A 72,089-nucleotide genomic window follows, 5' to 3' on the forward strand; every position below is an offset into this window, starting at 1 on the left:
CAAATTTAATTCTTCGCTTACAAGAACTGGGAGTGATCACCCATGATGGCCATAACATGTCCTAAGCACAACTGCCAACTCATCCATCCCTTTAGCCTTCCCTGTATTACGCTATTAGAGCCTGATATGCCCAGTAGTCTTGCCATAGTGCAATATCGGAGAAGTCCTATATTGAAAACTTCACAGTGTTGCAAAATCCAAATCCGTCCATTGCCGATAACTCTCTGTGCTTTGCCTCAGCCCCGCGTCCTTGGTTCTTTGAGTTCCCATTGACTGTGGGCCAGTCCTTTTATCGGAGCTCCCTTATCGGCGATTTTCAATCAAGGATTTTATCTTGGAGTTGCAACATTTAAATTTCTCCGATCACTGATTAACCCTCTGTGTTCAGCCTTAGCCCTTGGATCTTTAACTCTTTATGTGACCGCGGGCCAGCCCCTGTATCGGAGCTCCCTTATCAGGGATTTTCAATCAAGGATTTTATCTTGGAGTTGTGACATTTCAATTTCGCCGACCGCCGATTAGTCCTCTGTGTTCAGCCTTATCCCTTGGATCTTCATCTCTTTATGTGACCGCGGGCCAGCCTGCTTATTGGAGCCCCTTTATCGACGGTTCGCATTGGAGTTGTGACATTTCAATTTTTTCGATTGCCGATATGCTATGTTGCTGGAACCCCCAATATCCGATATACTATGCGCCATGGACCTCCGATCGCTGATATTGGTGATCAGTGATCACAAGTTTTCTATGACCTCTCTTGCTTCTACTTTGGAAAACTCTGATTGCGATTTGTGATGTGCTCCCAGACCTCTAATATGCTCTTCTCCTTGATTTCAAAGGCAACAAAACCCTTGAACTTGAACATGCCATATCTTCTTATCCAGAAGTCCATTTTCAGGCTTCCATATACTGTTGGAAAGCCCATTCTGAGCACTTTGCAATGGAAAGGGTATGATTTAGCTTTAAGAGCTTCTATGGATTGGAATATGGCTTAAAACTTCACTTCTACTTGGCACTTTGGACAACTGAAAACTCATAACACAGTGAGCGAAAAATTTGGTTCCCACTAGGGATAATTCCTTCCTGGAAAGGTGCTGAGAACATGCAAACTAGTAGCTTTCACCATTGGGCATGGAGTTAAAAATATAATGAAATTATATAACCATAAAATCTCCATGGGAATTTATTTGCTGGGAGTCATTTCCTCATCAAACTAAAATGTAGAAATAAAAATTCTAATTGGAAACTAAATGCTCAGCTAGTGAGTTTATTTATATACAACTCCTACTTACGTATAAGGCATAAATTCACCCAACTGAAAACTCATAACACAGTGAGCGAAAAATTTGGTTCCCACTAGGGATAATTCCTTCCTGGAAAGGTGCTGAGAACATGCAAACTAGTAGCTTTCACCATTGGGCATGGAGTTAAAAATATAATGAACTTATATAACCATAAAATCTCCATGGGAATTTATTTGCTGGGAGTCATTTCCTCATCAAACTAAAATGTAGAAATAAAAATTCTAATTGGAAACTAAATGCTCAGCTAGTGAGTTTATTTATATACAACTTCTACTTACGTATAGGGCATAAATTCACCTAAGTGATTTCAAACATCCAATGGAGCCAAACCAACATTTGGGTGCTGGACCTAACGCCTCCATGCTACTGAAATTTAAAAATTATAACTAACATGCACCATGAAAAATCTTTGGACTAAAATTTTGATATGTGCCCCCAACTTGGTAGTTGATGTTCAACTCTTTCGATCTCCTTCATGAACATTCTAATGGGGTCATGTTATAGTGTCTAACATGTGTATGCACCCCATAAGATCTTCAGACCAAAGGTTTGACACATACCTTGGAATATATGTATACTGTTGCAGGCCAAATAAATATACCATGTAGTCAGCTACTGGATCATGGAACTGATGAGGAAAATTAGTAGCTATCTCCCTTTCTTGAAAATTTTTTAGGGAGGAATCTTTCTGCAATAGGTAGCCACAAAAATTTCTTGGATTTTCAAATTTGGGCTCTTCTTGAAAAAATTGTCGCTAGAAGACCTCTCTCCACTTGTTTGTAAGTAGATCCCTTTGATAACCCGTGACCATCTCATCCACGAGAGAATCATATGAATCATAAATTAGAGGAGGTTCTTAAACTTGTTCTCCAAGTGAAGGATGTGAATCATAAATTGGAGCCTCTTCTTTCTGTGCATCTTCCCATGACTAGGACTATTGTAGTTCTGCATCGCTTGACTTCCCATCGGAGTCATACTCATCATAAGAAGGAGAATCATCAAATTCAGCTGAATAAGATCTCTGAGGGTTTGTTTGCAGCTCGATGATGTTTCCTTCTTTTCTTTCTTGATCACTGGGCAATTCTTCTTGATGCGAGTAGATATCTTCTTGGAATGGAGTCTCACAAACATCTCCAGCGGGATCATTTACCTCAGGAATATTTTCAACATTAAAATGTGCACAACAATCTTCAAACATAGCATTCGATGGATATAATCTTTTGCAATAATGATTGAATGCTATATGAATCTTTTTAGGGAAGATATGCTTCCACGAGGTATTGTTTTGTACCAAACTCTAGCATCCTCATATAAAGAATACATGAACAATTTCATTTGTACATATTCAAGAAAAATACCCCGTTGTTCCATGCATTCGTGAAAATATTTGAGGTGCTGGTCAAGCTTTCTATTTGTGTTTCCAATGAATCTAGGCAAATAGGCATTCCATTCATAAAAATAAGGAACATGTTTGCGATAATCAATAATAAAAGAAAAATCCAGTGGGGCAAATTGGTTGGCGAGGAATGGCCATTTTGAAAACCCCCTAAGTGAGTGATTTCAAGTTCAAAGGTGGGGAAAGTTTTCAACTGCTTTAGTATCAGAGCGAGTATGAGGCTGCTTCAAAGCAAGGATGATCAAATAAAGATATAGACAGTGGGGTCACCAGGGTGTTTACCATAAAATTTAAACAACGGAATTGCCAAGGTGGGAGATCTTCAACCCACACTTCCCTTACTCACCTAACAGAGGGAATGTGAAACTTTGTCGTACCGGGGGAAAAATATTCTAATTCGTTCCTCGGCAACGGCGCCAGAAAGATGTCCTAGGCAATTGTCTACAATCAACCCAGAGGCTGTCTGTAGGAATCTTTCTATATCTCCTGAAGCACTTGTGCTGCATGTATTATAAAAAACGACAACATAGTTCATAGATATCGAAATCGCATTGGGTTTCTGAGATTTTATACTGTGTATCTACCAGGGGAAGCTCATCTAGGTTAACTACAGAAGGTAATGTAGGGATCTTTACCACTAATTTTGATTTACCTTTTGACGAAGGCATTGTAAAATAGGAAATTGTAGACTAAGGATGCTAAATTACCAAAGAATTACCGATTAGTAGTGTATGAAAAGTAGTAGCTGCGCGATTGGTGGAATTGGAGTCACACTGATAATTCTGGAGCTGGAATAGCAAAATGGAATTAGCACAGGGATGTGCATCTTTTTAAAAGAAATAATTCACGCGGTTGTAGAAGTTATAACCTTTTTAGGCATGTCCAATTAAAAAATTGAACATTGGCACGAAAATTTAATGGCTAAACAAGTATATGAATGTTTGGTGGGAGCAATTAAATCTTTAATGGTTAACTTGTGAGGGCGAATAGGAAGAGGACATGTGGTGAAGTGTGTGACTAGGTGCGAGAGCGGAGTGGGAATGAAAATCAAATTTTTTTTTTTGGGGGGGGGGAGGTGGGCAGTTAGTAGTTTTGGAGAGGGGGGCCCTAAACTCGCTAAGAATGCGCCATGTATCTTCTAGTGATAATATCAAATACAACTTTTCGGACACCCATCCCTCCCCCTCAGTAAACTCTGATGATGCGGAGGGGGGGGGTCCTGAACTCATCCCCCACCGTTGATGTGGGCGGGGAAGATCTATTCCATAGATTTCCAATCGATCTTTATTACTAGATGAAAAAACGTCAGATTAGTTTTTATTTGAAAATTAAACTCTAAGGATTCTTATTTAATTAATTTTTTACATAGATTTTTTTTTCTTATCCACTTATTCTTTTATTTTGATATTTTTTCTTCTTTTCTTTTTGTCCTTTTATTTTCTTTATATTTTATTTTATTTTATTTTTTCATTTTTCTTATTTTTCGAAAAAAATAAAAAAAACCACTATGGTAAAAATAAGTTACAACATTGGCTCCATATGGGGACTGATTCCCCCTGCAGGATGCAGAGAACATGCAGATCCATGTGCTTTCTCCTTAGGCTATGGAGTCTTTGCTGATAAAATCACACTTTGATAGTGAAATTTAAAGAAAACTGGAAATTTACAATGAAAATGGCTGTAAGCATCTAATACTGAATGTAGTGTTTGAGGTATTGTCCATTGAATAGCAATGAAGAATATCGTCCTTCTAGATTACGTAGAATGAAAGTGTTGTTACCCTTTACTTCTACAATTCTAAGTGGTCCTAACCACAAATTATCAAACTTTCCATGCTTACCTCTTTCTTCTCTTTTGGCATCCCATATTAAGACTAGATCACCTTGTCTAAAATCTCTTTCTCTAGCCTTCCTATCAAATAAGATTTTCATTTTGTTTTGATATTGATGAATTTTGTGCTAAACTTCATCTCTGTCTTGGTTTAGCTCAATGATCTGATTGATTCTCCTTAAAAAATCATCAACTTCCGCATATGATTCCTATAAAAATTTGGCTATTGGAAATGCTAGTTGTGTAGGAAAAATTGCTTCAATTCCATATACAAGTTGGAAAGGGGACTTTCCAGTAGATATTTTGGGTGATACTATATTTTCACAAATTTCATATTTTAGATGACTATCCCAACTTCTTTTGTGATTTGCCAATACTTTCTTGATTACCTTGACTAGACCCTTATTTGATGATTCTGCTAATACATTACCTTGCGGGTAATATGGTGTAGAATGATGCAATGAAATTTGATATTTCTAACAAAACTCTATCATTTTGATGTTGTTGAAAGCCTACACATTGTCTTTAACTCTTTGTTGTGGCCAGCCAAACCTATATAGTATATTTTCTTCAATGAATTTGGTGACCATTGTGTCTGTTGCATTTTTAACTGGGATTGCTTCTACCCACTTGGTGAAGTAATCAATGGAAATTAATATCCATCAAAGTTGGTTGCTGGAAGATGGAACTATTTCGCCTATAAAATCTAATTCCCATTGTAAAAATGGAGCTTCGATTAAAACTATCACAAGGGAAAGTGCTGCTTGATCCAGGATTTTTTTTGCTATGGATGCATTATTAAATTACATATAACAAAGCACTTAAAAGCCATGGAACATAAACATATAAAACGAAGATAAAAGAGACATAATCACGTATGAGATCAAGAAACAAAGAATTGATTACGAAGTTAATCCAATTTGGACTACATCTTAGGGCCTTGCTCAATAGTGGGGAGGACTTCATTCATTAAATGGCATGAAAAGAGAAGAAGTACAAGAAGATTTTACATAAACACCCTTATATCTCCAATCTAGAATAAATATGAAAAATGGAAAGCCCAGATCAAGAAACAGACAACACCACTGACTTCCTGGTGAAAAATCGTGCAAAATCACCTATCCAAATGTCCAATTCTGATAAACGGGCTTTCTACACCTTCTTGGAACCTTCTAATTTCTAAGGTAAGGTTCTGCCCACCTGCCAGGAGCAGGTGCCGCTGCTCTGCTATGTAAATCTATACTTCTCTCTACTGATCTTCCCCTCTCGCTGTGTGGATAACCCAGTTTATATTATGGTGGGCAGGATCCTTAACAATCCGTGAAGTTTTAACAAAATGAAAAGTTTAGCAGGTGGGTTGTTTCAAACAAAAATTCTTGGACCCTGAATAGTACGCAAGAAAAAACCTATTAAACATAGAGGAACCTCTCTTGAAAACCATTCACACAGACCATTTCGCATTTAAACCTCAAACCGACAGATGAATCGACGTATTACTCCTGAACCCAGATGGATATACCTCGTGCCTTTACAATAAGCGATGAACGATCTGCGATAAAAAGAGGACCCAACGAAAATATAAACTGAGATCCATAATTCATCAGATCTGTTGAATAAATCACAAATCATAATCGGACGAAGCCTGGGGTGATTCTCTATAGCGGGCCTTTGCGTTGTCTGATATGTGATGTATGAACCGGCAGACTCAATGGGTTTTAAAAACCACATGCTATATTGTATCGTATCCGGAAAATCGACGTTGTGATAATCGACAGACATACTTGAATCCTTGGTGATAAGTGATCTACGATAAAGGCGGACCCAATGGGCTATTAAACTATAGTATATAACCGTGTCGCATCCGTAGGCCTTTCGATGTATCACAGTCATGGGGGTCGAGGGTGTTACTGTTCACGGGGCGCTGCACTGTGCGATATGCGATGCGATATCACAATCGTAACCCTGACTCTGTCAGGGGCCGATTCTTTAAACCCTGTCCCTTTGCGATGTGCGATATGTGATCATCACATTGCAAACTTTCCTGCTCGGGGCCTTTTTGTAACCATCAACTTGCCTCCAATATGTGATTGCGATATCGCAATCGCAACTCGGTATGCTGGGGTCCGATTCTTTAACTGCAAACTTCTAACTTCTATGATCAACGAATTGCGGGGCCAATGGCAGCTTGCCACTTGATGCTTCCCCATTCATTGAAGACTCCGCCATGTCATTTTCTCCTGCCACCTATGCAAGCCAAACTTGTCCTTTGAATTTCTCTAACTTCTTCATATGAGCTCAGATTCGAGTGCCATTCACACCATTTGAATCAGGATCACAGACACTTTGATTTGAAGCTAAGTTTATTGATATTATGCCACCTTGAGTTTTGAGCCTTTTTACCATGCCACAGGTACTTTTTAGAGATCCACCTGGATCAATCCTCCTAGATCCTCTTGGATCAATCCTCCTGGATCATCCTAGATCAATCCTCTTAGATCCTCCTAGATCAATCCTCTCCACTAAGAGAAGCTTTTGGTCCTCCAAAAGCATTAAATAATTTGCAACTTCTATGTACATTGTTTGCAACACAGGTGTCCTAATAGGTTATCCTTCCTTCTCCTTCACCTTTGTCCTTCGGAGCCATAAGCAATGAGTCGAAACCTACATCCCCTACAAACCTATAGTACAATATCGTGAAAATTACATGTTTCGCTATATGACCAAAAATGAGCCAAGAATCCCATACTTGCCACGAGTTTATAACACATACTCTGTGGTCAAGTTTAAATAAAAATGGAAATGATACCCCAACTATCAATACAAGGCCAAACATCATTGTTGCTTCAACAAGTGATGGAAAACACATCATCACTGCAACACATGATTTACAAAAATAAAGCCAAACACTATTGTTGCTTCAACAAGTGATGGAAACACATCATCACTTTCAAAGTTTAATATGAAACAAAAATAAGGCCTAACATCACTATTACTGCAACAAGTGATGGAAAACACATCATCAATTTTACAGTTTAAAATGCAACACATGATTTGCAAAAATAAGGCCATGACATTCTACCACACCTAGAAGAACCATTTCTCACTGATCGAAGTGACTGGGTTGTCTCCTTGTGGCACATTCACTGGTCGAACAACTGTTTCACCTGGTTCATGGACGGATGCTTTGTCCTTGTGATGCTGCTCTGGATGGAGCCTCCAACATGTGGCCCTTTGATGACCACCTTTGTTGCAATGACTACAATAAGCCTTCTTCCTCTAGATCTGCTTTACCTTCTTCCTTGCCTGCTGTTGAGAGGGTCTTTCATGCCTCATCCCTTTTCGTGCTACTACTCTTCTCCAAGACTCAACAAGGACATGGTTATGCAATCCACAAAAACTACAAGTTTTTATATGCCATGATTTTCGTTCATTATTAGCAATACGATTGTAATCAAAATGAACATTAGAATATTGAGACTTGTTATACCTTCCCCGTTAGTCTCTGGTATGGTCATGGAAATGAGAGCTTGCCTCAACTCTTTCTCTACAATGCATACTTCCATAGGTTGATGGCGATGTGTTCCCATCATCCTCTTTCCTCCATTGTTTCAACAATGTCGTGGAAGCTTCTGACATCTTTGAGAATTGTCCTTCAGTACACCCCAACCTTGTGAATCAAAGTCTTTTCTCAACCTCCAATGGCTGAGTTATGCCTTGGCCATTAACACCAAGTCCTTCTTCTTCCTTGTACCTCATCTTGGTAAGGAGTCTCATGTTTGTCCCTATAATGGGTATCTCCACATTTCCAATATAAATTATACTATGTGGAGATGAAACTGAAGAGAAATCAACATATTTTACCTCCACTGTTGATTTGGAAAGAACTAATGAGGGCTTCTCATCATATGTCATGGTTTGTTGGATGTTTTGGCACATTCCCCAACCTCCTTCCTGACATATCCAAGTCCTGTATGTCAGGGTAATTCCTCTACTTTGATCGGGTTTATGATGCCCTCGCCATTAATTCCAAGGCCCTTCCCCTTATACCCCATTCTCTAACACTTTGGACTCGATTCCTGTAGTATGATTTTAAAAAACGATGAAATCATCATCAGGAACAATTCACAGAGTCGAGGAATTTATTTTTACCTCACAAGGGTCACACTGCAGATTTTCCAAGGCCTCGTCCTTAGCTTGCAGCTGGCATAGAAACCTCTATTTCTCCTCTTTCTCTTCCTGTAGAAGCCTCCTTAATTTAGCAAGCTCTGCTTGAAGACTTTGGTCGTTGCGCTTCAATTATTCCAGGGCCTCATCTGTGGCTCGCAATTGAAGCTACAATCGTTGCTTCTCCTATTTCTCTTCTTGTAGTAGCCTTCTTAATTCAACGTTCTCTTCTTGAAGTCTCTGGTTAATCTCCTCATTCGAGGAAGGTGATGAATAATATGCATAAGCACCGGAAGATGTGGATGACACATCGCTCTCCGATCTCTTTGTCTCCTCCTCTCTTCTCTTCTCATACGCGCCATACATGATGTCCACCATTTTGGACATTCGTAGGAAGGTCTCGTGCATTTCTTTATCATTCTCCATGGTTGCACACTCGACCATTCATGCTCGGAATTCTTAACAGAAAGAAGACTGCTTCTCTTCCCAACGAGCTTAACCATCCGCCATGTCTCCTCTTCGTGATGCACTTCCTTTGAGGCTTATTTCTGGTTAGCGTATTCATGCAATTCGCATCAACTAAGTCCTGCCCTAATACCACTTGATGTAGGATTTTTTTTTCTTCTATGAATGTGTTATAAAGTTACATATAACATGGCACTTAAAAACCATGGAACATAAGCATATAAAACGAATATAAAAGATATATAATCACGCATGAGATCAAGACACAGAGAATTGATTATGGATTTCATCCAATTTGGACTACATCTCTGGGCCCTGCTCAATAGTGGGGAGGCCTTCATTCATTAAATGGCACGAAAAGAGAAGAAGTACAAGAATATTTTACATAAACACCCTTATACCTCCAATATGGAATATATATGACAAACATAGAGCCCAACTCTAGAAACAGACAATACCACTAACTTCCTAGCGAAAAATCATGCAGAATCGCATATCCAAATGCCCAATTATGATAAAATGGCTTTATGAACCTTCTCGGAACCTTATGATTTCTAAGGTATGGTTCTGACCACTTGCGAGGAGCAAGTGCCGCTGCTCTTCTTTGTAAATACACACTTCTCTATGCTTTTCTCCCCCTCCCGCTCTGCGGATAACCCACTTTATATTATGGTGGGCAGGATCCTTAACAATTCGAGCACTTTTAACAAAATGTAAAGTTTAGCAGGTAGGTTGTTTCAAACATAAATTCTTGGACCCTGAATAGTATGCATCTAAAAACTTGTTAAACATAGAGGAATCTCACTTGACAATAGTTCACACAGACCATTTTGCATTTAAACCTCAAACCAACAGATGAATTAATGTATTACTCCTGAAACCAACAGACATACCTTGTGCCTTTACCATAAGTGATGAGCGATCTGCGATAAAATCAAGCCCAACGACAATATCAAATGAGATGCATAATTCATTGGATCCAATGAAGAAATTGAAAATCTCAATCGGTTGGAGCCAGGGGTGATTCTCCATAGCGGGCCACTGCACTGTGCGAACTGACAGACCCGACGGGATTTAAAAACCACACCCTATACTGTATCGCAATTGGGAAATAAACATTATTGGAATCGACAGACATACCTGAATCCTTAGTGATAAGTGATCTACGATAAAGGCAGACGTGACTAGCTATTAAACTGTAGTATATAACCATGTCACTTCCGTAGGCCTTTCAGTGTATCGCAATTGGTGGGGCCAAGGATGTTTCTGTTCACGGGGCACTGCACTATGTAATATGCGATGCGATATCACAATCGTAACACTGACTCTGTTGGGGGCCGATTCTTTAAACATTGTCCCTTTGCGATTTGCAATATGCAATCATTGCATTGCACACTTTCCTGCTCAGGGCCGATTTGTAACCATCAATGTGCCTCCAATAAACGATTGTGCTATCGCAATCGCAACCCGGTACACTGGGGTCTATTTCTTTAACCACGAACTTCTGACTTTTGCAATCAACGAACTACAGGGCCATTGGCAGCCTGCCACTTGGTGCTTTCCCATTCGTTGAAGACTCTGCCATGTCATTTTCTCTTGCCACCTATCCAAGTCAAACATTTCCTTTGACTTGCTCTAACTTCTTCATATGAGCTCGTATTCGAGTTCCATTTGCACCGCTGGAATCAGGATGACGAGCAGTTTGATCGGAATCTAAGTTTATCGAGATTCTTCCACCTTGGGTTTTGAGCCTTTTTACCTTGCCACTGGTACTTTTTAGATATCCAACTAGACCGTCCTCAATCCTCCTGGATCAATCCTCTTGGATCCTCCTAGATCAATCCTCCTAGATCCTCCTGGATCAATCCCTGTGGATCCTCCTCGATCACTGCTAGCCTCTGTTTTCCATAAAATATCTGACATGGGATATAAATTATTACCTTTGCTCCAACTTGTGCAAATAATTTGGGCCAATAGAAACCTACTCTCAGAATTTTATATGCAGTTTCCTTCCAAGCATAATGTCCTCCATAAATGCCTTCATGGAACTGTTCAATGAATCCTTCATTTTCACTTTCAGTTAGGCATAATAAAAGGATATTCAAAGGATCCTTCCAATACAATTTCACATTCATGATACAATATTTCATAGCCTTGAGTCTAAGAGATTTAGATTGATTCATGGTGAATTCTAGTGGGTACTTCAAATCTCGAAGAAAATTCACTATGTCACCATACCAATCGGAAAGTAAAAATTTGTCATCAGTATGTAGAGGCAGAGGAATAGGATCTGATTTGGAAGAAGTTTCTTGTTGATTCTTCTCTGCTCACATTTGAGAAGGTTCTTGTGGATTCTCCTCATTTGAGATATGAGAAGGTTCTTGTGGATTCTTCTCATTTGAGATCTACAAAATGGTGTTGATATCAAGTATCTTACAATTTGATTAAGCCAAAAGTTTGGCTAAACCCTGTCCTTTTACCAATTTGGTAGGTCTGATATCTAGATCAAATTCAAGTATCTTGGCTATCCATCTTCCCCTCTTTCCATCTGTATCAGGTTGTGTTAAAACTATTTTGACTGCATTGTTGGGGACATAAGCAATAACAAGAGAATGAAATACATAGGTTTTGAATACCTTTAGGGCTTGGAAAAGTGCGTAGGTTTGCTTCTCTATAATTTCATATCTCAACTCAACATATCTCATTACTTTACTGAAAAAGGAAATGGGCTTCTCATATCCATCATCATTTTTTTGTAGTAAAAGACCGACTAAGGTAGTGTTACAAGCAAAGGAAAATATACTAAAATGTTTTGAGTAGTCTAGAATAGTTATTACTGGGGCTTATGAAATGGATTTCTTAATACGTGAAATAAAATATCTAGCATGTACTTTCCATTTGACTTCATGGTCCTTCTTAAGCATGTCAGTAATATCTTTCACAATCTCAACATAATTAGGTATAAATCTTCTCAAGAAATTTATTTTTCCTAAAAATGCTTGAATTTCCTTTTTGTTTCTAGGTAAATTGATTACTTGAATTGTTGAGACTCTTTTTGGATCAATTACAACTCCTTCCTTCGAAATTATATGTCCCAATAACTTTCCTTATTTCATGGAAAAAAGTGACGTTTTGGGATTAAGAGAAATCCCATATTTCTTGCATCTTTTAAAAACTTCTCTCAAATGCTTCATATGTTTCTCACCAGAGTCAGAAAATACAGTTAAATCATCAAGATAATTGACAATGAATTTAATGATATTACCAACAAATGCAAGATCCATTGCTCTTTGAAATGTTGCTCCTGCGTTAATCAAACCAAATGGCATTTTGACATACATGAATGTACCCCAAGGAGTTGTAAATACTGTATTTTCTCTATCTTCTGGACTAAACATGATATAGTTATATCCATAAAATCCATCTAAGATTGAAATCCTATTTGCTCTTTGAAGTAGTTGATCCATTTTTGGTAATGGATAATTATCTTTTAAAGACAATTTGTTCACATTCCTAAAGTCAACACATAGTCTTATTTCACCATTTTTCTTCCTAACAGGTACTATATTTTCTATCGATTCAGAGTATCTTAAGGGAACAATGATTTTGCATCCAATAATTTTTTAATTTCTTTCTCAACAATTGGAAGAAAGACTGGGTTTATTCTTCTTAATTTCTACTAAAATGGTTTAGCCTCAGCCTTGAGAGCAATTTTATGTTCTATATTGGTTGTGTCATAGGTTTACAATTCTTCATATGACCATGCAAATACATCTTTATAGTTTTTGAAAAGATTGATATATTTGTCTTTGATTTCTTGAGGCAATGATGCTGAGATTTTAACATTTCTGATTTCATCAGATGTACCAATATTACAATCCTGAACATTTTCTTGCTATGAATGTATGAATGAAGTTTTAGACACATCATTATGATCAAATAGTTTTTCAAGGGGACTAATCCCTTTGGAATGTAATTATTTGACAACTGAATAATATCATGTTCAACAATTTTCTGTTCTAAATGTGAATTTTGATCATCTTCATTAGATTTGATTTCATTAATGTGTTCTTCTTCGACATGTAAAGCAGAAAATTCATCTATTGCTTGTAAGAAATTTTTTAATTGTTCATCATCTTCAAAAACCTACCAGTGTTTGAGATTGTTAGGGATAGAAGGTTTGTATTTTACCTCTATCTGATAATGCAATTGTAAATGATAAGGAATTTTAAAATAACTAGCATAACTTGCCAAAGCATTAGCATGCATATTTTCTTCTCTTGGGATTGATGTGATATTAAATGCTTGAAAATAATTATCTACACAGTCCCAAACTTCGTTCCTATAAGCTCTAAGCCTAGGATGCTTAGTTTGACAGAGGTTCCTAATTTGTTTGACAATTAACTCAGAATCAACAAATACAACTAAATTTTCAAATTTGGGACTCTTGGCTAACTCCAATCCTAAAATTAGGGCTTTATATTTTGCCACATTATTTGTGACCTCAAAATCTAATTTAAAAAATTGGGTTATATTTTTCTTATTAGGAGATATGAGTACAATTCCTACCCTTGCTCCATCTTTGGAAAATGCCCCATCAAAGTACATTTTCCAAATGTCAGTGTTTATAATTTGAGGGGTATTGAAACTTTCTTGAATAGTGATTTGAGGATTTGGAATATCATTAGAAGCTAATGTGAAGCACCCAAAATATTGGTCAATTTCATAAATAGGATGATTAATTGCTTGATTTTCTTTACAAAATTTATTAATGAATCTAACTTCTCTGTATAAGGGAGGTACAATTTCATGAATCATATATGAACTAGGACCAAAAATGACTTGGGGTTTTTCATCTTGTAAACTAATGACATCACCCTCTGCATCAATACTTGAATATTGAATCCATTTAGAAACTTGATGTTTATAACCTGGATTTTTAGAGAGTTTAGATAATGGGGTTGGAATTTTAACTCTTTCTAACTCTTTTTCAACATTAAAGATAGTTGTAATAGATTTTCCAGCAATATTTTGTTCTTGTATATGATTTTGTGGTTGAATTAATAGGGTTCATGTTTCATCTGATTTTTCTTGGGGTTCATCAAAGGTAACTGTTTTGGCTGGTCTACCAGGTCCTCATCTTGGTCTAAGGTCATACCTTCTATTTAATTCAGCAATTAAGAATTCAAAAAAAGCTTGATACTTGGAAATCTAAGAATTTTCTTGATTTTGAGCTAAAGACTAATCTTGAGTAATTGGGACAATAACATTATCTGATGATTGATCTTCAAAATAAGTAATATCATTTGAATTGACAAGAACAGTTTCTTCAGGGTCTTGATCATCAATGATTAGGGGAGGTTGAATTTGCTGACTAACGTTTGGTCTTTGCATAATTTGAGGTTGAAAAGGTCTTCTATATTAAACTTGTGGTCTAATTGCAACTTGTTCAGTTGCTTTAGGTTGAGTTTCCATTCTAGAGATTCTGTTAGAGAGATTTCCAAGTAGAGAGGTTATTTCATCAATTTTATGATCTTCATCTTTAGTCTTTGATGAGGTACCTTCTTCTCTAGCTTTCATCCTCTTTTCAACCTTTTCTGCCTTAGCTTTCAGTTTAGCATATGCTGATCTATTAGCCTCATGTTTGATTGCGTTTGTTTGCATGTTTTCTAGAGTTTCAAATTTTCTCTCCTTAAGAATTACAACAAAGTCATATTCAAATGCTTTGGAAAACCTAACCTTAGCAGCAGTTACTAGAGGTTTGCAATCAGGAGGCATTTTATTATAGAGTTTATTGAATCTCTTAATGAAATCAGCTATAGGTTCACCAGGGTTTCTTTTTAAGTCTTCAAATTCTGTTAAGTAATACACAACATATTTTTTGACTCCCCATTGATTTTTGAAAATATTAACTAGTTCAACCCATGAATTAATTGAATTATCTTGAAGTTGTCTGAACCATATCCTAACATTTCCTTCAAGGTATTGTACAAAAAGTCTAGTGTAGACATCCTCATGTTCAATATTCATGTTATCAGCGAAGTCTAAGAATGCAACTAAGTTATCTTCAAGAGATGGCCCAATTTATCCGTTAAATCTAGGTAAGTGTTTTAAATAAGTTGGGCTGCGGGTAGAAGAACAAAGGCTACATAACATGCTTTCACAATTGGTTGAATACCAACCATTTGATGAGATGAAGTTGTATTTTTAGGAGAGACAACTTTACTAGAAGAAGGAAGTGATAAGGGTTTGGTTTTCTGGAAGAAATGAGGATTGGTAACTAACTTCTGAACTTCAGGAAGAACCTTTTCAGGATCCTCAAAAGCTAGAGGATTAGTATAAATACTTAATTCCTCTTCAGATTTAGTAGAAATAGATGGATAAGTATGTACAAAAGAAGATTTAGAATCGAATGGTTTATACTTAGAAAGGGAAAGTTTAGGATATTCTTCACTGTTAGTAGGTTCTAAATGTGAATAAGGAAGTTCAAAAGCCTCAAGTTGATGGACTAGAAGTGTAGTTTGAAGATCTACTCCTTTAGAAAGGAGTTCTAAAATTTTTGGAGGAAGATTTGATAATTCAACAGGTGTTGGAGTTGAATATAGCTTAGGGTTAGATTGTTAATGTGCTTGAGATAGAACAAAGGCAAAAGTAGATAAAGAGGCTTGTAACCTATGTATAATTGATGCTATTCTAACTAATCTCTCTGGATCTGATAAAGGAAAATCAAGTTTAAGATCTTACTGGGATCTGGTATGCTTGTGTGAAGCCAGATTTAACCAGTGGAGTTGTCAGGTGAAGGGTTTTAGCCTACTAGCCTCTTATTCACTGTTAAGAGACAAGTATAATCGTTGTCCCAGGGAAAAATTTCAATCTTCATTCCCCGACAACGACGCCAATCTGATGTTGTCCTTTGTAGATAGTCCTAGGCTAAGGGACTATGCCAAAGCATCTAAAATAATGTTTTTGATTTTTAATGGATGACCAATGCTTAAACTTTTAAACAGATGTAAACCTTAATTATTTCTAAGAAAACAGAAGGGCTGATTCTTCACTCTTCACAGAATTAAGCTTTAAAATGATATGAAAAGCAAAAGTAAAGAAGATATATAATTCTTTAAATATTCAAACTGAACATCTAATTCCTTATATATAGCAGATGCGTATAGAAATTTTCTACAACTAAACAATACATGTATAAGAGATGACAGAAGGCAACAATTTATTGATTTAGAGGAATTAACTGAAACAAACAGTTTCAGTTAATTAATCTCTTTAATTAATGATAACTTTGCAGGAGCTTTCAGATAGATTGATATTCAATCTAATCTTACCCAAACTTCTATGTTACCTTAAACATGTGCAAAGAAAATATAAAATGATAACATAAATGAATACTAGAGGAACTCATAGAGATAAACAAGTTGTTTAGAATGAGTCCAAAATCCTTCTATTAATCTTCAGAAATAGTTCATAAAATTACAAGCATGCTTGCTGGCTTATCACAAGGGTTCAAGCCTTTCTTTGTGAAATATAAAATATATATAGAGTTCTACTTTCTAACATATTTAAACTGGAATCAAAATTTATTACAAAGTATAATATCATCCACAAAATTTGGGATATTAAAAAATAGAACTAAAAATAGTGGATCTGAACTAATTTTGAGGGATGTTGTTGATGAAGATAGTTGGAAATTTGTTTCTTCTAATGACTGTCCCTGAAATTCTGTTGTTTGCTGCTAAAATTGTGTTGTTTTCTCCCAAAATTTTGCATTTTGTTCCTATTCGATGAGTTCACATAGTTTATCCCATCTCTTTTCATCAGGGATAGAAAATTTTAACAATTTCCTATATGACTCATCGACTTCAGTATATTTTTCAAAAGTGGGTCGAACTAGAAACAAATGCCTAATTTCATGTTGTATTAATAAATCATAACTTAAACCTTCAATGAAGGCTTTCCTAGTAATAACTCCTTTGATTTTGGCAAATTTGGTCTTTTCCACTGCTATATCATGTAGCCTCTGTTGATATTCTTCAAGTGGGATCAATTTTCCACTTCTATCTTGCAAAGCTGGAAGTCATTTCTGATGTAAAACATTAAACTTCCTGTGAAATTTCTTAATTTGAACCTCTAAATTCTGACACTTGTTCTCGAGCTGTAGAATTAAATTTCTCTTTGTTAAAATCTTTCTGGCCTCCAAGACAACTTCAGTTCTGTCTTCAATGTCAAATTCTTCAAGATTATCTTTTGTCTTAGAGTTTAGGACTTTGATTATCCTTGTAGCATCTGCAGGTTTTTGATCCAGGTCCTTCTTTATTTTTGCTACTGCTTCTTGTGATCTCTGCAATAAATATTCCTGCTCAAAATTAATTTCAATTGAAGGCCATAAATCAGTCATTGATATATTAATGTCTATCAAAATATTCTCTTTAGCTTTACCAATGGTTTGTGTAATTAAGGATTCATTTTCATAAACATCTAATTGCTCAGTTAATTTATAATTTTTTTGAATCTTAGCTAAATATGCATTATTAGACTTAATATTCTATCCCTGAATCTTTTGGAGCTGCATTTTTAGTTTTTCAATCTCTTGATCTCTTAGAGATAAGTCCCCCATGGCCTTTGATAGTTGTTCTACTCAGTCAGTAGATTGTGTTTCTATTGCGATGTATGTTGCTGTAGATGTCCATGCTGCTAAAGTAGTGGTTGTGGAATAGAAGCTGAAATTCTAAGTTGCTGCTATTTTTCTTTTAGGAGTGATTCCATAGTAGTTTCCATTTTTTGAATTTGAACATTTTGTTCAACTATCAATTTGAACATGTTTTCTTTCTCCCTTTATAGCTGAAAAATTTATTTTTCTTGTGGATGTTCAGTAGTAGGAAGCTTAAGTTGCTTCCTCAATGCTTGAATGTCATCATTCTTATATTTTTATCATTTCTTCTGCCATTTTAATATTACTAGGATCATGTCCTAGCCTGAACACTAGATCTTCAAGAGCTTTGATTCTAATATCTTTGGCTAAGGATGACATTCTATCCATCTTCAATTGTGAATGAATATTATCCAGGGAAGCTTACAGTTCGGTGGTTGCCATTTTTGAACTTGTCAATGTGGAATATATTATTTCACCAGCCCGCTTATGCATGTCAATCTGATAAATGGAATGAATTTGCTTGGTATCAAAAGAAAAATGGAAGTTTTGTAATCTTCTACACTCTTCAGGACCAAAATTTTTGGTTCCAAGAAAGCCGATTTAAACTGTCCCTTCTCGCTATCAAGCGTAGATAGAAGCCTATGTTGTGTAGTGGAAGAATGCTTCCAAAATTTAGAATATGTGGTGGCCTTCAACGCTTCATTCGTCCTTTTAATCTCTCTGTATCTAGCAAGAATATTTTTCTGTGTAGTATCATGGGAAACAAAGGATATAGCAGAGTCTATAATTTCTTCAACCATTGGAAAAGAAGTCGTGAGAAATCCTGACATCACAATTGTGGTTTGCTCATGTGAACTCTTGTCTTCTGAATACCCTTGAATAATGTTTGTCTTCTTTCTCCTTTTGAAAACTGTAAAACCTATAGCTTGAGTTTCTGAGTCTGTAGGAGACAGACTTTCTCTTCGTCTTTTGGTTTCTTTTTTCTTATGGAACTTGAGTCTGTGAAGATGTTTAACTAACAATCCATTCTTCAACTTCCTATAATGTATTCTATCACCACTCTTGTTGATTTTCATACTGCTCTATCTCTGGCCTGGTTGTATGTACATATGGAGTTGTTTTTTGCTCAACTCTTAACTTCGAAATAATCCTAAAGGGATCATAGGACCAAGTAAAGCTCAATTTGAATTTCATATTCTTTAATAAAATATTTGCCTCCTTCGCTATTGGCATGGTATTGACAATAAAAGGGCCAATGTGTGCTGTTAACTTGAATTGGGATTTTTGTTTTCTGGATACAAAATGCAGGTCATCCATGTTCATCATTTTCCCGATGTATTCCAAGGCAAAGATTCTGATTTGTATAAATACTAGTAACTTGTAGGGAGCAATTTCACATCAATATATTCTGATTTTTGTGTAATTCTGGTCGAGGTACCCATCTCCAATTTTGGCTTGTTTGGTGAGGTGGAAAATTCTTTCAATTTCAGTTGAAATCCTTGGTATAACATCACTGCTGAGAAGACATAAAGACATATGCAAAAAATGATTTACATAATCACTGAAGGAAAATTCTTCTGTGTTTTTCCTTACCAAGGAAGTCCAATGAATGATTGACTGAGGCTTCCCTTGTGCATCTAACTTCTGAAATGGAAACTTGAACCTGTCTTCTTGATGAAACAAAAGTAAATACACCAGGACTAACTGATGTTTGAAAGCACCTTCAGTTGAAAACTTAAAAAATTGGTCATGAATACTATCTACCAAAATCTGACTGTAGTTGAAAATCAATGAAATTTTTTTACCAACAAAGAACATTGATAGAAATCCTAATATCACTTCATCGACCTATTGATAAGTAGGGTAGCCTAACAGACATGCGACCTTAGTGTTAGGATATTCCGACACATAGGATATAGTTAAGTTCAACTTGGTCTAGTATAGAGTTAGGTTAGAGTTAGGTAAAGTGTGTTTCTTTACCGTTGTACATTTTGTAACTTACAATCCGACGGTCACGATATGTAGTGATCCGACGGTTCACTCTCACCTCGGTATTACCGACACTTGATCCGTGGCTTGACACCCGATTGGTCCATGAGTTCTATTTAAAGCGCATGGAGGGTCATTGTTCGGGTAATCCGAGCATGAGAGAAGCTTATGTAAATTTTCATTCTTTGATTAATAAATTGCCTGTAGTACCCACGTTGGGACAGGCCGTGGACTGTTTCCCTCCTTGCACTTTGAGGGTTTTAACCACGTCAAAAATACTGGTGTATTGATTTGAGATCTGGTTGTGAGCGGTGTCCTCTTGGTGTTCTTTCTGAGGAACTTACCCTGTAAATTCCTACATGGTATCAGAGCTATTTGAGGGCCGCATCCGTTGGTGATCCAAATCTGAAGCCGGTAGAACTGCATGCGGCTGTCGTTTCCTAGATCTGCTGTTTCTGACTGCTTTCGGGCTGAGAGGACTGCTCTGTTGCGTTCGGAGCATCTGTTCCAGTGAGGAACCCCTTTCGTTTCACGCGAAAAGGTTTCCGGTAGCCCTAGCTGCGTCATTTTTCAGATCGGGAGGTATACAGTGTTTTTTTGCAGTTTACTGTTATTTTCTCTCTGCTTATTTCGGTCTCAGTTTATTTAGCCTTTTTTTTTAACCGGATCTATACCTTTCATTTCTGCGTATGCTCTTTGCCCTGCGACTCTGTGCGATCTGGGCAAATCAGAAACAGAAAGGAAGGATTTTTCTCATGCGTATGCTCTTTTCCCTGCACCTTAGTGTGATCTCGGAAAATCAGAAACATTGAGAAAAATATTTAGTTTTTCGGCTAAAGCTAACTTTGAGATTTTTTTTTAAAATTTCTAGTTTTTTGGCTAAAGCTAACTTCGAGCCGCAAGGTTCGTTTTTCTTTGCATATTCGTGTTGGGTTTTGTGTTTTGTGTTTTGTAGGGAAAAAGAGCTTTCTCAAGGCAAGCACGCAAACCAAGGCCCCCCCCCCCCCCCCCCCCTCTCTCTCTCTCTCTCAAATTTTTTGTATAGATCAATTGGTTCAAAGCTATTTTAAGAGAGTAGAGGTCTTGGGTTCAAGTCTCCATTTGTGGGGGCGGATTTTTTTCATTCCCGCACATTCGCGCACTTTGCCGGCATCGTCAACAATTTTTTTTTTCAAAAAGCCATAACTTCTTCATCCGGAAGCCTTTTTCAGAGCCGTTTTTTTTTAAAACCGCCTATTTTTTCGATATCTATCCATTGGAACACTTACTTTCAGCATCTTCAGCTTCAGTTTTTTTAAAATGGAAAGTCCATGCCAAGTCATTCTTGACAGCACTAACTACTTCCAATGGGTAGCCTACATGGAAGATTTACTTAGAAGTAAAGGTCTCTTCAGAATAGCCACAGACCAAGAGAAGAAACCAAAAGATGAAGACAAGGCTGCAAAATGGGAAAATAGACAAGATCAAGCACGTGGTTTGATAGGGATGTCTATTTCTCCTGATCTTAGATTCCACATTGCAGAACTTGAGACTCCTCATGAAGCATTAGAAAAACTCGCTAAAGTTTTTGGGATTAAAAATGAAATTAGAGCCCATCAACTTGAAAATGAGCTGCTTACTTTGGATCCTAATAATTTTTCTTGCATTGAAGATTTCTTGTCCAAATTCAAGACCCTTAGATATCTCTTGGAAGGTGTTAAAGTTAAGAAAGAAGATGGTAACCTTATTTATTCCATCCTTACTAAGTTGGGACCAGCCTACTCTGTATTTGTTTCCACTTTCCATTCTACAAGGGAAGCTTTCATTTGTCAAGGACAAGACTACAAGGCCCCTTCCTTTGACTCCTTTTGTGATTCCTTAATAAGAGAACAAGAAAAACTCTTACACCTTGGTCTTCTTAATCTTGGAAACTCTTCCACGAAAGCGTTAGCCGCCCAGCAGCAACCAAATTCAAAGAATCCTAAGAAGTCATATCCTCAAAAGAATGGTCCTAAACCATCTCAGCCTCAAAATGAAAGATCATTTCAGCAAAATGATAAGACCAATAAAAACAAATGGAAGAAGACTGATAGACATTGTAACTTTTGTAATCGAGATGGCCACTTAGAATCTAAATGCTTTAAGAAGATGGAAGCCTTGGAAGCCGCAATGAAGAAACATAACATCCATGTGGAGCCTACTTCAACTTCAACTTCCGGAATGGCACTTTCTGCATGTCATTGTCAATCATCTCAGTCTGGTTATGCATTAAATGTATCTTCTTCTTCTTCTCATTCTCATGAGTGGCTCATTGATTCTGGAGCCTCTTGTCACATGGCCAAAAACCAAGCCATGTTTTCTTCTTTAAATGATTGTAACACCAAAAATATATATGTTGGTGATGATAGATCTCTTAATGTTGTAGGGACTGGAACTGTTCATCTAGACAATGGTCAGTTTAATGATGTATTATGTGTTCCAACCTTATCCTGCAACCTTCTATCTGTCTATCAGATAACTCATTCAGGTGAAGGTAAAATTGTTGAATTTTCACCTCATGATGTTGTAATCAAGGATCTAAAAGATCCTAAACAGATTCTAGCTACTGGTCTTGCTGATGATTCCAAAAGGTTGTATAAGTTTCACAACTTTGGGTCATCAAATCTTCCCTCAGTATTTATTGCTCATAATGATGAAGTGAGCAAACTTTGGCATGAGCGATTTGGTCACTTAAACTATCGCTCCCTTCAGCATCTATGTAAAGAAAATATGGTGACAGGTCTTCCTATGGTATCTTGCAGAGATGGTGTTTGTTCCGGATGTGTACTCGGAAAACATCATCGGGACAGTTTTGACAAACGTGCCTCTTGGCACGCCTCAACCCCTTTACAGCTTGTGCACAGTGATTTATGTGGTCCTCTTCCTGTTGCTTCATTCTCTGGCTGCAAGTACTTCTTAACTTTCATTGATGATTTCTCCAGACGCACTTGGGTATACTTCTTAAAACTCAAGAGCGAAGTATTTAACACCTTTTTGGCCTTCAAAGCCTTTGTTGAAAAACAATCTGGACATCAAATTCTTAAGCTAAGAACTGATAATGGTGGAGAATATGTTAAAAACACATTCATCAACTTTTGCACCGAAAATGGAATTCAAATGCAACATACTGTTCCATACACTCCACAACAAAATGGTGTAGCTGAAAGGAAAAATCGCACCTTAAAGGAAATGGCTAATTGTATGCTGCAATCTAAAGGACTCAGTCTTAGTTTTTGGGCCGAAGCAATTAATTGTGCAAATTATATAATCAATCGCACTCCTACTAAGGTTCTAGAGAATATCACTCCAGAAGAAGCTTGGAGTTCCATTAAACCAGATGTAAGTCACTTTCGTGTGTTTGGAAGTGAAGCATGGGCCCATATTCCAGATGAAAAGCATAAAGCTTTAGAACCTAAGAGTGAGAAATGTACTTTTGTTGGATATTCTGAAGATGTAAAAGGTTATAGACTTATTCCATTTAAGTCCAAAAATGTTATCATTAGAAGAGATGTAAAGTTTGATGAAAATAAATCGGCCTGCGAGCCTAGTCCGGCGGATGTGCCACCTCTTCCTATCTCTTCTACTTTTGAAAACATTTCTTCTTCAGATGATGAAAGCGAGGATGATAATCCTCCCCCACCTTCTCAGGATCCTCAACTTCCACGATGGGTCCGTGCTACTCGGGATGCAGCAGGTGATCTTGCCGGTGATCCTACAGATCAGCGACGTACACGTTCTCAGTTTGAAAGAGCCTCTTCTTTACTGGCTCAAGCTCCAGTAAATCATGATCCTGACACTTTTGCAGAAGCTTCAGGCCATCCACATTGGGAAGCAGCTATGAATGAAGAATATCATTCATTGATGACAAATGATACATGGGATCTTGTTCCTCTACCAAAGGGACGCAAACTTGTTAGATGTAAATGGGTTTACAGAACCAAGTATGGACCAGATGGGAAAGTTGATAAACATAAAGCTCGTCTCGTTGCTAAGGGCTTTTCACAGGTTGAAGGCATTGACTACACTGAAACCTTCTCCCCTGTTGCCAAAATGAACTCTATCCGCCTTGTTCTTTCCCTTGCTACCTCTTTAAAATGGGAAGTCCATCAGATGGATGTTAAATCTGCCTTCTTGCATGGGGACTTGCAGGAAGAAATCTATATGGAACAACCCATTGGCTTCATACAAACAGACTCCAGCCTTGTTTGTCGACTTAAGAAATCCCTTTATGGCCTCAAGCAAGCTCCTCGGGCTTGGTATGCCAAAATGGATAGCTTTCTTTTAGAAACTGGCTTTTCTAGGTGTCATTCTGACAATACTGTCTACACCAAGAAAGTGGGCAACTCTCTTATCATCCTTGTTCTTTATGTTGATGATCTTATTCTTACTGGTAGTGATCCCAACCTTATAAACCATGTGAAGTCCAGCCTTAAAAAGAAATTTGAAATGACAGACTTAGGACACTTACACTATTTTCTCGGTCTTCAAGTCTTGCAATCCCAGGAGGGTATTTTCCTTTCCCAGTCCAAGTATGCTTGTGATATTCTTCGTCATTTTCACATGGAAGACTGTAAGCCAGCCCCTTCTCCCTTTCAGTCTGGAGTCAAACTTTCAGTCTCTTGTACTTCTCCTGAAGTTGATGCTACCTTATACCGTCAACTTGTCGGAAAACTCTTGTATTTAACCCATACTCGTCCTGATCTTTCCTTTGCTGTTGGCCTTGTTGCTCGTTTTATGCAAAACCCCCGTGAAAGTCATTGGAAAGCAGCTAAAAGAATACTTCGTTATGTTCGAGGTACAGTACAGTTTGGGATTCATTACAGTGCCAAAGCAGCTCCTCTGTTAGTTGGTTTCACTGATTCTGATTGGGCTGGTGACCCTGATGATCGGAAGTCTACTGCCGGTTATGTCTTCACTCTTGGTTCAGGACCTATTACATGGGCTTGTAAGAAACAGGCTGCCATTTCTCTTTCGTCAGCAGAAGCAGAGTATCGTGGTGCCGTGGAAGCTAGTAAGGAAGCCTTGTGGCTTCGTCAGATCCTATCAGAGTTTGGCTTTGAGCAGCAGCATCCAACCACACTTTGGTGTGATAATCAAAGTGCCATTCAGCTATGCAAAGATCCAGTCCAGCATCAGCGCAGCAAACACATTGAACTGCACATGCACTTCATCAGAAAGCTCATTCATGACCATGTTCTTGAAGTGCAATATTGTCCAACAGATGATCAGGTTGCAGACATCTTCACAAAGGCTCTCACAGAGGCGAAGTTCACTAAACTTCGATATATGCTTGGAGTTCAGGAAGTTGTCACTAAGGGGGGATAGGCTCTAGTGCCTCCTTCCTTCTCCTATTGTGTCATATTTGTAAATCCTTCAATCCTATCCCAAGTTGTTCTTAAGGGGGGATGTTAGGATATTCCGACACATAGGATATAGTTAAGTTCAACTTGGTCTAGTATAGAGTTAGGTTAGAGTTAGGTAAAGTGTGTTTCTTTACCATTGTACATTTTGTAACTTACAATCCGACGGTCACGATATGTAGTGATCCGACGGTTCACTCTCACCTCGGTATTACCGACACTTGATCCATGGCTTGACACCCGATTGGTCCATGAGTTCTATTTAAAGCGCATGGAGGGTCATTGTTCGGGTAATCCGAGCATGAGAGAAGCTTATGTAAATTTTCATTCTTTGATTAATAAATTGCCTGTAGTACCCACGTTGGGACAGGCCGTGGACTGTTTCCCTCCTTGCACTTTCAGGGTTTTAACCACGTCAAAAATACTGGTGTATTGATTTGAGATCTGGTTGTGAGCGGTGTCCTCTTGGTGTTCTTTCTGAGGAACTTACCCTGTAAATTCCTACACTTAGAGATGACTTGCCTAGATATTCCTAGGAAAATTGAAGTGGAATAAGGCGGATTGGTCCTTGGCAACTCACAATTCTCAGGTAAAAATGACTCAAAGATCCAGGCTCGCTGAGGAAATGTGTATTTTTGGTAAACATCCATGAGAGAATCAATGGAAAAAGGGTGTAGAGGGGCTGAAGGATTGATTTGAAGTGCTTGACATATGGACTCAGGAGTAATAGGAAATAAAACTTCATTATTTTCTGCAATTACAACCCTCTGACTAGGAAGATATCTCCGATGACACCACGTAATAAATTCACGGAAGCTATGGGTATAAGGAAAAATGAATTGAGAAAGGAAAGACTACCAAACGCTCAATTGACTGCTGAAATCAAGAAATTTATGGTTTTCCGAATTGTGGAGTTCATAGAGATTGAACTCACATTGGGTTTCTGAGATTTTATACTGTATATCTACCAAGGGAAGCTCATCTAGGTTAACTAAAGAAGGTAATGTAGGGCTCTCTACCACTAATTTTGATTTGTCTTTCGATGAAGACATTGTAAAATAGGAAATTACAAGCTAAGGTTGATAAATTACTAGAGAATTGTCGATTACTAGTGTATGAAAATCAAGAGCTGCATGATTGGTGGAATTAGAGTCGCACTGATAATTGTGGAGCTGGAATGGCGAAAGGGAATGAGCAGAGGGATGTTTGTCTTTCTAAAAGATATAATTCGAGCGGTTGTAGAAGTTATAACCGTTTTAGGCACGTCCAATTAAAAAATTGATTTTGATTCTTAGAGGCAAGAAATATAATTATATTTACAATACTTTATACTTTATATTTTTGATGTAATTTTTACACTAATTAAAATATAACGTTTTTATATTTTTTTATTGCAATTAGTACATAGAAATGTTGTAATGATAATGTTTTTACAATATTTTTTTTATTGCATTTAGTACATAGAAATGTTGTAATGATAGTGTTTTTACATTTTTTTTATTGCATTTAGTACAAAGAAATGTTGTAATGAAATGTTAGATAAGATGTTGTAATAAAACATTAAATTTAAAAATAATAATAATAGAATATAATGTAATTTTAATTAAAAAAGTAATAAAAATGATTTAATTCAATTTGTTAAATTATGAGCATAAATCTATCATGATTCTAAATATTATAAAATGCAAAGTGAAGAGAAAGATAGCCTAGTTGAGTATTAGGATTATGGTCCTCGCTTGTGAAGCAGAAGGCATCATCATTGAGTTTTTGCTTGTCTTAAGCACTCAAATTAATATGCATATTGGGGATATTTTGTTTCAATGGGCATCAAAGGAGGCCCGAGAATTCTTTGGATCAATTTTAGAAGGGATCTGGTTGAATCAAGTGTTTGTGCTGAAGACGAGTAGTGGTCGAGCAACACAGGAGGTGACAATTTCAACAGGAATAATACCGAGAACCACGAGCTTAAGCAAGCTAAGGTATCTGACAACTATTTTCGAGGTAAGAGAGACGGGACTCTACAACACCGATTTGGATCTCTTACTTCCCGTGGGTGATGATCTCTGGAGATCTGACGTTGTTTATATAGATCGATGTTATGGGGATGAAGGGCAAGTGTTTTTACTTACAAATCTGATATGGGAAAGGTGGCTCTCAAGAGATCTCTTGATAGGAGCTCTCAGTCTATTTCCGGCATGGCTATCGCCCTTCTGAGACATGGATTGGGACATGAGTAGGCTTGTTGAAACTCAAATAATTATAGATCTGCCTTATATACCCCCATATCTGATAGAGAGGTGTAAGAATAATAGTCTTACAACAACATTGGACTAGAGTCGAATAAGGGACAAGTAAATGAAGGTACTTCATTCAAAGACGTCCTAAAAGGGAAGTTTGTTGCTTAACCAAAATAGATCAAAATCTCAATAAACCCAACTCCCATATTGTGGAGAAACTGAATCAAGTCCCAACAATGGCCATAGATCTATTAGAAACAAATGATCTACATATAATTTTTGAATTCCAGGCATTCATATACAGACTCAACGGTTTCTGGCCAAAACCAGTGGATCTATTACTATAGATTTTCACAAATTGACAATTAATTGTGATATTAACGTATGCTCTAGGGGTTTCTTCATAGTAAAGTTTGAATCATCGGAGGTACGAGAGCATATGTTACGAGAGGGCCCATGGTTCTAGGGTACTTTAGGACTTTTTATCACCCCATGGTTCCTAGAATTTGATGCCAATCCAATGTTGGTATCAAGAATGTCGATTTGATTTAAATTACATAATCTCCCTCTTCATTTTTGGCACCATAAATAATCCGAACTTAAACAGGAACGCAACAAATTACAGATATAATCATAAACACAGAGATGCGACAGAAAAACACTTCATTTCATTAATGGAAAAACACTGAACTATGCTTACAAATAGAATGGGAATAAGATAGCTCGGGCGATGTTAGCTTATCTCTGAGGAGAGATGTGGCGGCTACATGTCTCTGAACTGTGTTATAATGACGCTCAAAGGCCTATTTATTATTGAGAAACAATGGAAAACCCTAAACATCCAAAAACCTAACCCTAGGAGATGAAGCGCCAAAACTATGGGCCCCGTTTGGGTAAATTGGTATGTCAACTTCCCGGGGTCGTAACTTTGACATACAATCTCCGTTTGGCTATCATAATACGTCGTTTCGAAGATCTAGAAGAGAATGCTAAAAATAAATGGGCAAGTTGGTTTGGGGCATTTTCGGTCTCTCCATTTTCCCTAAAAACACTGTTTAAGGCTCGAAACGGCTCTGGAAGTTTAGGGCTCGAAAAAACTGCCAAAAATAGTTAACTGTGCTACAATTAAGGAAACCGAAAAAGTGAAAGAGACAGTGTTGGGAGTCCAAGTGGAATAGGTAGGTGGCCACCAATATCCACCTGGATCATTCCTCCCCCCTTAGGAAGCAATAGTCCCCATTGCATTGAGTGCCTCCATGAGATGGGGAAACTTCTGCTGAACTTGGTCCCTGGTGAGCCACTTGCCTTGGTGAAGGAGTTGGCCAACTTTGATAACCCGATATTGTTGGATCTTCTGTTGGCGAGTGATCTTAATCCGTGTGTCCATGATCCGATAAGTGGTGGCCTGTTCCATGCAGTCTGGGTTTAGCTCTTTTGGTATGAGCTGTTATGCAATGTCAAATGTGTCCAACAATGGTGGGAAGTATGGCCGAAGGCAATCTACATTGAACATTGGGTGCAAACCAAGGAACTGTGGGATGCTGATCTCGAAGGCATTGTCACCGACGACCTTGGTGATGGTGTATGGCCCATATTGGCGGGCGAAGCTTGCGGTGGGGCCCAGCAAGGCCCTCTTTCTGCAAAAGAAGCCAAACTTTGTAGCCCACCTAGAACTTGTGCGACACTTGATGTTGGTCATGGTGTTGCCTGTACTTAGCGTTGGATCTGTCCAATATATCATGGACCTGTTGAGAGATGTGTTGAATGCGCTCAATGAAGTTGTTAGCCCTTTCAGCTTCGGACTGCACGTGAGCTGAATCTACTTGAGTGGTTGTAATGGTATGGCCACATCAATGGGGCATAATGGCTGAAATCCCAACCCTACCTGAAAGGGGCTATGGCCTGTTGAGCTGTGGAGAGCTCTGTTGTAGCTGTGTTGGACATACGGGAGACTTTCATCCCATGTGTGTGGATTCTCCAAGTTGTACATGCGCAAAATGTGTACGATCATTTTGTTGACAACCTCTAATTGACCATCAGTTTGGGGATGGAAAGCCGTGGAATTAGTGAGTTTTGTATCCAGCATCGACCAGAGACTTGCCCAAAATGCACTCAAGAATCTGCTGTCCCGATTTGAGATAATGGACTGTGGGATCCCAAAGTGTACCTACACTCGCTCAAAGAAGAGTTTAGCAGTGGCATGTGCTGAGATACTCTTCTTGCAGGCTGCCATGATGACCATCTTAGAGAATCTGTGAATGACCAAGAAAACACAATCGTTGCCATGCTTAGTAGAAGGAAGGCCTGACATATAATCCATGGAGACAGATTCCCAAGGCCAGCTAGGAGTAGGTAGAGGAGTGTACAAGCCTTGATACTTGATGGTTGGTTTGGCAATGGCACAGGCGGTGCAGGATCTAATGTACTTCCCAACATCCTGATGAAGTTTCGACCAATAAAAATACTTCTGCAATATCACCACTATTTTCTCTACTCTAAAATGTCTAACGACCCGAATGTAGTGTGCCTCCCAAATCATCTTGGCACACTCACTTGAAGGAACACATATGTGTCCCAAGTGGCATAATAGTGCATCCTGAAGGTGAAAATTTGGAAATTTCTTCCCTTCCAGTAGTGTTTGGTATATGCTGTCGAATTCTGGATTGCTCTTGTAAACATGCAGCCACCCCGATGTCTCGTGCCCACAAGAGTCGAGCACAGTGATCAACACCATGACCGGTGGTCTTCTGAGGAAATCAACAACATTATTGGTGCTGCCCTTCTTATACTTAATGTTTAAATGGAACTGTTGTAGATAGGTGGACCATTTCTGATGGCGATCATTCTGCAACTTCCCTTGTGTCTGTATGAATTGTAGAGGTCGGTGGTCTGTGTGGATGATCGTTTCCTTCCCCAGAATGTAATGCTTCCATTGACGATAGACCTGCACAATGGAATACATTTCTTTGTCGTAAGTGGGGTACTTTTGGACTGTGTCTGAAAGTGTCTCACTATGGTAAGCCACTGGATGCCCATGTTGAGTAAGAACTGCCCCAATAGCATAGTCAGAGGCATCTGTCTCAATCTCAAATGGTTGTTGCAGGTCTGGTAATGTGAGCACTGGTGCAAAACAAAGGCGATTCTTCAACTTGGAGAACGCTCGCTGTTGGGTTTCCGACCAAAATAACTTTTCTTTTGCTTCGCCCTTGGTGACTTGACTTAAAGGCCAAGCGATATGAGAGAACCCCAACATGAACCTGCAGTAGAAATTGGCAAGACCCAAAAAGCTGCGGAGCACTGTTAGAGTGGTTGGGGATGGCCAATATTCAATGACTTGTATATTGGATGGGTCCACATGTACACCCTTCTCATCAATGATGTACCCCAGATATTGAACCTGGGTCAAGACAAAGGTGTATTTCTCCAAGTTAGCACACAACTTGTGTTGTCGAAGGGTTTGAAGGACCTACCGAATATGGTGGAGGTACTCTGACTAGCTTTGGCTGAAGATCAGGATGTCATCTAGATACACCACCAAGAATGCATTGGTGAAGGGCCGCAAGATGTCGTCCATCTGCCTCGTGAAGGTTACAGGGGCATTTGTCAATTCGAATGGCATGACCAACCATTCGAAAAGGCCCTCCTTGGATTTGAAGGCAGTCTTCTACACACCAGAGGGTTCGATAGGAACCTGGTGATAACCTAACTTCAAGTCAACCTTGCTGAAATATTTGACTCCCTTGTGCTGGTCCAGAAGGTCATCAATCCACAGGATTGGGTACCTATTATGAACAATGATCTTGTTCAGCTTCCGATAGTCAATACAGAGTCTCGAGGTCCCATCCTTCTTTTGTACCAATATAATCAGGCTCCCACAGGGTGATGAGGTTGGCCTGATGTTCCCCTTCTATAGTAGTTCCTGAATCTGCCTCTTCATCTCATCGTTTGCCAGAACAGAGTGTCGATAGATTGGTCCATTGGGCAGTGGTGCGCCTGGGGTCAGATCGATGGAGTGCTTGACCTGACAGTGCAGAGGTACCCCTGTGGGTGAGGCGAAAATGTCCCTGTACTCCTCCACGACCTTGTCCATATGTTGCTGCTGTGCAGAGGAGCCCTGCCTAGAAGCCGTGGCCACAACCTTCTTCTTGCCTTGGGGGCGAATCATAAGGAAAACAAATTTCTTGGTCTGGGAAATGATCTTATTGCACTGCTTTGCAGTGATCAAATAGATGGTGGTAGGTGGGGCAACCTCCATTATCCTGTACAAATTTTTAGCCAAAGTAATAATCATAGAGTGAGGTCTATACTCATATACAACATGTCGCTTCCACAAGTATGGTTTCCCTAACAATAAATTAGAAACTTCAAGAGGAGCAACGTCATACAATAGCTCATTTGTGAAGGGCTTGATGCTATAGGGAAGACGACATTGCTGGCTAATGCGAAGATCTCTGTAGGTTTTAACCCCATACAGAAATTATCTGCATACGAATTCTAAAACACAGAAAATAAATAATGCGAGAGCAGAACACATAAAATACATATACACAGAGATTTTCCCCTGAATCCCAATACCAGGACTACCAGCTTGATTTTTCATTATGTTCCTTTCAATGTTATAATACATATTTATACGTGCCGAAGCATCCAATACCATGGACCGAAAACCATCGCGTCCAATACCATGGACTGAAAAACCATCACGTCCAAAAAACATGTGCGAAAATCATGCACAAAACCATAGGTGGGTCCGCCCAACCTAACATAGGGTCTAAAACCAAAATTTTCTGAGGCACTACCCCGGAACCCATAAAGTGGGGTTACGAGTGCCCCTCAAACCCCCTATTAACTACGTGGAAAGAATATAACACAACCCAACATTCTCCCACTTGTTGTTTTCTTTCCACAGGGGGCCACAAGAGAGCTTAGTCATTTTTATAGCCCTGAAATGCCCATTGTATCTCTACACCAAGAGAACTTCTCAAAGCTCAAAGTTTCTTTTAATGCATCTGCAGTATTCTTCAAAGTGTCCACCTTTACCAGCAACACCTTTTTGTCTTCTATCATATCCCTCACAAAGTGATACTGAACATCAATGTGCTTTGTCTTTGAATGATATGCGGGGTTCTTTGCCAAGAAAATTGCACTTTGGCTGTCACAATCTATCCTTATAGTTTACTGTACTAACCCCATACTTGAACACAATCTCTGCAACCAAACTACTTCCTTGCTTGCATGAGTGGCTGCCATGTATCTTGCCTCGGTAGTTGATAGTGCCACTACAGATTGTTTCTTACTCATCCAACTGATTGCACCTCCAAATAGGTTAAACACATACCCACTTGTAGATCTTCTCTGATCCAGATCTCCAGTCAAGTCTGCATCAACAAAGCCATGAATATCCAACACTCTGTTCAATCCTGGTCTTCCCCGGTAGCACAAACCATAATCACTAGTGCCACGCAAATACTTGAAAACTCGCTTCACTGTTGTCCAGTGCACCTTCCTTGGTTTTGACATAAACCTGCTCAATACTCCCACTGCATGTGCAATGTCTGGTCTAGTACAGACCATTGCATACATCAGGCTACCAACTACAGTTGCATATGGAACACGGGACATGTCCTCTTCCTCTTCTTGTGTCTTGGGACAATGTTCAACAGATAACCTCACACCTACAGGAATAGGAACCTTCACTGGTTTACTATCCTGCATATTAAACCTCTGCAATATTGTCTCGACATACTTCCTCTGGTTTAACTAGAGCTTCCTCTTTGCCCGATCTCTTTTAATTTCCATGCCCAAAATATAGTTTGTAGCACCAAGATCTTTCATGTCGAATTTGGAGGACAATTGGGTCTTCAAATCCTGGATAACTTCTTTGTTATTTCCAACCAACATCATATCATCCACATACAAGACCAGATAAATAACGCAGTCACCAATTAATTTAAAATACACACAGTGATCTGCTTTGCTTCTGGTGAAGCCAAGTCCCCGTATAAATGTATCAAATTTCTGATACCACATCCTTGGTGATTGTTTTAACCCATATAGAGACTTTTTTAACTTACACACTAGTTCTTTCTCACACTTCACCGCAAAGCCTTTAGATTGCTTCATGTAAATCTACTCTTCCAGATCCCCGTGAAGAAATGTTGTCTTCACATCCATCTGTTCTACCTCAAAATCAAAAGTAGCAACAACAGATAAAAGTAATCTAATAGAAGTTACCTTGGCAAAAGGAGAAAAAATATCACCAAAATCAATTCCCGGCACCTGGGAATAACCTTTTGCTACCAACCGAGCTTTGTATTTCTCCACTTTTCCTTCTGCATTTGTCTTCTTTTTGAACACCCATTTGCTACCAATGGGTTTCCTTCCAGCCGGCAACTCCACCAGATCCCAAGCCTCATTTTTGTGCAAAGATGCCATTTCATCAACCATGGCCTCTTTCCAGAGTTTTCCATCCTCTGAATCCACTACTTCCTTCACAGTTCTGTGATCATCATCAGTAACAGACAAAGCAAAATTTTAACAGAAAGCAGATGGGCTATACCTTTCTGGTTGCCTTCTTTATTGAACTGATCTTCTCACAACTAGAGTTTGTGGCTCTTCATCTTCTGATTCCTCCTCTACTGTAGAGTCTGATTCTTCCTCCTTTAGCTCAAACTCTATCTTCTTAGGTTCCTTTGGTTGGACTTCATGTTTAATAACATCTTTCACCTCTCTGAAAACCACATCTTGGTTGTACATAACCTTCCTTGTTACTGGGTTCCAAAGCTTATAACCCTTTAAACCATCCTTATACCCAATAAAGATGCACTTTTCAGATTTACTATCCAACTTTGTTCTTTTCTCCTTTAGAACATGTACATATGCATCACATCCAAATACCCTCAGATGTGAAAGAGAGTGTTTCTTACCAGTCCATACCTCTTGTGGAGTCTTATCCTCCAACACTGATGAAGGTGACCTGTTAACTAGGTAACATGCAGTATCCACCGCCTTTGCCCAGAATTCCTGTCCTAACCTAGCACCACTAAGCATGCTTCTTGCCCTTTCCATTAATGTCTTGTTCATTCTTCTGCAACTTCATTTTGTTGAGGTGTATATGGAGTAGTCTTCTACCGTGCTATACCACACTTCTTGCAAAATTCTTCAAATTCCTTATTGCAAAACTCTCCACCATTATTTGTCCTCAGCACCTTTATCTTCTTCTATGTCTGGTTTTCCACTAGAGCCTTAAATTCTTTAAACCTATCAAAGACTTCAGATTTCTTCTTAAGGAAATATATCCATGTATTCCTTGAGAAGTCATCTATAAATGATACATAGTACACAGACTTACCCAGTGATGGAACCTTCATAGGTCCAAACACATCACTATGCACAAGCTCTAATATATGTTTTGCCCTCTTACCACCAGAGGGGAAACTCACCCGATTCTGCTTCAATTTTCACAGAAATCAAAATCCAGAGAGCTATTACTCATACCTTCTACCCTACCTTTACCATGAAGTATTCAAAGGCCCTTCTCTCCAATATGCCCAAGCCTTTGATGCCACAACATGGTCTTTTTTCCAGAGACCACTAGATTTTCTGCTCCACTTTCAGACCATGGAACCGTTGCACCCATCAACAACAGTGCTACCTTGCAACTTGTACAGAGCTCCAATCCGAACTCCCTGCATCAATACCAGTGCTCCCTGAACCATCTTGCAGGTATCCTTCTCGAACACTGTTTTTACACCTGCATCATCCAGCTTACTAACAGAAATCAGATTTCTGGCTAATGCAGGAATATGTAGAACACTCGGAAGTGTTCTAACCCTTCCACCTTGTAGCTTCAACTTTACTTTTCCACGACCAATGATTCTAGCCTTCCTGTCATCCCCCAAGAAGACATCACCACCATCATATTTCTCATACTCATAAAACCACTCTCTATGGGGAGTGAAGTGAAAGGATGCACCTGAGTCAATCAACCATGCCTCACGATCTACATGTGTACTTGAAGAAGCCAAGTACACATCCCCACCTTCATCTGAGGTGGTTTTCGCCTCTGCAGAAGGAGCCTCATCAGATCCCTCTCCTTTGTCAGGAGCTTTATATTTACAGTCCCTTTTGAAGTGGCCTTCCTTTCCACATTTCCAGCACACCACCTTTACAGGTTTTCCCGGAGATTTAGATATCCCTCTATATTTAGATCTCCCACTCGATGAATTATTTTTATTTCTGTTCTGGGACCGTCCTCGTATAGATAAGGCATCACCATTTTTGCTCTCCATATTTTTCTGTCTCATCTCCTCCATTAGTAAGTCTGAGACTATTTCATCAAACTGCAAGGCAGTTGCATTGCTACCTATTGCAATAACCAGACTATCCCACAAATTTGGTAGAGAACACAACAAACTGATGCACTTATCTTCATCTGAAATTTTAATATCAACAAATTCTAATTGACTTACCACAGTGTTAAATGCATTCAAATGCTCTATCACTGAGTCTCCATCTTTCATCCTCAAGTTATACAGCGTTTTTCACAAGAACAGTTTATTCACCAGAGACTTAGATTGGTACAAAGTCCCTAACTTGTCCCATAAAGCCTTTGTTGTAGCTTCCCCTGATACATTCAACAATATTAAATCTGAGACACACAATCGTATTGTGCTCTTTTCCTTCCGATCCAACTTCTTCCATTCTTCATTAGACACTCTCGTTGGTTTAGTACCCGGATCTACTGCGATCCACTAATCTTTATCCACCAACAGATCCTCCATCTTGAGTTTCCACAACTAAAACTATGACCATTAAATTTCTTGATATCTATCTTTCCACTGCTCGCCATCTTCTTTCACCACTAGAATCGATCTTGCAGATCTCCCACTGAACAAGGTCTACCACAGGCCCGAGCGAAACCCCTCAGCAACAAAGGCGTCCCCTTGAAGCCAAATCTGCTCTGATACCAAATGTAGGTTTTAACCCTGTACATAAATTACCTGCATACTAATTCTAAAACACAGAAAATAAATAATGCGAGAGCAGAACACATAAAACACATATAAACAGAGATTTTCCCCTGGATCCCAAAACTAGGACTACCAGCTTGATTTTTCATTATGTTCCTTTCAATGTTATAATACATATTTATACATGCCGAAGCATCCAATACCATGGACCAAAAATCATTGCGTCCAATACCATGGACCGAAAAACCATCACGTCCAAAAAACATGTGCGAAAATCATGAAAAATACCATAGGTGGGTCAACCTAGCCTAACATAGGGTCCAAAACCAAAATTTTTCGGGGGGCTGCCCCAAACCCCATAAAGTGGGGTTACGGGTGCCCCTCAAACCCCCTGTTAACTACATGGAAGGAATATAACACAACCCAAAAATCTCGTCCTTGGTGAAGCCACCCAATGGTGTACGACTGTGGATGTGCTGTAGTCTTTAGGCCTAGTCGTTTCACGACTTCTGCTGAAATGAGGTTCTTTTGGCTCCCGCTGTCAACAATGAATTGCAGCGGAGAACCCTTCACCCACATCTGTGAGTGGAAGAGGCATTCCCCCTCCTTTGGATTTTCAAGCTCAATTTTCTGGATCTTTGTGGTGGCCACGGTGGCACTGGGCTCCACATCAATGATCTTCTTCCATTTGTCATTCCCCTTATCAGGTTCTGATTCAGAGTCAGAAACTGCGTTTGATTTGGAAGACTTCAGTTCAGCCCCCAGTGACTGCATGGCCCGACACTCACTTCTATTGTGAGTGGAGCTATATGGAACTCACACCATTTTCCTGTGTCCTTCTTTGGATTGGTGGTGTTGTTCTTTATTTGTGGCTTCAGTGGCTTGCCCTGGGTAGCCCTGCCTTGGCTTGGTCCCTTGGCGCCTTTTCCTTATTTTCGATTCGCAGCTCCAAAGTCTTGATTCTTCTGTTTAAACTTCTGCTCAATCTTTACAGCGTACCGATACGCCATGCCGAGCGAAGAAATGTCCAGGAACTCCATCTCGTCCTGGATGTACTTGTGTAGATAGCCACGGTACTTAAGCACCAAATGCCACTCAGTATCCTTGATACCCAGCTTCGTGCGAAGGGTATGGAAAGTATTTGTGAACTCTGACACATCTTGGTCCCTTCCCTGTCATAGTGTGGTCCACTTTATGTATTTATCTTCATAGCTCCCGACAGGGTAATACTGTTCCTTGATGGCGTCTCGGAAAGAATTCCAAGTGGGTGCAGCTGAAAACAACGAGGGTTCACTCTCATCCTTTTGTTCACAGTAGGTTTCCCACCAGTCCTTGACATGTGGGGCAGCTTTGAGAAGTGCAAACGTAATCTTTTCCCGATTGGAAAAGTCATGAACAAAGAAATATCATTCCAATAGATTTAACCATTTATCTACGATGTCTGCATCTATCAAGCCTTCGAGTATGGAATATCGAAGTTAACTTGTACTTTAAAGGAGTGGCGCCTCCAGAGTGTCTGCTGGATGAAGATGCATCGCCTGTGGGTAGCCGTCGAAGGATCTGGGAAAATTTATCTATCATCGCGTCCCTTTGTCGGTCGAGAGCTTCTTCGAGCAAAATTTTGAAAGGATCTCCTACCCCCTCGTCTTTATTTTCTTGCGCCATGGGAGGTTGTTGGGTTTTCTGAAGCTGATCCTACAATGGTTCAACTAGATCGAGCCCTAATTCCTTATACCCTTACCTCATTGGGGACATGCAAAGAAAAACAAAGAAAGAGGAGACCCCTTTGATACCACTAATCCGAACTTAAACAGGAACGCAACAACTTACAGATATAATCATAAACATAGAGATGCGACAGAAAAACACTTCATTTCATTAATGGAAAAACACTGAACTATGCTTACAAACAGAATGGAAATAAGATAGCTCGGGCGATGTTAGCTTATCTCTGAGGAGAGATGTGGTGGCTACATGCCTCTAAACTGTGTTACAATGAGGCTCAAAGGCCTATTTATTATTGAGAAACAATGGAAAACCCTAAACATACAAAAACCTAACCCTAGGAGATGAAGCGCCAAAACTGTGGGCCTCGTTTGGGTAAATTGGTACATCAAATTCCTGGGGTCGTAACTTTGTCAAATGATCTGCATTTGGCTATCATAATACCTCATTTCGAACATGTCGAAGAGGAGGCTGAAAACATACAAGCAAGATGGTAAGGACATTTTTGGTATCTCCGTTTTCCCTTAAAACATCGTTTAGGGCCTCAAAACGGCTCCGGAAGTTTAGGGCCCGAAAAAATGCCAAAAATAGTAAACTATGATACAATTAAGGAAACTAAAAAAGTGAAAGAGATAGTGTTGGTGGTCCAAGTGGAATAGGAAGGTGGCCACCAATATCCACTTGGAACATTCCTCCCCCCTTAGGAACCAATGGTCCCCATTGCATTGAGTGCCTCCATGAGATGGGGAAATTCTGCTGAACTTGGTCCCTGGTGAGCCACTTGCCTTGGTGAAGGAGTTGGTCGGCTTTGACAACCCGATATAGTTGGATCTTCTGCTGCTGAGTGCTCTTGATTTACGTGTCCATGATCCGATCAGTGGTGGCCTATTCCATGTAGTCTGGGTTTAGCTCTATTGGTGTGAGTTGTTCTGCAATGTCATATGTGTCCAACAATGGTGGGAAGTATGGCCGAAGGCGATCTAAATTGAGAACTAGGTGCAGACTAAGGAACGGTGGGATGTTGAGCTCGAAGGCATTGTCACCGACGACCTTGGTGGTGGTGTATGGCCCATATCGGAGAGGGTGAAGCTTGCGGTGGGGCCTCGCAAGGCACTCTTTCTGCAAATGAAGCCAAACTTTGTCACCCAACTGGAACTTGTCCGGAAATCGATGTTGATCATGGCGCTACTTGTACTTAGCATTGATCTGTCCAATATATCATGGACCTGTTGGTGGATGTGTTGAATGCGCTAAATGAAGCTGTTATCCATTTCAGCTTCGGACTGCATGTGAGCCGAATCTACTTGAGTGGCTGTAAATGGTATGGCCACATCAATGGGGCATAATGGCTAAAATCCCAGCCTTACCTGAAAGGGGTTGTGGCATGTTGAGCTGTGGAGAGCTCTGTTGTAGCTGTGTTGGACATAGGGGAGACTTTCATCCCATGTGCCTGATGCTTCGAGTTGTACATGCGCAAAATGTGTATGATCATTCTGTTGACAACCTCAACTTGGCCATCAGTTTGGGGATGGAAAGCCATGGACATAATGTGTTTTGTATCCAGCATCGACTAGAGACTTGACCAAAATGCACTCAAGAATCTTCTGTCCCGATCTGAGATAATGGAATGTGGGATCCCAAAGTGTAGCCACACTCTCTCAAAGAAGAGCTTAGTAGTGGCCTATTCTGAGATACTCTTCTTGCAGGCCGCCATGATGGCAATCTTAGAGAATTTGCCAATGACCACAAAAACGAAATCATTGTCGTGCTTAGTAGAAGGAAGGCCCGACATATAATCCATGGAGACAGGTTCCCAAGGTCAGTTAGGAGTAGGTAGAGGAGTATAGAAGCCTTCCTTCTTGATGGTTGGTTTAGAAATGGCGTAGGCAGTGCAGGATCTAATGTACTTCCCAACATCCTGACGAAGTTTCGGCCAATAAAAATACTTCTACAATATCGCCAATGTTTTCTCTACTCCGAAATGTACCCTGACTCGACTGTAGTGCACCTCCCAAATCATCTTGGCACGCTCACTTGAAGGAACACATATGTGTCCCAAGTGGCATAACAGTGCATCCTGAAGGTGAAAATTTGGAACATTCCTCCCTTCCAAGAGCATCTAGTATATGCTGCTGAATTCTAGATCGCTCTTGTAAACATGCGGCCACCCTGATGTCTCGTGCCCACAAGAGTTGAGCACAGTGATTAGCGCCATGATCGGTGGTCTGCTGAGGCAATCAATGACATTATTGGTGCTACCCTTCTTATACTTAATGTTCAAATGGAACTGTTGCAGATAGGTGAACCGTTTCTAATGGTGATCATTCTGCAACGTCCCTCGTGTCTGTATGAACTATAGAGGCTGGTGGTCTGTGTGGATGAATGTTTCCTTCCCCGGAATGTAATGCTTCCGTTGATGATAGGCCTGCACAATGGAATAAATTTCTTTGTTGTAAGTGGGGTACTTTCGGACTGTGTCTGAAAGTGTCTCACTATGGTAAGCTACTGGATGCCCATGTTGAGTAGAATTGCCCCAATAGCATAGTCGGAGGCATCTGTCTCAATCTCAAATGGTTGGTACAGGTCTGGTAATGTGAGCACTGGTGCAGAACATAGGCGATTCTTCAACTCGGAGAACACTCACTGTTGGGTTCCGACCTAAAGAACTTTGCTTTTGCTCCCCCCTTGGTGACTTGACTTAAAGGCCAAGCGATATGAGAGAACCCCAACACGAACTTGTGGTAGAAATTGGCAAGACCCAAAAAGCTGTGGAGCATTGTTAGAGTGATTTGGGCTAGCCAATATTGAATGACTTGTATATTGGATGGGTCCACATGTACACCCTCCTCATCAATGATGTACCCCATATATTGACCTGGGTCAAGACAAAGGTGTATTTATCCAAGTTAGCACACAACTTGTGTTGTCGAAGGGTTTGAAGGACCTATCGAATATGGTGGAGGTGCTCTTCCCAGCTCTAGCTGAAGATCAAGATGTAATCTAGATACACCACCATGAATGCATTGGTGAAGGGCCGCAAGATGTCATCCATCAGTGTCATGAGGGTTGCAGGGGCATTCTTTAATTCGAACGGCATGGCCAACCATTTGAAAAGGCCCTCCTCGGATTTGAAGGCAATCTTCCACACATCAAAGGGTTTGATAGGCACCTGGTGATAACCTAACTTCAAGTCAACCTTGCTGAAATATTTGACCCCCTTGAGCTAGTACAAAAGGTCATCAATCCATGGGATTGGGTACCTATTCCAGACAGTGATCTTGTTTAGCTTCTGGTAGACAATATGGAGTCTCGAGGTCCCATCCTTCTTTTGTACCAATACAATCGGGCTCCCACAGGGTGATGAGTTTGGCATGATGAACCCCTTATACAGTAAGTCCTAAACCTACCTCTTGATCTCATCGTTCTCCATAATAGAGCGTCAATATATCGGTCTATTGGGTAGCGGTGTGCCCAAGGTCAGATCGTTGGAGTGCTTGACCTGACAGTGTAGAGGTACGCCTGTGGGTGAGGCGAAAATGTACTTTTACTCCTCCACAACCTTGTCCATATGTTGGTGTTGTGCATAGGAGCCCTGCTTAGAAGCCGTGGCCACAACCTTCTTCTTTCCTTAGGGACGAATCATAAGGAAAGCTAATTTCCTGGTCTGGGAAATGATCTTACTGCATTGCTCTGCAGTGATCAAAGAGATGGCGGTATGTGGGGCTACCTCTGGCATCCTGTACAACTTGTTAGCCAAATCAATAATCATAGAGCGAGGTCTAGGCTCATATACAACATGTCGGTTCCACAAGTATGGTTGTCCTAACAATACATCAGAAACTTGAAGAGGAGAAACATCACACAATACCTCATCCGTGAAGGGCTTGATGCTATAGGGAAGGCGACACTACTAGCTCACGCGAAGATCTCGTCCTTGGTGAAGCCACCCAATGGTGTACGGTTATGGATGCGTGGTAGTATTTAGGCCTAGTCGCTTCACAACTTCTGTTGAAATGAGGTTCTTTTGGCTCCCGTTGTCGACAATAACCTGCAGCGGATAACCCTCCACCCACATCTGTGAGTGGAAGAGGCATTCCCCCTCCTTTGTATCTTCAGGCTCAATTTTCTGGATCTTTGTGGTGGCCACTGTGGCACTGGGCTCCGCATCAATGATCTGCTTCCCTTTGTTAGTCCCCTTATCAGGTTCTAATTCAGAGTCGGAACTTGCATCTGATTCAAAAGTCTTCAGTTCGACCACTAGTGACTGCTTGGCCTGACACTCACTTGTATTGTGAGTGGAGCTCTTATGGAACTCACACCATTTTCGCATTTCCTTCTTTGCCTTTGTGGTGTTGTTCTTTGCTTGTGGCTTCGGCGGGTTGTCCTGGGTAGCCCTTCCTTGGCTTGGTCCCTTGTTCTGTGGTTTGGGGGTGCATTTTCCTTGCTTTGGATTCGTAGCTCCAAAGTCCCGCTTCTTCTCAATCTTTACAACATACCGATACGCCGTGCCGAGTAAGGAAATGTCCAAGAACTCCATCTCGTCCTAGATGTACTTGTTTAGACAACCGCAGTACTTGAGAACCAAATGCTGCTCAATATCATTTATACCCAGCTTCGTGCGAAGGGTATGGAAAATATTTGTGAACTCCAACACCTCTTGGTCCCTTCCCTGTCGTAGCGTGGTCCACTTTATGTATTTATCTTCATAGCTCCTGACAGGGTAATACTTTTCCTTGATGACGTATCGGAAAGAATTCCAAGTGGGTGCAAATGAAAAAAGTGAGGGTTCACTCTCGTCCTTTTGTTCGACGTAGGTTTCCCACCAGTCCTTGACGTGTGGGGAAGCTTTGAGAAGTGAAAACATAATATTTTCCCAATTGGAAATGTCATGAACTGAAAAATATCATTCCAATAGATTTAACCATTTATCAAATATGTCTACATCTATCAGGCCTTCGAATATGGGAATATCAAAGTTAAATTGTACCTTAAAAGGAGTGGTGCCTCTAGAGTGGCTGCTGGATGAAGATGCATCGCCTGTGGGTAGCCGTCGAAGGATCTAGGCAAATTTATCCATCATCATGTCCCTCTGTCACTCGAGAGCTTCTTAGAGCAACATTTTGGAAGGATCTCTTTCCCCCTTGTGTTTCTTTTCTTCCACCATGGAAGGTTGTAGGGTTTTGCGAGGCTGATCCTGCAATGGTTCAACTAGATCGAGCCCTAATTCCTTATACCCTTACCTCATTGGGGACATGCAAAGAAAAACAAAGAAAGAGAAGATCCCTCTAATACCACTAATCCGAACTTAAACAGGAACGCAACAACTTACAGATATAACCATAAACACAGAGACATGACAGAAAAACACTTCATTTCATTAATGGAAAAATACTAAACTATGCTTACAAACAGAATGGAAATAAGATAGCTCGGGCGATGTTAGCTTATCTCTGAGGAGAGATGTGGTGGCTACATGCCTCTGAACTGTGTTACAATGAGGCTCAAAGGCCTATTTATTTGAGAAACAATGGAAAACCCTAAACATCCAAAAACTACCCTAGGAGATGAAGCGCCAAAACCGTGGACCTCGATTGGGTAAATTGGTACATCAACTTCCCAGGGTCGTAACTTTGGCATACGATCTCCGTTTGGCTATCATAATACCTCGTTTCGAAGATCTTAAAGAAAGGGCTGAAAATAAAGGGATAGGCCGGTTTGGGACATTTCTGGTCTCTTAGTTTTCCCTAAAAAAGGCGTTTAGGGCCTTAAGACGTTTCCGGAAGTTTAGGTCCCAAAAAACTGCCAAAAATAGTAAACTGTGCTACAATTAAGGAAACCAAAAAACCAAAAGTGATAGTGTTAGGGGTCCAAGTGGAATAGGTTGGTGGCCAAAAATATCCACGTGGATCATTCCTACCCCCTTAGGAAGGAATGGCCCCCATTGTGTTGAGTTCCTCCATGAGATGGGGAAATTTCTACTGAACTTTATCCCTGGTGAGGCACTTGCCTTGGTGAAGGAGATGGCCAACTTTGACAACCTAATATAGTTGGATCTTCTATTGGCGAGTGCTCTTGATCCATGTATCCATGATATGATCAGCGGTGGACTGTTCCATGTAGTCTAGGTTTAGCTCTGTTGGTGTGAGTTGTTCTGCAATGTGAGATGTGTCCAACAATGGTGGGAAGTATGGCCAAAAGCGATCTACATTGAACACTGGGTGCAAACCAAGGAACGGTGGGATGCTGAGCTCGAAGGCATTGTCACCGACAACTTTGGTGATGGTGTATGATCCATTTTGGAGCAGGAGAAGCTTGCGGTGGGGCCCAGTAAGGTGCTCTTTCTGAAAATGAAGCCAAGCATTATTGCCCACCTGGAACTTGTGCGACACTCGATGTCGATCATGGAACTGCTTATACTTAGCATTGGATCTGTCCAATATATCATGAAAATGTTGGCGGATGTGTTGAATGCACTCAATGAAGCTGTTAGCCCTTTCAGCTTCGGACTGCACGTGAGCCGAATCTACTTGAGTGGCTGTAAATGGTATGGCCACATCAATGGGGAATAATGGCTAAAATCCCAGCCTTACCTGAAAGGGGCTGTGGCTTGTTGAGCTGTGGAGAGCTCTGTTGTAGCTGTGTTGGACATAGGGGAGACTTTCATCCCATGTGCGTGGATTCTTCGAGTTGTACATGCACAGAATGTGTACGATCATTTTGTTGACAACCTCTATTTGGCCATCAATTTGGGGATGGAAAGTTGTGGACTTAGTGAGTTTTGTATCTAGCATCCACTAGAGACTTGACCAAAATGCACTCAGGAATCTGTTGTCCTGGTCTGAGATAATGGATTGTGGGATCCCAAAGTGTACCCACACTCGCTCAGAGAAGATCTTAGCAGTGGCCTCTACTGAGATACTCTTCTTGTAAGCCGCCATGATGGCCATCTTAGAGAATCTGTCAACGACCACGAAAACACAATCATTGTTGTACTTAGTAGAAGGAAGGTCCGACATATAATCCATGAAGATAGATTCCCAAGGCCTGCTAGGAGTAGGTAGAGGAGTATACAAGCCTTGCTTCTTGATGGTTGGTTTGGCAATGGCTTAAAAGGTGCAGGATCTAATGTACTTCCCAACATCCTGACGAAGTTTTGGCCAATAAAAATACTTCTGCAATACCACCACTATTTTCTCTACTTCAAAATGTCCAACAACCTCACTGTAGTGCGCCTTCCAAATCATCTTGGCATGCTCACTTGAAGGAACACATATGTGTCCCAAGTGGCATAATTGTGCATCCTGAAGGTGAAAATTTGGAACTTTCTTCCTTTCCAGGAGTGTCTGGTATATGTTTCCGAATTCTGGATCACTCTTGTAAACATTTAGCCATGCTGATGTCTCATGCCCACAGGAGTCGAGCACAATGATCAGCGCCATGATCAGTGGTTTGCTGAGGCAATCAACGACATTATTGGTGCTGCCCTTCTTATACTTAATGTTCAAATGGAACTGTTGTAGATAGGTGGACCATTTCTGATGGCAATCATTCTGCAACTTCCCTTGTGTCTGTATGAACTGTAGAGGTTGGTGGTCTGTGTGGATGACTGTTTCCTTCCCCATAATGTAATGCTTCCATTGACGACAGGCCTACACAATGGAATACATTTCTTTGTCATAAGTGGGGTACTTTCGGACTATGTCTGAAAGTGTCTCACTGTGGTAAGCCACTGGATGCCTATGTTGAGTAAGAATTGCCCCAATAGCATAGTCAGAGGCATCTGTATCAATCTCAAATGGTTGTTGCAAGTCTGGTAATGTGAGAATTGGTGCAGAACAAAGGTGATTCTTCAACTCGAAGAATGCTCATTGCTGAGTTTCTGACCATAAGAAATTTTCTTTCGCTTCGCCCTTGGTGACTTGACTTAAATGCCAAGCGATATGAGAGAACCCCAACACGAACTTGCGGTAGAAAACTACAAGACCCAAAAAGCTGCGGAGCTCTGTTAGAGTGGTTGGGGCTGGCCAATCTTGAATGACTTGTATCTTGGATGGGTACACATGTACACCCTCCCCATTAATGTTGTACCCCAGATATTGAACTTGGGTCAGGCGAAAGGTGTATTTCTCCAAGTTAGCACACAACTTGTGTTGTCAAAGGGTTTGAAGGAATTGCCGAATATGGTGGTGTTGCTCTTTTCAGCTCTGGCTGAAGATCAAGATGTCATATATATACACCACCAAAAATGCATTGGTGAAGGGCCGCAAGATGTCGTCCATCAGTGTCATGAAGGTTTCGGGGGCGTTCATCAATCCGAATGGCTTGACCAACCATTCGAAAATGCCCTCCTTGGATTTGAAGGCAGTCTTCCACACATCGGAGGGTTCGATAGGCACCTGGTGATAACCTGACTTCGATTCAACCTTGCTGAAATATGAGGCTCCCTTGAGCTAGTCTAGAAGGTCATCAATCTGTGGGATTGGGTACCTATTCCAGACAGTGATCTTGTTCAGCGCTCGATAGTCAATACAGAGTCTCCAGGCCGCATCCTTCTTTTGTACCAATACAATCGGGCTCCCACAGGGTGATGAGCTTGGCCTGATGAACCACTTCTACAGTAAGTCCTAAATATGCCTCTTGATCTCATCGTTCTCCATAATAGAGTGTCGATAGATCAGTTCATTCGGCAGTGGCGTGCCCAGGGTCAGATCGATGGAGTGCTTGACCTGACAGTGCAGAGGTACGCCTGTGGGTGAGGTGAAAATGTACCTGTACTCCTCCATGACCTTGTCCATTTGTTGATGCTGTTCAGAGGAGCCCTGCCTGGAAACCATGGCCACAACCTTCTTCATTCATTGGGGGCGAATCATAAGGAAAATGAATTTCCTGGTATCGGAAATGATCTTACTGCATTGCTTTGCAGTGATCAAGGAGATGGCGGTAGGTGGGGCTACCTCCGGTATCATGTACAACTTGTTAGCCAAAGTAATAATCACAGAGCGAGGTATAAACTCAAATACAACACGTCGGTTCCACAAGTATAGTTTTCCTAACAATACATCGGAAACTTCAAGAGAAGCAATGTCACACAATACCTCATCCGTGAAGGGCTTGATGTTATAGGGAAGGCAACATTGCTGGCTGACGTGAAGATCTCGTCCTTGGTGAAGCCACTCAATGGTGTACGACTATGGATGTGCTGTAGTCTTTAGGCCTAGTTGCTTCACGGCTTCTACTGAAATGAGGTTCTTTTGGGTCCGCTATCAACAATGAACTGCAGCGGAGAACCCTTCACCCACATCTGTGAGTGGAAGAGGCGTTCTCCCTCCTCTGCATCTTCAAGCTCAATTTTTTGGATCTTTGTGGTGGGCATGGTGGCACTGGGCTTCGCATCAATGATCTGCTTCCCTTTGTTAGTCCCCTTATCGGGTTTTGATTCAAAGTCGGAACCTGCATCTGATTCATAAGCCTTAAGTTCGACCACCAGTGACTGCATGGCCCGGCACTCACTTGTATTGTGAGTGGAGCTCTTATGGAACTCACACCATTTTCGCTTGTCCTTCTTCACCTTTGTGGTGTTGTTATTTGCTTGCTGCTTCGGTGGGTTTTCATGGGTAGCCTCACCTTGGCTTAGTCCTTTGTTTTGTGGTTTGGGGGCGCCTTTTCCTTATTTTGGCGTCGTAGCTCCAAAGTCTCACTTCTTCTATTTAAACTTCTACTCAATCTTTATAGTGTACCGATACGCCGTGTCGTGCGAGGAAATGTCCAAGAACTCCATCTCATCCTAGATGTACTTGCGTAGACAGTTGCGGTACTTGAGCACCAAATGTCGCTCAATATCCTTTATACCCAGCTTCGTGTGAAGGGTATGGAAGGTATTTGTGAACTCCGACACCTCTTGGTCCCTTCCCTGCCGTAGCGTGGTCCACTTTATGTATTTATCTTCATAGCTACTGACAGGGTAATACTATTCCTTGATGCCGTCTTGGAAATAATTTCAAGTGGGTGCAGCTGAAAATAGTGAAGGTTCACTCTCGTCCTTATGTTCATAGTAGGTTTCCCACCAGTCCTTGATGTGTGGGGCGGCTTTGAGAAGTGAAAACATAATAATTTCCCGTTTGGAAAAGTCATGAATTGAAAAATACCCTTCCAATAGATTTAACCATTTATCTACGATGTCTGCGTCTATGAGGCCTTTGAATATGGGAATATCGAAGTTAATTTGTACCTTAAAAGGAGTGGTGCCTCCAAAGTGGTTGCTGAATGAAGATGCATTTCCTGTGGGTAGTCGTCGAAGGATCTGGGCAAAGTTATCCATCATCTTATCCATCTGTCGCTTGAGAGCTTCTTCGAGCAACATTTTGAAAGGATCTCCTGGCCCCTCGTATTTTGTTGTAGATCTAACCCAAGAATATTATAGATCTGATATAAAAGTATAAGAGAATGCAAAGAAACCCAGAAATAATATGAAATGGAAATAAACCCAGAAACAATAAGAGAGAAATAGATAGAAATGCTTCTTTATTATCAAAACCCTTAGGGTAGGGCAACACCATACATTCACTCCTTAAGGAAGGAGAGCACTCCACAAGCCATATGCTTGTTCATACAATAATACTTCACTTCCCCTTCATATGTGGAGTCTCTAGCCTTTATATAGGCCTCATACATACAATACCATGCATCATTACCATGGTTTCTTCATACCATCAACTAATACCATGGGCCCATTACATTATTATTAACTACTTGTGGTCCCTTACATGACATGGGTTAACCACCTTATTTATTACTATGGCCCATCCCATTATTACATTATTACCTTGGGTACCTCCCTTGGTACCCCATATTATCCCCCCTAGGTACATAACATTCCACCCCCCTAAGCATGTTTCGTCCCCGAAACATGGGAAGAACATAAATAATAAGATCTACTCAAAAGAGTAGTCCACTGATACCATGCACGTGCATCTAGCCATCCAAGAGAAAGGTGAACCCTCGATCTCGCTGGTGCCTCGCTCGCTTGAGATGGAAGTTGACCGTGGCAGCTCTTCTGTGTTGATGTGCAGTGGGTGGATCTTCTCTCCTCGCGATCCGTCATGTGACGACTTGGTATCCATCTTGCTAGGTGATGTGGGTGATGATATGTTGAAGTTTTAACCCACGATGGTTTTTGCTTGACTTCACCCTGCTGTGGTGCCTGTTGTGGTGTCTTCTTTGTCAATATGACTTCAACCACTGAGCCCTCCTCTGATGTAGCATCACCTGCAACCTTTTCTTCTGCAGCCTCTGTTTGTGTTTGATTGTCGATCATCAAAGGCTCATCATCTGATATGTCAGTCCCTTGAACATCTTCTGCTTCAGCCTCCATGTGCTTTACCTGTTTATGGATGGAAATATCCTGTAATGTAATTTTCTTCTTTTTATACCATAGCTTCAGGAATTTCTTCTGCACATTAATATTGATAGTACCCACCGATTCCATCCAAGGATATCCCAAAACAATATCCATATTATCCATCTCTGAAGCATAAAAATCACCATGAAACACATAATTATCCATAGAAAGCTTCAAATCCTTATAAATTTGAACATCCTTATCATCAACCTGTGTGTGTTCAATTTGTTTTGCTGGGACTTGCAATTTTTTTGCCAAATTAACATTGATAAAATTACGTTTACAACTAGGATTGATATAAACAATGATCTTCTCTTTCTGAAGCAATCCATGAATCTGCAATAAAGATATACCTGTAGGAATTAACCCCTTATGTGTCTCATTCTCCTTTTTCCTAGCCCGAGACCATTTGTCCAAAAAGACTTTTTCAAATTCTGCATCTGAAATTTTGTTCAACCAGTCGTAGTCAAGTGATAATTTCCATTTTTGAGCCTCACCTCTAAAGTTAGACAGCATTTGAAACTTCCAAAAACAACCTGTTGTCCCAAATTTGGACTTGTATATTTGTATGAATTCTTCAATAGTAGGACCATCATCTTTTCCTGTAAAATATAGATCCTTGCTAGAAGCCATGAATGGTTTGGAAAAAATTCACTTACTTGGAGAAAATGTGTAATTGTCACAGTTTCGTCAATATTGCTCAGAATCCTTATTATGACCTGTTTTTAGAAATGGAGCAATCATTCTGCATCTGCCAATGTGATAGAAATCCTGATCCAGGCACTAGAATTCCAGATCTGCGCTGCTACTCTCCCGCCGTCACCCAAAATTTCTGCAAAAAGAGATGATTTTAAATCAGCGATATCTCCCTCATCCGGACTCCGATTCGACTGATTTTTTTTTTTGAAGTTGGGTATTTTTTCCCAAAGAATCCAGATCTGCAATTAGATTTTGCAGATCTTGTTCCAGGACGTCTAGATCTGCGCCGCAAAATCGCTGCCCTGAAAATTGTCTACAACCCCACTGATTTTTAGATCAGTGATATCTCCTTCATCCGGACTCCGATTCAACCGATTTTTTTTTTTGAAATCGGCTATTTTTTCACAAGGAATACAGATCTGCAATTAGATTCTGCAGATCTTGAACCAAAACATACAGATCGGATCTGCAAATTCGCCACCCGAGAAACCCTGCAAAAATGAAAAAAAATTTCTCCACGGTTTGCCCAAGAAAGAGCTCTGATACCACTTGTTGTAGCTCTGATACCACTTGTTGTAGATCTAACCCAAGAATATTATAGATCTGATATAAAAGTATAAGAGAATGCAAAGAAACCCAGAAATAATATGAAATGGAAATAAACCCAGAAACAATAAGAGAGAAATAGATAGAAATGCTTCTTTATTATCAAAACCCTTAGGGTAGGGCAACACCATACATTCACTCCTTAAGGAAGGAGAGCACTCCACAAGCCATATGCTTGTTCATACAATAATACTTCACTTCCCCTTCATATGTGGAGTCTCTAGCCTTTATATAGGCCTCATACATACAATACCATGCATCATTACCATGGTTTCCTCATACCATCCACTAATACCATGGGCCCATTACATTATTATTAACTACTTGTGGTCCCTTACATGACATGGGTTAACCACCTTATTTATTACTATGGCCCATCCCATTATTACATTATTACCTTGGGTACCTCCCTTGGTACCCCATATTATCCCCCCTATGAAGTGAAGGATTATTGTATGAACAGGCATATGGCTTGTGGAGTGTTCTCCTTCCTTAAGGAGTGAATGTATGGTGTTGCCCTACCTTAAGGGTTTGATCAATAAAGTATCATTTCATATTATTTCTGGGTTATTTGCATTATCTCATATTTTTATATCAGATCTATAGTATTTATGGGTTAGATCTACAACAATTGGTATCAGAGCTACAACATTTACCCAAACGGGGCCCACAGTTTTGGCGCTTCATCTTCTAGGGTTAGTTTTTGGATGTTTAGGGTTTTCCATTGTTTCTCAATAATAAATAGGCCTTTGAGCCTCATTGTAACACAGTTTAGAGGCATGTAGCCGCCACATCTCTCCTAAGAGATAAGCTAACATCGCCTAATCTATCTTATTTCCATTTTGTTTGTAAGCATAGTTCAGTATTTTTCCATTAATGAGATGAAGTGTTTTTCTGCCGCATCTCTGTGTTTATGATTATATCTGTAAGTTGTTACGTTCTTGTTTAAGTTTGGATTAGTGGTATCAGGGGGATCTGCTATATCTTTGTTATTATTTTCATGTCCCCAACGAGGTCAGGGTATAAGGAATTAGGGCTCGATCTAGTTGAACCATTGCGGGATCAGCCTCGCAAAACCCGACGACCTCCCATGGCGGAAGAAAAGAAATATGTTATGTACCTAGGGGGGATAATATGGGGTACCAAGGGAGGTACCCAAGGTAATAATGTAATAATGGGATGGGCCATAGTAATAAATAAGGTGGTTAACCCATGTCATGTAAGGGACCACAAGTAGTTAATAATAATGTAATGGGCCCATGGTATTAGTTGATGGTATGAGGAAACCATGGTAATGATGCATGGTATTGTATGTATGAGGCCTATATAAAGGCTAGAGACTCCACATATGAAGGGGAAGAGAAGTATTCTTGTATGAACATGCGTATGGCTTGTGGAGTATTCTCCTTCCTTAAGGAGTGAATGTATGGTGTTGCCCTACCATAAGGGTTTTGATTAATAAAGAGAATCATTTCTATCTATTTCTATCTTATTGTTTCTGGGTTTATTTCCATTATCATATATTTCTCGGTTAGAGCTACAACAAGTGGTATCAGAGCTACAACAGTAAATTGGTACATCAACTTCCCAAGATCATAACTTTGGCATATGATCTCCGTTTGGCTATCATAATATCTCGTTTCGAATATATCAAAGAGAAGGCCAAAAACAAATTACAAGCTAAATTGGGACGATTTTGGTCTCTCCGTTTTCCCTAAAAACACTGTTTATGGCCTCAAAATGGCTCCAGAAGTTCAGGGCTGAAATACTGCCAAAAATATTAAACTGTGATACAATTAAGGAAACCAAAAAGCTAAAAGAGACAGTGTTGGGGGTCCAAGTGGAATAGGTAGGTGGCCACCAATATCCACTTGGATCATTCCTCCCCCCTTAGGAAGCAATGGTCTCCATTGCGTTGAGTGCCTCCATGAGATGGGGAAACTTCTGCTGAACTTGGTCTCATCCTTCTTTTGTACCAATACAATAGGGCTCCCACGGGGTGATGAGCTTGGCCTAATGTGCCCCTTCTGTAGTAGTTCCTAAATTTGCCTCTTCATCTCATCATTCTCCAGAACAGAGCGTCGATAGATCAGTCCATTGGCAGCGGCGCGCCCGGGGTTAGATCGATGGAGTGCTTGACCTGACAGTGCAGAGGTACCCTTGTGGGTGAGGAGAAAATGTCCCTGTACTCCTCCACGACCTTGTCCATCTGTTGGTGTTGTGTATAGGAGCCCTCCCTGAAAGCCGTGACCACAACCTTCTTCTTGCTTTGGGGGTGAATCATAAGGAAAATGAATTTCCTGGTATGGAAATGTTCTTACTGCATTGCTTTGCAGTGATCAAAGAGATGGCGGTATGTGGGGCTACCTTCGGTATCCTGTACAACTTGTTAGCCAAAATAATAATCACAGAGCAAGGTCTAGACTCATATACAACATGTCTGTTCCACAAGTATGGTTGTCCTAACAATACATCAAAAACTTCAAGAGGAGCAACGCCACACAATACCTCATCCATGAAGGGCTTGATGCTATAGGGAAGGTGACACTGCTGGCTGACGCGAAGATCTCATCCTTGGTGAAGCCACCCAATGGTGTACGACTATGGATGTTTTGTAGTCTTTAGGCCTAGTTGCTTCACGACTTATGCTGAAATGAGGTTCTTTTGGCTTCCGCTGTCGACAATGAACTGTAGTGGAGAACCCTTCATCCACATCTGTGAGTGGAAGAGGTGTTCCACCTCCTTTGTATTTCCAGGCTCAATTTTCTAGATCTTTGTGGTGGCCACAGTGGCACTGGGCTCTGCATCAATGATCTGCTTCCCTTTGTCAGTCCCCTTATCATGTTCTGATTCAGAGTCGGAACCTGCGTCTAATTTGGAAGCCTTTAGTTCGGCTGCCAGTGACTGCATGGCCCGACACTCACTTGTATTGTGAGTGGAGCTCTTATGGAACTCACACCATTTTCCCGTGTCCTTCTTCATCTTTGTGGTGTTGTTCTTTGCTTTCAGCTTCAACAGGTTGTCCTGGGTAGCCCCACCTTGGCTTGGTCTCTTGTTTTGTGGTTTGGGGGTGGGTTTTCCTTGCTTTGGATTCACAGCTCCAAAGTCACGCTTCTTCTGTTTAAACTTCTGCTCAATCTTTACAGTGTACCAATACGTTGTGACGAGCGAGGAAATGTCCAAGAACTCCATCTCGTCCTGGATGTACTTGTGTAGACAGTTGCAGTACTTGAGCACCAAATTTCATTCAATATCCTTTATACCCAGCTTTGTGTGAAGGGTATGGAAGGTATTTGTGAACTCCGACACCTCTTGGTCCCTTCCCTGCCATAGCGTGGTCCAATTTATGTATTTATCTTCATAGCTATTGACAAGGTAATACTGTTCCTTGATGGCATCTCAGAAAGAATGCCAAATGGGTGCAGCTGAAAATAGCGAGGGTTCACTCTCGTCCTTTTGTTCACAGCAGGTTTCCCGCCAGTCCTTGACATGTGGGGTGGCTTTGAGAAGTGAAAACGTAATCTTTTCTCGATTGGAAAAGTCATGAATTGAAAAAGATCCTTTCAATAGATTTAACCATTTATCTATGATGTTTGCATCTATGAGGCCTTCGAATATGGGAATATCGAAGTTAATTTGTACCTTAAAAGGAGTGGTGCCTCTAGAGTGGTTGCTGAATGAAGATGCATTGCCTGTGGGTAGCTGTTGAAGGATCTGGGCAAAGTTATCCATCATCTTATCCATATATTGCTCGAGAGCTTCATCGAGCAACATTTTGAAAGGATCTCCTGCGCCCTCGTCTTTATTTTCTTCCGCCATGGGAGGTCCTCGGGTTTTGCGAGGCTGATCCTCCAATGGTTCAACCAGATCGAGCCCTAATTCCTTATACCCTGACCTTGTTGAGGACATGCAAAGAAAAACGAAGAAAGAGTAGAGCTCTCTGATACCACTAATCTCAACTTAAACAAGAATGCAATAGCTTACAGATATAATCATAAACACAGAGATGCGCAAAAAAACACTTCATTAATGGAAAAATACTGAACTATGCTTACAAACAGAATGGAAATAAGATAGCTCGAGCGATGTTAGCTTATCTATGAGGAGATATGTGGTGGCTACATGCCTCTGAACTGTGTTGCAATGAGGCTCAAAGGCCTATTTATTATTGAGAAACAAGGGAAAACCCTAAACATCCAAAAACCTAACCCTAGGAGATGAAGCACCAAAATTGTGGGTCCCATTTGGGTAAATTGGTACACCAACTTCCCGAGGTCATAACTTTGGCATACGATCTCTGTTTGGCTATCATAAGACCTCGTTTCAAAGATGTCAAAGAGAAGGCTGAAAGCAAACAAATAAGTTGATTCAAGACGTTTCCGGTCTCCTCGTTTTCCCTAAAAACGTCATTCACGGTCTCAAAACGGCTCCGAAAGTTTAGGGCCCAAAAAACTGCCAAAAATAGTAAATTTTGCTACAATTAAGGAAACCAAAAAACTGAAAGAGATAGTGTTTGGGGTCCAAGTGGAATAGGCAGGTGGCCACCAATATCCACCTGGATCAATAAAGTGCTAGAAGGAATTGGGAATCTCATAAAGAGGTACATAAATACAAATGCACAAAGAGCTAAAGAAAGAATCTACACTTTCACCAAAATTTGTGTCGAGGTGGACCTCTGCAAAGGGTTGTCGTATCAGATCCTCTTAACACATAACAAACAACATTGGACAACATTTCTAGACTTTAAAAACACGACTTTTAGGTGTTGAATATGTCGACAAACATGACATCTTCAAAATACATGTCTTGTGGCCAAGAAAGAGCCAAGTAGGAAAAAAGAAACTAGGGACAAAACCCAAGGGATGGCAATTTCCAGAGCAGCAGTCTGAAGACGCAGATGATGATGAGGAAATGAGTCTCCCTGTCAATGAAGAAACCCAAAATCCACAAGAAAGTGTAGCAAATGGGGGAGCTAATCATGAAGCATTAGGAACCCAAGTCCCAACAACACATCAAGAGAAGATCCCTGAAGAAAAAGAGACGAGAGGATTCAAACAACATCATGTATCTGAGAGTTCAGATTCAGATAAGGAAAATCCAAGGATGGAGGAAGATGACCAACTAGCACTTGTAATGACCAATCCAAATTAAGGAAGATGGCGGAAGGTAGAAAAAAAGAAAGGAAGAAAAGGGTAACCAATTTCTTCCTTTTAGGAGTAGTTTATTTTTATTTGCTTTTATCATGTACTCTCTCCGTGAGCACCAATTTCCACTGATTTGACTAAATACTATACGAGCATCTACAACATGTAATTTTGTTTTCATTAATAAAATTACAATTTTTCCTTTGGAAAAAAAATCATAAAATACAATTTTTTTTTTTTTAATACAAAATTTTACATTTTAAAAAATTTGATTTCTATAGATACTTAATAAATCTAAAATTAAAATAAAACTACATATTCATAAATTTTAATTACCATCTTGTTAAATAAAACTATATTTTATATAATTTTCATCCAATCTCATTAATTGAAATAGGTATTGAACTTATTATTTCTTTTTATCCTATTGTAGACGGTACTAAATGAAGTCTGAATGATCGACATTATTCTTTTCCGTTCGCAAACGAGTAATATTCTTTTAAAGCCATTTACAATTTGATGTTACAATTTGATGGTACAACATGCATATGCATGTGTAAAAATGGCTTTACTTTTAGTTTACATAAAATTTATGTAAACTTATCTTACATAAATTTATGGCTTTACTTTAAATTTTACATGTGCAATAAAAAATTTATATTACACCAATTTTTTCTACATAAAATTTATGACATCACCTCTTAAGCGTAAGTTGAGATTATTGAATCTATGCCGGTTGGTATGATTAATTTTTTTGGTTTGAGCACGTTGATTGATGAAATCATTGTTATATATAGATTTGTGTGGGTTGAGTGAATTTAATTGTTAAAAATGTGTAATTTTTGTTTAAAGTTATAAGTTGAAATTTAAAGAGGTAAAGTATCTATATTTTTATAGATTTTAATAATCACATTATTGTATAGATGATTTGATAATATCATTTTTCTCTCACAAATAAAAAAACTCATATACCAATTTGATATTTAGCTTAGTCATGATTTTAAAATAAATTATTATTATATTTATTTATTTATTAATAAATAAATCTTTAGTTGGGTCCTGATTTTAAAATAAATTATTATTATTTATATTTATTTATTAATAAATACATAAAATTTATTTATTGATATATTTAAATCAAATTATAATATAGTGAAAAATATATTTAAAAAATATTGTATTTTTTGTATACACATTTTAATAGAATTGTACATAATAAAATATAAACCAACCACCACAATACTAATATAGTCAATATTAATTAATAATACTAATATAGTTAATATTAATTAATAATATTAATATAGTTAATATTAATTAACTATATTAATTAATAATACTAATATAGTTAATATTAATTAATAAGTTTGGAAAATGGTATTAGGTGTTATAGTGAAAAAGTGCATATAGATATATAATAAATAACAATATCACTTTAATTGTATATTAAGAATGTAATATACCAATTAATATTACATATATTTATAGAATGTAATATATTTATTAAGAATGTAATATACTAATTAATATTACATATATATTTATAGTGTATAAATTAATCAATAAGATTTATGATAAATGATTGTTAATACATTTATAGTTTAATTAAAAGATTAATGCTTTATTCTAATTTGATTTGAGATAGACACTTTTAATATTATTTTGATTTATGAGATAAATATTATGGTATAAACTATATATTTTTTAGGAATTTTGGGCATTGAGGGTTTGATTATCATTATTTCATATGATGATGACTTGTGATGTGCTTATTTCAATTTTCAGTTTAGACTATGTTGATGGATATGATATTAGTTTATTTTGATGTTGCTTATCACATGTATTTTGATGACTTATCATTGTGATTTAATGTTACTAATAGGTACTTGAGTGTGGAAAAAAACCATCTTGGTGCACATGTGCATGATGAGGCAATAAAATCTAGTTTGATTAATCAAGTACCGTTGATGTTGAAAAATTTAATTTATGAACAATATATTGTTACAAAATAATGATGAAATGTTAGTGGTTGTAGGCATAGGTCATATACTTGATTGAACGACTCACACATTGGCGATAGGGATATATAGAGCAAACAATATTCTTGATTCACCTACTAGCACTTCTGCCATGGCTTGGGTTGGAAGGTGTTGGGCACCTTCACCATGAAGTTGCACGATGCTTTGAGTGTTGAATTGCAGATTCAATCACTCATCAGGATTCATTAAGGGGCACACATCAAGGCAGACACCTTGATCCTCAATCACTGTTAGTATCGCAATAGACGATGACCTTGGAGTTTATGATGGTCTCCACCATGATTCATATGTTTCCCCTCTACTATTCACAAATACTTGAAGCGAAAGCATTGTGGCACCATTGGGAATGTGTGAGGAGTTCTTGAAGGGCACAATTGATTTGGAAAGATTGGTATTGGGAATTTAGGATTCAAAATTTAAGGACTAAACACTAGAGTTAAAAAGTAAAAACAAAATTTTAGTTTAGTGTGAAATCTAAATTTAAATTTATTTAGGACTTGCAAAAAAAAGTGTATAAATAGATTTGTATCCAACTTTAGAGAAATCTAAAATGAAGGAAATTAAACTCAATTTAATATTTAGCTATCCTAAAACATGTAGGGATATCATGCTAAATGGGAAGGAACCTCAATAAACTATTAAATAAATTCTAAAACTTAAGGGGGCTAGTGTGCATAAAATTAAAATAATCAAATTCTAAATTAAGAAAAATGGTATTCATGAGGACCTTAAATGTGGAAGGATTTTAGAATTGGATTCTCCAACTAAAATTTGAAATTAAGAAAAGGTAGGGAGTTTAGAGACATAAAACTGACACCTAATACTTAACTCTCATTAAAGAACCAAATGAGCACCAAGCTAGGGGAATCTAAATTGGGATCAAGGGATAACTGAGAGAAGAAATATGAATTTTGTGTTTAGTAAGGGAAATTAGCCTTTTAACATAAAATAAGAAAAGTGAAACTAATGAAAGCCTTGATAAAATTGTGACAGTTGGGTAGATAAATAATAGGAATTTGAAAATTAAGAAAATGATAAATTTATATGAAATGACAAGTGGCAACACTAATACCTTCTATAAAAGAAGAGAAAACTATGAGAAACTCATTTTTTGGATGCACACTAATGCTAGACAAATGTCTTAATGCTGGATTACTTTTGAGTGACTATATAGAGTTCTGTTTGTGAGTTTTTTTGTGTTTGGTGTTTCCATTGAGTGGGGGTTTGTTGAGATTGAAAGCTCACCTCCACACTGCTAGTGTATTCTTCTCTTGTATAGCCACACCACAAGTTGAGGGTTCGCGAGGAAGAAGAGTACCCAAGGAGTAGATAGGGAGGTTCACAGATGAGTCGACAACATTTGGTCAAGTATACAAAAACTCAGTTGATGAACAAGAAAAACCACCCAACAATTCAAAACAAGTAATCTCAAAATCTACATCCAGCTATAAATAATTCAAATAGTGAATGATATTATTAGTTGCAAAATATTGATCATATTTAGTAAAATTTGAATGGGGATTTAATACAAGTTTTAGTTAAAATTTTAATTACTAATACAATTATTTGGAAAATATGCTCATGTAATCTTATTATGGTATGTGTATTGTTATTATATACTCAATTGTACGTTGAATATTAGTTAACACATATTGTTTCATGGTAAACACACTTATGCTCTACCTTGAATTCATTCAGTATGGATCATATAATGAAAAATCTCATCAATATTAATTCATACATATCCTATCATAGAATGGTTGAACCAATGGAATTTCATTTTTAAAAATATTTTGATTATCATAGATTTAATCAATGGTTATGAAATGATCACATCTACTAACATTAATTTATAAATATGCTAACATAGAATGGCTGAATCCACGAAATTACATTTTTAAAAATATTTTGATTATCATAGATTTCATTTATGGTTATGAAATGATTACATCTACTAATATTTAGTACAACTTATTCATATTGCTTTTTTCTTTTAAAAATAAATAAATCAATTAATTCGAAATTGTCAGATTTGAAATTTTTAATGTTTTGAAGAGGTTTTTATTTTTTGGTGACATAATTGCACCAAATATTAGAGAACATCTTATAGTTTGTAAACCATATTTAGTATAAAGGTACAATTTCGTTATTATACATTTTTTTAAAATTAAAAGACTAAGAATGTTTTCAAAGGAAAAGTACATATCTATTACATCTAGTTATATACGGGTAGAAAAGAGAAAACAAGGGAATCCACCCACTATTCTTTTCATTTACACCCAACAAACAAAATCAAACATTCTGAATAGGTATTAAAAAACATGGATAGAGTAATATATACTAGTAAATATGATAGCCATTAAGAGTCATAAGGAGAAATAAACATGGATAGAGTGAGATATAGTAGTAGATATAATAACCATCAGGAGTTAAAGAAAAAATGGGAGCATGATCCCTTGCACTTGAACCAGGAGGTGTAATAGTTTTAGAGTCACAATGAATATTCCCTTCTACATGGGCCAACCTTGCATTGAGCCTATCCATGAAAAACATTGGTTCCTAAACATCCTTTTAATATCCTCTAGCGAAGCAAATATATTGTACCTCTCCACCAATTTTTCCTTCAATACCATGCCAAGTAGAGTCTTTGTCTACCAGTGTATTGCAACTGAGGTGAGGTATTTCTTTTTTTGTCCCCTAGTGTGACTAGGGTTGGGAACCCAACAAGAGACTTCCTTTAATATATGTTAGAGTAGTATTGCTTCTCGACACTTGCCTTGGTCTCCAATTTTCTAATTTTCTGTCGGGTCGCAGGAGGCACTGCATTAAAAAATGTCGTAGCTGAGCCTTGAGCAAATATTCGAGCCCCATGTTGTTCCTATGTACTACTACCACCACTGCCCCTCCTCCATTGCTTGCCATTCTTCAAAGGCATGATGAGTAAGGGGGTTCAAAACTCTGATTTCTGCATAAGAACCTGCGACCAAGAAAGTGGCAAGAGTGCCCTCCTATTGCAAAAACACCTACACAACACACATGGGCAGTATAACAAAATGCCAAACCCACATAATTGATTCCCAATTAAATCAAGAGATGAACCAATGAATTTCTATAGAAAAATTATATATATATATATATATATATATATATATATATATATATATATATATATATATATATATATATATATATATATATATATATATATATATATATATATAGAGAGAGAGAGAGAGAGAGAGAGAGAGAGAGAGAGAGAGAGAGAGAGAGAGAGAGAGAGAGAGAGAGAGAGAGAGAGAGAGAGAGAGAGATATGGTCCATATTGGCATTTGGATATCTATAAATTTTTTGTAATGATAATGAATATATTATGACGATTCAAGAATTTCGAGTTTACTTCTTTGTCGAGCTTACAACCCATAAAAATAGTCACATGGAAATATATATATATATATATATCTATATCTATATATATATATATTATTTATTTATTTTTTCTAGGAAAAAAACTGTAATTTTATTCATATCCAAACAAAATTACATTTAGCATATTCACCAAAGAGATAACACATTCCTAAATATATTTCCCACATCTTATCACAACATATAATATGAAAGCCCATCATCATATTACAAAAATCACTAGTCACAAAGAAAGTTCAAAAATTCTAGAAAAAACAACTTACATTTGTTGTTCCAAACATGAAATCATAGACAAGTACAAGTAAAGACTGTTATTGAAAGCTTCCCTTTGGGAATAGAGAATGCCAAAAAATCTCATTGTAAAAAACATAGTGCTAAAAAAATGAAATCTGAAACCTGTAACAACACATCCGATGTCTGAAAAAGCAAGTGTAGGCATGAGCCGAAACCATGCCTCATATGACTTGAACGTCATCCGTGTAAGGTATGTGGTAAAACATAGAGCTTTCATGACCTCGAAAATCAATTACTGCTAGAGCCCCCTATCCAGGAGAATGCCTTCCTTAGAAAGCCTATTAGCTTCTTGGTTCCTTTCCCTATAAATGTGCCTGCAAGAGAAGTGTGTAAAAGAAAGACTCAGTCTTTGGATGTCCTCCAAAATGTTAACCAAATGTATGTTCCTGCAATGTTGTACAACATTAACCCAATTAATCACCAATACAGAGTCACCATAGATTTGAATCCTGTCACATCCCTTCTCAACAACAAAAGCAATCAATGATTTGCATGCAAGTGTTTCAGCCCAATTATTTGTACTAGATCCCATTCCAATTTTTACATGAAAAGCATGGTGCTCAGACAAGTTAAGAATAAAACCCCCTCATGCTTAATCTCCTTCCCCTTGGGAAGCCCCATTGAAGTATCCCCAAAGCATTTATTTTTCTGGCGATTCTTTAGTTACAAGTCTAATCGCTGACATGTCTTTTAGTTGTGGATAATGCTTAGTATAATTAGGCCCTTAGTAACAATTTTCCCCAGGAAAGATGAGATACCTTGGAAAATTTCTCTATTCCTTGCGAGATATAATCCCCAACAAACAATAAGAGGAAGATAATTTATTACTCCATTCGCGTGATCTCAATTCCATCTTAGCTAGAAATCTACATAATTTGGCCCATCCCATCTGCATTTTAAACAAGACTGGTTCTACAATCATTCCACACCTATTGTGTGAAGGAGCAAGACACGAAGAGATGGTCAATTGTTTCAATTGCCCCTTTGCATAGTGAAAACCACCCCGAACTAATTACAAATCTGCGTTGCATCACCTCCCAAGTATGAACTTTGTTTTCCATGATGCACTAGCTCAACAACTTCGCCTTCAGACAGAATTTAGCCTTCCATACCGCCCTCGACCACCACTCAGGTTCAACCATTTGTGCCAGGTAATTTAGAAAAATGGAGCCCAACTTTGGAGTATATATGTCGAGTGGGGAAGAGGACCAAGCAAGCTCGTCTTCTCGGTCATTTAATATATTATGAGCCCTAGACAGTGCACCTACATACTACCCCCATTTCTCTTGAAGGGCTTCTGCAATATTTAATTCATCTATTGAAAGCCAACTCGATATCCACAAATTAGTCTCAACATGATTTATGCACTGGTTGAGTGTAGTTTACCATTCATCCTAGATATGTGAAATAAGATTTTGGGATAAGATGTGGCTTCCCCACTCCCTGGCCAAGGGTAATAACCGAATCTAAATCTATGCCCGCTCTCAATTTTCCGAGAAATCCTAGAAGAAATTAAGTTAAATGAATTTAACTGAATGACCTCCAAACTATTGAGATACTACCTCTGGCCCTATTTGGACGCCTGATCCAATCCTCTAGGGAGTTTGGCCCAATGTACTTTTGATGACAACTTCCGTACATAGGCTGGATGTAGTAATAAGTCTCCACCAAGATTTTGCTGCAAGGGCTTTTGAGAATAAGAAGTTTGTTTTTAAACCCCATCCCCGCATGAGCTTTGGGATTTCAATCCTTGACCATTTTAACCTTGGTAAAAAAAAGGACTCCGGAGTCCCTTCCCAAAGAAATTTAAAACAGATTCGTCTTTCCTTTTCTAATACACCTTTTGGAATCCATGCCAATGACATCCAATAGACATGGATCACTTCAAGAACTGACTTAACTAACACCAAACAACCAACTCTTGAAAGCCATCTGTAGCTCCAACATGACAACCTCTTTTCCAGTTTTGCTAAAAACTAGAACTAGTCTTCAAGTCTATAGCAATTAGGTTAATAGAACCCCAAGTATTTGAGACTTGAATCAAAGCTCAATATCTCAAAGGGGAAGAACATTCTAATATTGTTTATCTCTTGAATTTCTAGGTTGTGAATAGTATGAATAGATTTTGAAACATTGATAACCATGCCACTCACCCTACTAAAGAGTTCAAGGATTTTGTGAAGAGCTTGTATATCTCTTAATGATCCATTACAAAAAATTAAAATGTCATCTACAAATAACAAATGAGTTATAGTGAGGGCTCTCGCAACACCTACACCTTTGAAGTCTCCTCTTTGCTTAGCTGACTTCAACATCCTGCTAAGGCCTTCAACAATCAACAAGAAAAAAGGGGGGGACAAAGCACATCCTTGTTTGAGACCCCGTTTTGCTCTGAAGAAGGAATATTGATCCAGGTGGATATTGGTGGCCACCTGTCAATTCCACATGGACCCCCACCATTGTTTCTTTCAGTTTTTCAGTTTCCTTAATTGTAGCACAATTTGCTATTTTTGGCAGTTTTTTGGGTCCTGAACTTCTGGAGTTGTTTTGAGGCCCTAAACGACGTTTTTTGGGAAAAATGGGAGCAACATGGGTTCATGGACTGATGTTTCTCTTCCAAAAGTTGTAGTCCTCAGATAGATCTTTCTAACGAGGTGTTCTGCAAAATGGAGATCGTATGCCAAAGTTACGACCTCAGGAAGTTGATGTACCAATTTACCCAAAACGGGCCCATAGTTTGACACTTCATCTCCTAGGGTTACGGTTTTGGATGTTTAGGGTTTTCCATTGTTTCTCAACAATAAATAGGCCTTCGAGCCTCATTGTAAGACAATTCAGAGACATGTAGCCGCCACATTTCTCCTCAGAGATAACCTACCATCGTCCAAGCTAGTTTATTTCCATTTCTGTTTGTAAGCATATTTTAGTATTTTACATTAATGAAATGAAGTATTATTTCCACTATATCTCTGTATTTATGGTTATCTCTGTAATTTTTTGCGTTCCTGTTTAAATCCGGATCAACGGTATCAGAGTGGTTTGCTCTTTCTCTGTTTTTCTTTGCATGGTCCCCAATGAGGTCGGGATATAAGGAGTTAGGGATTGAATTGGTCGAACCTTTGCAAGACCAACCTCGCAAATCTCGATGGAATCCCATGGCGGCTGAAAAGAAAGACAAGGGGATAGGAGATCCTATCAAAATCTTGCTCGTAGAGGCCCTCGAGCGACAAAGGGACGCGACTATGGACAACTTTACCCAGATCCTTCAGCGACTACCCAGGGGCAACACATCTACTTCCAAAAGCTACTCTAGAAGTGCCACAGCCTTTAAGGTACAAGTTAACTTTGACATTCCCATATTTGAGGTTCAGATAGATGCATACGCTGTAGATAAATGGTTAAATCTACTAGAAGGGTATTTTTATGTTCATGATTTTTGCGGCCGGGAAAAGATTACTTTCGCTCTTCTCAAAACCGACCCCGCGTCAAGGACTGGTGGGAAACCTACTACAAACAGAAGGATGAAAGTACGACCTAAATTTTTTCAGCCGCACCCACTTGGAATTCATTCCGGAATGCCATCAAGGAGCAGTACTACCCTGTCAAAATCTCTAAAGATAAATACATAAATTGGACCACACTGCGGCAAGGAAGGGACCAAGACATGCTGGAGTTTACCAATATTTTTCATACCCTTCACACAAAATTGGGTATCAAGGATTCTAAGCTGCATTTGGTACTCAAATATTGTGGCTGCCTACACAGGTACATCCAGGACGAGATGGAGTTCCTGGACATCTCCTCACTCGGCATGACGTACCGATACGCTATCAAGCTCGAGCAAAAGTTTAAATAGAACAAGCGAGACTTTGGATCTGCAAATCCGAAACAAGGAAAAGCCCCCCCCAAACCACTGAACAAAGGACAAAGCTAAGGCTGAGTGGCCCAGGACAACCCACCAAAGCCGCAAGAAAAGAACAACACCATGAAGTCGAAGAAGGACACGGGAAAGTGGTGTGAGTTCCATAAGAGCTCCACTCACAACACAAGTGAGTGTCAGGCCAAGCAGTGACTGGTGGCCGAGCTAAAGTATTCAGAATCAGATGCATGTTCAGACTCTAATTCAGAACCCGATAAGGGGAATGAAAAAGGGAAGTAGATTATCGATGCGGAGCCCAATGACACTGTTGCCACCACGAAGATCCAGAAGGAGGAACCCGAAGATCCAGAGGAGGAGGAGCGCCTCTTCCACTCCCAGATGTGGGTAAAGGGCTCCCCGCTACAATTCATTATCGATAGTGGGAGCCAAAAGAACCTCATTTCGGCAGAGGTCATGAAGCGGTTGGGCTTACCAATCACAACACATCCACAACCATACACCATCGGGTGGCTTCACTAAGGACGTGATCTTCACATGAGCTAGTAGTGTCGCCTTCCATACAACACCAAGCCCTTCATGGATGAGGTATTGTTGACGTTACTCCCCTTGATGTTTGTGATGTATTATTAGGCCAACCATACTTGTGGAAGTGACATGCTATATATGAGTCAAGGCCTCGTGCTGTTATTGTTAGTTTGGGAAATAAGTTGTACAGGATACCAGAGGTAGCACCACCTACTACCATCTCTTTGATTACTGCAAAACAATGTAGTAAGCTCATTTCCAAAACTGGGAAATTTGTTTTCCTGATGATATATCCTCAAGGAAAGAAGAAGACGATAGCCACGACCTCCAGACAAGGCCCCTCTGCACGACAACTACAGATGGACCAGGTCGTGGAGGAGTACGAGGACATCTTCACCTCCCCCACAGGGGTTCCTCTGCACTGTCAGGTCAAGCACTCCATCGATCTGACCCCAGGTGCACCGTTACCAAATGGACCAATCTATTGGCGCTTTGTTTTGGAGAACGATGAAATCAATAGGCAGATTCAGGAGTTGTTGCAGTAAGGTCACATCCGCCCGAGTTCATCGCCCTGTGGGAATCCGATCGTGTTGGTACAGAAGACGGATGGGACTTGGAGACACTGTATTGACTATCGAGCGCTGAATAAGATCACTATCCGGAATAGGTACCCAATCCCACGGATTGATGACCTTCTAGATCAAATGAAGGGGGGAAAATATTTCATCAAGATCGATTTGAAGTCAGGATATCACCAGGTACCAATCGAACCCTTCGATGTGTGGAAGACTGCCTTCAAAGCCAAGGAGGGCCTTTTTGAATGGTTGGTTTTTCCTTTCAGGTTGATGAATTCTCCTGCAACCTTCATGAGGCTAATGGATGACATCTTGCGGCCATTCACCAAATCATTTGTTGTGGTATACCTGGACGACATCCTCATCTTCAACCAGAGTTGGGAACAACACCTCCACCACATCCGATAGGTTCTCCAAACACTGTAGCAACACAAGTTATGTGCCAATTTGGAGAAATGCACTTTTGGCATGACCCAAGTTCAGTATCTGGGATACATTATTGATGAACATGGGGTCCATGTGGATCCATCCAAGATCCATGTCATTTGCAATTGGCCATCTCCAACCACTCTGACAGAGCTCCGTAACTTTCTGGGTCTTGCCAACTTCTACCATAGGTTTGTGTTGGGACTTTATCATATCACTTGGCCCTTGAGTCAAGTCACTAAGGGAGGAGTGAAAGCAAAATTATTTTGGTCATAATCTCAACATAAGGCATTCATAGAGTTGAAACGCCACCTGTGCTCAGCACTAGTGCTTGCATTACTAGACTTGCAACAATCATTTGAGATGGAGAGATATGCCTCTAACTATGCTATTGGGGCAGTCCTTACTCAACACGAGAATCCAATGGCATATCATAGTGAGACACTTTCAGACACAGTCCGGAAGTATCCCACTTATGACAAAGGGATGTATTCCATTGTGTAGGCCTCCCGAAAATGGAAGCATTACATTTTGGGGAAGGAAATGGTCATCTAAACAGACCACCAGCCCCTTCAGTTCATACAGATGCAAGGGAAGTTGTAGAATGATTTCTATCAGAAGTGGTCCACATACCTGCAATAGTTCCATTTAAATATGAAATATAAGAAGGGCCACACCAATAATGTTGTAGATTTCCTCAGTCGACCACCGATCATGGCGTTAACCACCATGTTAAACTCTTGTGGACATGAGATTTCTGATTGGCCACTTCTCTACAAAAGTGACCTAGAATTCGGCCACACATACTAGACACTCTTGGAGGGTCAGCATGTTCTAGATTTTCACCTCTAGGATGCCCTGTTATGCCACCTGGGTCACCTTTATGTTCCTTCAAGCGAGCATGCCAAGATGATTTGGGAAGCACGCTATAGTCAGGCTGCTGGGCATTTTGGGGTCAAGAAAACAGTGGCAGTACTGCAAAAGTATTTCCATTGGTCGAATATTCGACAGGATGTCGGAAAGTATATCAGATCCTACACTGCCTGTGCCATTGACAAACCGACTGTCAAGAAGTAAGGCCTCTATACTCCGCTGCCTACCCCTAGTCAACCTTGGGAATCCATCTCCATGGATTACATGTTGGGCCTTCCTTCTACTAAGCATGGAAACGACTGTGTTTTTGTGGTCGTCGACATGTTCTCAAAGATGGCCATTATGGCGGCCTGTAAGAAGAATATCACAGAAAAATCCACTGCTAAACTCTTCTTTGAACGAGTGTGGGTACACTTTGGGATCCCAAAGTCTATCATCTCAGATCAGGATAGCAGGATCCTCAGTACATTTTGGTTCAGTCTATGTGTTATCAGGAAATCTAGTGTCCACTCGGAGCTGCTAGTCTGTTGTGGGGAAAAATGCCTATGCAGGACGATCCTATCCACCTAAGGTGTGACAGTGCCTTAGCAACAAACAGAAACAACTATTCTAGTATTCTTCCTTTATGAATTAAGAATGAAGAGAGATGGATGGACTAATCGATGTCTTCCGTTTGTCCCTCGATCCGGTTTCTCTTCTCTTTGAGAGTTCCCAGCTACTTGCCTTCTCGCTCGCCCAGCTTCAACAGGTTCTTGCAAGATCACAAGAAGAGAACACTACACAAAGACATAGATTCATATTCATAACTAGTTCAGGATTAGAAATAAACTAAACATACTAATGCAATCATACATCAAAGATACATCAGTATATAGGAGAAACCAAGATAACTTTATTGATGAATAACAAGGTTCAGGAGGAGATACAACCAAGAGGGCTCCAATCCAGCATCTACCTCCCAGCGAATGAAATTCCTATCTTCACCTCCCTTCAAAGCATTAAGCACCCAATGATTCCAATCTCAAACCAACAGCAATTCTTTGCAATAACAAAATTCCAGCCTCCTGGATCTCATGGAGGAGAGATCCATATATAGATGTTTGGAGAGAGGATGAGTCAGCTTGAGATCTGACTAGTGTCCTCTCCCTCTGTCAGTTCTTGCTTCCACTTGGAGACTAAGAGCCTCTTACTCATCACTAGTCGAATTCATTGAGGCAAGTGTCATTGGAGAAGATTCTGGAAGCTTCCAGGGTCTTTCCACCTCGTTGAATGAACTTGCCATTTGTCATTTCCCGCTCAGCGCACCCTGGTAGTGCTTCTACTTGCATTGCAGTGCACCTAGCTAGTGTAATCTCTGCATTTCAGCGCAGTCAGCTAGTGGAGCCTCTGAATTGATCCTGAATTGACTTGTTTTTGAGCAGTTTCTGGTGGAGAACTTCTGTGAATTGCTGTGGTTTGTTAGCCTTGTTCCTCTAGGGGTAGGAACAACATGTTTAGGGACTTTGGATCCCTTAGATTATGGAAATTTCATGCTTATAGCTGTAAGGCACAAAAATGTCTATAACATAGTCCCACTAAGACTGGTAGCTATCTTAGAAACAAAAAAACTAAAACTACTTTCGCTTTCCTTTATGAGAAGTAGATAAGAGGGGAACAAATGACACCAAACTCAATCTTGCGCTTGGTTCCTTGCTTGGTTCCTCTCCCTTCTAACAAATCCTTGCCGCTTTTCCTTCGTCTACCCAGCTTCAAAGAGCACCTGTGTAATCAAAGCAGCATAGTACTATGAAGAACAAAGATCTACCATCATAAACAATATAGGACCAGATATATATTGACCACACAAATGCATATATCATCAAACATACAAGAATGTGGAGGAAAACTTGAATAGCTTTATTAATATCAAGAATAGCAAAGAGGATTACAACCAATTGTTCTAACCCAACGTCATCCTCCCATCATGAAAGCCCTTCTTCACCTCATGAAAAGCTTAGATCACTCAACACTATGATATTCCACCAAGAAACCAACAACACTTCCTTACAAGATACAAAATTCCAGCCTCTGGATCTCTGGGATGAGGGATCCATATATAGATGATTGCAGGGGGGTGAGTCAGCTTCTAGGATTTTGATTAGTGTCCTCTCTCTGATAGTTCTTGATTCCACTTGGAGATTGATGATCTCTTACTCATCCCTGGGAAAATTTAGAGAGGCAAGTGTCACAAGAGAAGTTTCTGGAAGATTCCATGACGATCCAACTTGCAAACTGTCTCTGCCATTTGTCTACTCTCGCCCATCGTACCCTATAGAAGGGCTTTCCAGTATGCATCACACCCTTTTCACTGAGCAGGTGAGATGTATCGCACCCTTTGCATTAGGCAGTTTGTATGGTTCAGCTTTGACCAATTATGAGCAGTTTTCTGTGGAGAACTTCTGGGAGATGATATAATCAGTTGAACTTGTTCCTTTAGGGTGTGAAGAAACACTTTTAGGGACTTAGGAGCCCTTGGTTTATGGACATGTATGATTGGGGTTGGAGTGCCCAAAAATGTCTATAACAGTTGCCCCTAAAGCATGAGGTCGTTAATCTTTTGATGTTGGGTGAAATGCTTTATCATGAGGATCCGAAGTTTTTTCGAGCTGAAAGGCGACCTGTAATAAGATACAATACAATACATTATCTTCATAATATTTCTCATGATCTAGCTGAGGCGGACATTCCCATGCTCAGCTTATAAATTCATTTTCATGTACATAAGACAGGCAACCATCTGTTTGGTAGACTGATGATTCTGATAAAGTCATCATCCTTTGATTTGGATGATCATATGTGCAGCAATGATGTACATTTGATGTCTTTATTTTCCTGAATATATCGCAGCACGGATGGATGAAACTAAATCCGGGGTCTTCAAACTCGTCCAATCTTCAATCGGAGTACAAGTTAATCCATGTGAAAGATGTTCTGGAGTCAAACATGGAAAGATATCGCCTGATTACCAGCCAATGATGTAAGCTATTAACAAGCGCGAGAGGAATGAATGATAATGATGATGACCCTCAAGGTACTACAGTACAATTCGCGTGGTGTGAAAAGGGACTTGGCGTCGAACACCACAAAAAATCTTTTGGTCAAAGGCCATTGATGTAAACCTATTGCCGGGATTGAGAAACTTTCCATTGAGGCATGCAAGCTTCAAAGTACTGAAAGGGTTGTTCCCAAGTCGACTTCTTGGATAATGAGTTGATGTCGACAAGAAGCAAACCGTCATAGGAGGGCCTTAATGAATCCCACATCTACGACACGGAACAGAGTAAATTATTTCGGAGATGAAAACTATCTAATGATACAAGGCTCAGGGTGGCGGTCATGAAAGAATGGAGCGTGAATGTATTGCAGCGGATGAGACCCAGGTGAATTCTTTGAGCGACTTATCTTGAGCATACCGACGACACTGACATGGATTGGTAGCGTTAACCCCAAATATGGATGGTGCGATGGACCAATGGTGATATGACCGATGAACGGAATAACCCAACCTGACTCGGACGTGGAGTGAAAGTGTCATGTTCAAGAGCGACTTGCTACCAATAAAGTTTCTTCAAGTTTTCTTCCCAATTTTTCCCCAGTCATTGCTGACCAGTACCTCTTTATTTTTGTCAAGCTTGAGGAGGATAACATATGCTTGTTCTATAATTTTCCCTTCGGGCAAACCTGTCATTATGTTTTAATGAGCCTAGCGACAGTGAAACTCGTTCTTGTCTATATGGAAAAGTTTGTCGCTATTTGGTTTTAACGACAAAGATAACTTGGTCCTTTTCAATTTTAGAGAGTCTGAAATGGACGTAAAGGAAACTCCAATAATCCTTTTTCGTCATATAATCCCTTAAGTCCGAAAAAGTATAAAATAATATGAAAGGGATGAATTTTCAGTAATTTTAACAAGCCGAACAAAACAAGCGCTCAATCTTTTTGTGTAATAATCCCTCAGGTCCAAAAAGATTAAAATCTAGAGGAGGGATAGCACTCCTGGTTGCTTTAACGAGCCGGAGAGGCCAACTGCTCGGCAATATTTTCATATTTTA

The sequence above is a fragment of the Pinus tabuliformis genome, chromosome 7, assembly GCF_031772625.1.
Source record: "Pinus tabuliformis cultivar Carrire ecotype Pingquan chromosome 7, CPIR1, whole genome shotgun sequence".
In the NCBI taxonomy this organism is placed as follows: Eukaryota; Viridiplantae; Streptophyta; class Pinopsida; order Pinales; family Pinaceae; genus Pinus; species Pinus tabuliformis.